General features: G+C 43.1%; 1 protein-coding gene across 1 annotated transcript; it reads left to right on the forward strand.

Annotated features, from left to right (window-relative positions):
• Positions 1–22,724: 22,724 nt before the first annotated feature.
• Positions 22,725–54,043, forward strand: TTC14 (tetratricopeptide repeat domain 14). The gene is made up of 12 exons (XM_040428273.1): positions 22,725–22,924; positions 29,132–29,256; positions 34,841–35,040; positions 35,139–35,223; positions 37,427–37,556; positions 43,037–43,189; positions 45,534–45,605; positions 45,695–45,814; positions 50,186–50,308; positions 50,515–50,632; positions 52,223–52,332; positions 52,921–54,043. The coding sequence occupies exons 1-12, from the start codon at positions 22,734–22,736 to the stop codon at positions 53,669–53,671; spliced, it is 2,178 nt and encodes a 725-aa protein (XP_040284207.1). The 5' UTR covers positions 22,725–22,733; the 3' UTR covers positions 53,672–54,043.
• Positions 54,044–60,948: the final 6,905 nt, after the last annotated feature.

Genomic DNA, 60,948 nt, shown 5'->3' on the forward strand with positions numbered 1-60,948 from the left:
AAATGTGAAGACTGATGCCCTGTCACGTTGTTTTCCGGGAGGGGGGAACTTTGAAGACCCGGGTCCCATTTTGGCTGAAGGGGTGGTCGTCTCTGCTCTTTATCCTGATTTGGAGGCAGAGGTTCAGGCAGCCCAGGCAGAGGCTCCTGATCTTTGTCCTCCTGGGAGGTTGTTTGTGCCTCTCACTTTACGACACAAGGTTTTTAAGGAGCACCACGATACTGTCCTTGCTGGGCACCCGGGGAGTAGAGCCACAGTGGATCTCATTGCTCGGAGATTCTGGTGGCCGGCTCTTCGTAAGACGGTTGAGGGTTTTGTGGCAGCCTGCAAGACCTGCGCTCGTGCCAAGGTCCCTCATTCACGGCCATTGGGTTCTCTCCTCCCGTTACCCATTCCTTCCCGTCCTTGGACTTCATTACAGACCTGCCTCATTCCTCGGGGAAGACTGTGATTCTGGTAGTAGTGGACCATTTTAGCAAAATGGCGCATTTCATTCCCTTTCCTGGGTTACCCAATTCTAAGACGCTGGCGCAAGCATTTGTTGATGACATTGTCAAATTGCATGGCATTCCTTCAGACATCGTTTCTGATAGGGGCACGCAATTTGTTTCCAGATTCTGGAAGGCCTTCTGTTCTCGCTTGGGGGTTCGGTTGTCGTTCTCTTCTGCTTTTCACCCGCAGTCGAATGGTCAGACCGAACGCGTCAATCAGAATCTGGAGACATATCTGCGCTGTTTTGTGGCAGAGAATCAGGAGGATTGGTGTTCTTTTTTGTCCCTTGCTGAGTTTGCTTTAAATAACCGTCGCCAGGAGTCCTCTTATAAGTCAACATTTTTTGGTGCATATGGGTTTCATCCGCAGTTTGGGACATTCTCTGGAGAGGGGTCTTCTGGTTTACCTGATGAGGAGAGATTTTCCTCGTCTTTGTCATTTATTTGGCAAAAGATTCAGGATAATCTGAAGAAGATGAGTGAGAGATGTAAGCGTGTGGCGGATAAGAGACGTGTGCCTGGTCCGGACCTGAATGTGGGTGATCTGGTGTGGTTGTCTACAAAGAATATCAAACTGAAGGTTCCCTCCTGGAAGTTAGGTCCTAAGTTTATTGGGCCTTACAAGATCTTGTCCGTCATCAATCCCGTTGCCTTCCGTCTTGATCTTCCTCAGACTTGGAAGATCCATAATGTTTTTCATAGGTCCCTATTAAAACCTTATGTCCAACCCACTGTACCCTCCTCTTTGCCTCCTCCTCCGATTGTTGTTGATGGTAATCTTGAATTTCAGTTCTCTAGGATTGTGGATTCTCGCATTATCCGTGGTTCTCTCCAGTACCTCGTTCATTGGGAGGGTTATGGTCCTGAGGAGAGGATGTGGGTCCCAGTGGCGGACATTAAGGCCACTCGTCTCATCACGGCTTTTCATAGGTCCCATCCTGAGAAGGTGGGCTCTGAGTGTCCGGAGTCCACTCGTAGAGGGAGGGGTACTGTCACCGCCAGCTTTCTGAGGTCTGGCAGACTTTCTTCTGTACCTCTTGCATGATGTTCTTTGTTTTGGTTTCACTTTGTCATCTCCTTTTCCTTCTCCCAGCTGTCACCTATTTACATTAATTGCCTCCCTTTATATTCCCTCCCATACTGCCTCACTTTGCGGTTTATACTTCTTCCTGGATAGTTGTTCACTGCTGGATGCTGCTTCTCCTGATTCCTCAGATAAGTCTGTTTCCTTTATTTGTGTTTCTTTGCTGGCTTGATAGGTGACCCTGACTCCGTCCGTATTAAGTGCAGGGAGCTGGTGGTCGTGTCCCCTCACTATTATAGGGTTTTCAGGTGTCACATAGTAAGGTACGGGGGCATGCAATCGTCTACCATAAAGATCTTTGCATGGGCATAGCAGTCAGGGTGAGCTCTTAGGGTTTTATAGGGGTCACCTTTATGCTCCTAAGTTTGGGATCAAGCCTGTCGGATGTTTATCCATAACTTCCAGCTATCTGCAACACCATCCGTGACACTGGCACTGTGTTGAGTGACGTCACCGGCTCTGATGGGCATGCTTTAGCGCTGACCTAGTGCTACAGCTCGCCCATCTGTGCCGGTGACATCACCAGGTTTCCTGGCAGCCCCATGGAGAGCCCGGTTCGTCAGCGGAACCCCTGAAAATGCCTTTGCCCTGCGCGGTTTAGCGCAGGGCAAAGAGAGCATCAGAGCATGAACTGCTCCGATGCTCAAGTCAGGGGGGCTGCCTGGGTGAAAATGGAGGCAGCTCTGAACCCGGACAACCCCTTTAATGTTTTAATCCAAGAAAACTGCAAATAATCAACCCTGCGTACCCTATGATTGGCCAAAAATCATCAGATAAGACTACAATGCATTCAGAAAGCCTTATGACTCTTTTGCTCTTTTCACATTTTATTGTTAGGCTTTGTGCTAAAATAAAAAATAAAAATCTGGTTTTTCTGTTTTCAATACCCCATAATCAGTGAAAACAGAATGTTGGAAACCTTTGCTAATTTATTGAAACAATATTATTAACACAAGAATTCAGACCCTTTACTTAGTTGAAGCACCTTTGGCAGTGATCACAGCCTCCAGTCTTCTTGCGTATGATGCCACAAGGTTTGGACACATGGATTTGGGGATTTTCTGCCATTCTTCTCTGCAGATCCTATAAAGCTCTGTTGAATGGGGACTGTGACTGGACAGCCACTTTCAGGTCTCATCAGGGATGGTCTTTTTGATTGATATTCATCTATACTCAATTTGGAACTTTTCACATGTTCCTGTGAATACATATATAGAGGTGCCTAATGGGAACTCATGGTCAGAGTACACAGTAAGCAAGAGAGTGCAGAGAGACACCGAAGCATGTATGATGGAGAGCCAGCGACCCCCTGCATGATAGCTAGCTAGGAAGTAGAGGTGGCTGACACTCACAAGTTGATGCACTGCCTTAGCGCCTGAGGAGAGTGAAGCACCAGAGTACTGCAGTGGAAAAGGTAGCTTAGAGCAAGGGTTGACGTCTTGCTCTTCCTAACTGCCACACCCTGAAGCATACAACACCAATATAAGAGCACTGGCCCTAAAGTAATGGCTGTGAGGTAGCTACAAATCAGGGTATGGGATTATCTGAAATTATTTATTGACAAAGTTTATGTAGTCCTTGTTTTTTGTCCTGTGTCTGTATAGCCACATACAATTATTTTATTATATTTGGTAATTGTACAATAAACTCGTTTTCTACTATTAGTAGCTGTGTATTGTATTTTTAGGGGTTATCACACCCTGAAGCAGCAAAGGACCTGTTGAGAAGCACAGTTAGGCCCCTTGCAGACGAGCGTGTCCAGATTAGGTCCGAATGCGTTGCGTCTGCGATCAGGGAAAATCGTGCGAGAAGGTACGCAATTGCAGTCAGTTTTGACTGCGATTGCATTCTGATGTTCAGTTTTTATTGCGCCTGTGCAATGTGTGTTGCACGCACATGATAAAAAACTGACTGTGATACCCACACCTGAACCCGGACTTCTTCACTGAAGTTCGGGTTTGGGATCGGTGTTCTGTATGTTTTATTATTTTCCATTGTAACATGGTTATAATGTAAAATAATAGCATTCTTTAATTCAGAATGCTAAGTAAAAGGTCCATTGTGCGGTTAAAAATTAAAAAAAATGCACTTGATCGCGCAGTCGGGCTCGTCTTTTTTCTTCTTCTTCTTGAAGGATCTTCTATCTTCATTCAGCAGGACCTGCGCTCATCCCTCGTCTCCTTAGCAACCATGCGTGAAAAATCGCATTGCATCCGCACTTGCTTGCGGATGCTTGAGATTTTTCACGCATCCCTATTCATTTCTATGGGGCCTGAGTTGCGTGAAAAATGCAGAATATAGAACATGCTGCGATTTTCCCGCAATGCACAAGTGATGCGTGAAAAATCACCGCTTATCTGAACAGCCCCATTGAAGTGAATGGGTCCAGATTCAGTGCGGGTGCAATGCGTTCACCTCACGCATTGCACCCGTGCGGAATTCTCGCCCGTGTAAAAGGGGCCTTAGGAGTAAAGACCAGATTGCTACAAATAAACAATAGCAACTATATGGTGTGGGAACTATAAGCAGAGTGAGATACCACAACCTAATAAATGCCTATGCAGAGTTTTGTCAGTGCACTAAAAGGAGAGACTTGTCGTTGCCTTTTAATTTCCAAACCCATCTTCGCTGCATTTAGTCAGAGGGAGACTCCCTCTGAGTTGGGTGCAACACCTGCAGAGACAGAGGGGCAGATTCACTAATCCTATAGATGGGGTACACTTACAAAGTCTGTCTAGACCTGCATCAGCTTTTTCACAGTGCCTCATAATGGAAAATTGAATCTGGTGCAGGGCTAGAAACTTTTGTCTAAGGCCTCTTTCACACGGGCGTTGCGGGAAAATGTGCAGGTGCGTTGCGGGAACACGCGCGATTTTTCCGCGAGAGTGCAAAACATTGTAATGCGTTTTGCACTCGTGTGAGAAAAATCACGCATGTTTGGTACCCAAACCCGAACTTCTTCACAGAAGTTCGGGCTTGGGATCGGGGTTGTGTAGATTGTATTATTTTCCCTTATAACATGGTTATAAGGGAAAATAATAGCATTCTGAATACAGAATGCATAGTAAAATAGCGCTGGAGGGGTTAAAAAAAATAATAATAATTTAACTCACCTTAGTCCACTTGATCGCGCAGCCCGGCATCTCCTTCTGTCTCCTTTGCTGAACAGGACCTGTGGTGAGCATTCATTGCAGGAACAGGACCTGTGGTGACGTCACTCCGGTCATCACATGATCCATCACATGATCCATCACCATGGTAAAAGATCATGTGATGGATCATGTGATGACCGGAGTGACGTCACCACAGGTGCTGTTCCGCAAAGGAGACAGAAGGAGATGCCGGGCTGCGCGATCAAGTGGACTAAGGTGAGTTAAATTATTATTATTATTTTTTTAACCCCTCCAGCGCTATTTTACTATGCATTCTGTATTCAGAATGCTATTATTTTCCCTTATAACCATGTTATAAGGGAAAATAATAATGATCGGTTCTCCATCCCGATCGTCTCCTAGCAACCATGCATGAAAATCGCACCGCATCCGCACTTGCTTGCGGATGCTTGCGATTTTCACGCAACCCCATTCACTTCTATGGGGCCTGCGTTGCGTGAAAAACGCAGAATATAGAGCATGCTGCGATTTTCACGCAACGCACAAGTGATGCGTGAAAATCACCGCTCATGTGAACAGCCCCATAGAAATGAATGGGTCGGTATTCAGTGCGGGTGCAATACGTTCACCTCACGCATCGCATCACCGTGGAATACTCGCCCGTGTGAAAGGGGCCTAACTCTACTGGTTGGCTTACTTTGAGACAGATTTTGCCCAAAATGTGGCACAATCACACTGCAAAGCCTCACTGATTTTGGTACAAAACTTTTCATCTTAGGCATCCCCCCTTTTCTTTGAAACTGTGCCACTTTATCACAAAACTTTGTCCTATTTTTGAGTGAACCAGTGTTCAGACAGATTCTAGGTGCAGACACATTAGTAAATCTGGGCCAGATAGTGTAAGCTTTTTACCACATAGAGAGACAGTGTTACCTTCCTAGCCTGTTGGCAACTAAGGCTAAATGCACACAATAAGGATTGCGTGCGGATTTGCGTGCGGAAAATCTGCACCGTAAGTCATGTAGATTGTTTTCTATGAGAATTTGAAATTCTCATGAACATAATGCAGATTTTTTTTCCATGGGGATTTTGACCTACGGTGTGGATTTTAAAATCTGCAGCATGTCAATTTATTTTATTTTTCCTGGCCGGAATTTCTCCATTCAATGGGAGGGGAAAATCCGCAACAAATGCACTGATTTCCCTGGGAACACCTGCAGATTTTAGTATGGATTGTCTGCACACAAATTCTGAATGGAATTTGTGCAGACAATCTGCACTGAAATCTGCAGGTGTTCGCAAGAAAATACGAGCGGTCAATCCGCATCAATTGGTGCGGATTTGTATACGGATTTGGTGCGGATTTTCGGCATACGGATTTTTCTCTCCACATTGAAGTGAATGGAGAAAATCCGGACAGGAAAAATTTAAATAATTGACACGCTGCGGATTTTAAAATCCGCACGTTAGGTCAAAATGTGGGCGGTAAAAATCTGCATTGCGTGCATAAGAATTAAAAATTCTCATACAATACAATGTACATGAACTATTGTGAAGATTTTCTGCACGCAAATCCGCATGCAATCCTTATTGTGTGCATTTAGCCTAAATGTACCTTCACTGAGAATCTATTGCAATCATAAGCCTCTTCTGAGTATACTATAACCATTAGCTAGATCTCTCAATTGAGAACTCTACAATTGTTCCTGTTCCGTCTGTGTCCTTGAGTAGGGAGCCACATATACCATTCATGGGCCAAAACATCCTTGCACCTAGGAAACACAAACCATATAGAATTTATTGTTTTGAACAAGAACAAAAAAATTATTTTTTGTTTACACTTTATTTTAACTACGGTAGACTTCGGCTCAGTGTACATAATAACTGCATGTCAGAAGACGTAGCAAAAGTCACTCTTCAGAAATTCTAGTTTTAGCTTAACACCTGCCTAACACCTTTGGGGACACTTTTTATGATTGCATTTTACTCATTTTGGGCTAAAAATATTATTTGCAATTAATCTTTATTTCAAAATTTCCAGCATTTTTTGTAATATTAGCGGTTAAAAGTCAATTTGCAGACTACCCTTCCTGAATTCCGTTAGCTGACGTGAAACCCAACCCCAATTCTGTCCTACAGGGTTAGGTTTCAGCCTATCTGCAAAGGTTGCTGTTCTGACAGTTGGATGTATGGCTCCTTCCAGGTCATAAACACACATTTAAGCCATTGAGCTATAACTCATGTTTATGAGCTGTAATACTGAGTTATGGACTATACATCCAGCCACCAGAGCAGCAACCTAATGGCTCAGTGTGAAACTGAAAGTAAGATACTCTGCAGATAGGCTGAAATCTAACACTTGAAAAAATTACAGCATGTTTAGCCCAAAATGAGTAAAATGCAATCATAATTTAGTTATAGCCTTTAAAACATAATCTTGACTTATACAATAGAACAGTGATGGCGAAACTTTTAGAGGCCGAGTGCCCAAACTGTAACCCAAAACCCACTTATTTATCGCAAAGTGCCAACATGGCAACTTAACCTGAATACTACAGTTCTATATAGTATATCTTCCATGTACGTTATCATTTAGCTATAATAACCTGTCTACATTCAATGAGCTGCCTGTTATGTTCATAGTGCACCTTGCGCTGATGAATGGGAGGAAAAGTTATGACTATGGTCTTTTTCCAAGGTGCGGGTGCCCACTGATAGGGCTCCGAGTGCTGCCTCTGGCACCAGTGCTATAGGTTCGCCACCATTGCAATAGAAAATAAGTTAAAAACATTAATGCATGAAAGTACATGAACACAAGGTGAAAATGCAGATTTAATTTGTACCATGTGGCACTCTGGCATTAAACAGCTGAGGAGAGTGGTTTAGTAGACAAGGCAGTCACTAAAAAACTGCAAACTCTAAAGATCAATTTGACACAAACAGGCTCCCAAATTTTTCTTTTTAATCTACAACATCCCATTATTTCTGTCTCTACCTCTTAGAATATGATGACAAAATATTATATATTGAAAAAATAGTGTTTCAGGGCATGACTATACTGTAATTCAGAAATACTATTCAGAAGTGTTACAGCACCCTCTGGTGGAAATCAGAACAATACATAAAAAAAAAACTTTCTCAATTTATCACATAAAAAAATAAAACTAGACATAACTGGTATATACATTGGAAAATGTCCAATTTCATGTTATTTTTCCCTACACTGTGAACACTAACAAAAAAAAGCAACGTCAGAATTTTCCATTTTTGGTCACCTTGCCTCCCCTCAAAAACAGAATAAAAAAGCTGCATATACCCCAAAATGATAAACAATAAAAACTACAGCTCACCCTACAAAAAGTGAGCATTCACACACCTCTGTCAACAGAAAAATAAAAGTTATAGGGGTCATAACATTGCAACATTTTTGGGAAAAAAAGTTTATCATTAAATACTCGTAAAAGTAGTAAAACATACCATATATATTTGCTATTGCCGTAATTACACTGACCAACTGAATAAGCCTGACATGTCATCTTTACCGCACAGCGAGTGCCACAAAACTAAAACCCAAAAATACAATGGGGTAATTGCATTTTTTTCTTTTTCAGCTGTGGGGATTCGCTCTGGTAGTTCGGACTAGCGGATGCAGTATAGAGGCAAAGTACACAGTTCTTGAATCAAACAGCGGTGTTTATTCACACATTGGTGTATAACAAAATGCAGATAAGATGTATCACAAAACGCAGGTGGCTTGGTGTTTGTTCACACACAAGGAAAGTCCATAAACAATAAAAGTCACCTTTTCTCCTGGGTGTTAATTCACACCCTGTCAGCAGTTCAGCCTCATCAAGTCCATAGGCGGCCTGTTCGCCTTTAGAGGGGCCTGAGTCCTCCAGCCCGGCTCAAACCTTAAATCCCAGCACAGCCCTCAGTTCACAGCACACAGACTCCTGAGCTCCACTGTCAGAGGGAGGTAAATCCACACACCTGGCAGTGCTGGCTGGTTTTTATGCCTGGTAAAACCTGGCCTGGAACATGGGGAGTAGTCACCCACCCAGCACTTTGACGACTCCCAGTAAGACCCGTCCCGTATCAGCTATGACAGCCATGCTAACTCTCAAGGTGTCAATTAGCAATAGCTGATGCTGACACATAAAATACCGTCTTTTACTTCACCAAAGCCAGGAACCTCAGTGACACATACCTTCCATCCACAATGTTTCCAGGTACCTTCTTACACCGGATACAATCTGGATGCAATCGTTTTGCACTGATGGTTGCTAGGAGATGTAGATTGTTATTCTTGTTTTTTTCACGCACATGAAAAACTTATCAAAAACTGATTGCACCTACGTGTGCGGTATGCCAGACCTTGCAAGGGGATTATGTGTGAGGTCACGGTGTGAGCAATAGGTGGGCCGAGGAAAATACAGTTCTGGTTACTCACGGTTATGTCGTCCCTGGGCAGGCTCGCATAAGTGAAAAGGAGAATGGCACAAGGATTCTCTGGGGCACACTCTGGTGTAAGGGACACTGGCCAGATGGTGGTTTGAGGTGCCCTTGGTGGTCTGTATTAATGTGCCAGTGGCAATGTCCCTTGTAATTGTGACGCCAGTACCTATAGTGTTAATAGAGGAACTGAGTCTGAAGCAAGCAGGGTGAAACTCCAAATGGCACTTTACTGATGATGACTCTTGATAACAATACATCCAATGGCATTACAACAGTCTCTTGATACAATCCTTCATTAAGCACAATCTCCCATGCATATGGGGAAAGGGAAATGCAAATCCTCAATGAAGTACAGGCTCTTGTAATACATGAGAAAGCTACTGCTCAGACTAGGCTGGTAATAATGAAAGTCTTACACTGGTAACAACTCCGGCCTGATTCTAATCCTTGAATAAAAAGGTGCTTTCCTGAATCCTGAAACTTCTATTTCAACGGTTTTCTGACAGTTGGCCTGACTGTCCTCAGGATTTAAACTGGAGATGTGGATGCTTCAAGCTATCTCCTACACCTAGTACAAAGGTGCTTAATAAGTCCTCAGGTACTGACTATCTTGCTAATCCTTTGTCTTGCATAAACGTGATAATTCCTTATAGACTCGGCTGCATACAGTTTAGACATTGGTCACCCTAGAAGAGCGATCTATAGGAGTGGATTGCTCACCTCTAGGTAGAATACTTGCAGGCCTTAACCCTGGGTTATGGAACCGACAGGGACAGAGAAGAGAGGCTAGGAAGGGGCCTCCCTCCAGATATCCAGATAATTCAGCTACATGGCTGTTGCTTTCTTGAAGGCTCATGAGAGAACTGCATTCAACTGAACTCTCACTTGGATTTACCTGAGCTCATCTGCACTGGTTTGGATTGACCTCAACCAGGAACTGAACAACTCTGCACAGCACACAACTGCACAGGACACATGACTGCCCTGCACAGCCTTTGCACTGCACAGCCTAACTTAGGTCTGAGCTAAGCTATTTATACACACTGACACTGCTCCATCCTGTGGAGAATCGAGTGTAGTGCACCCTGACTAGGTCTGTCTAAAGGATATTTGCATGTAAAATAACATTGTGACATTGAGAATATGACAGGAGATAAAATACAAAATACAGGCATATCACATGACATTAATACATGGTAAAAACACGTTTGCGGGGCCCACGGTTACTTGAGTGGGACGCTGCACGTGGAAAAAACACTGAACGCAATCGCAGACAAAACTGACTGAACTGGCGTGGAAAAATCATCAGTATTTTCTTGAACAGATCCTAAAATAATTCGTAACGCTCGTGTGAAAGAGGCCTCACTCTTGTGGAATACAATGTTTTTTATGTTTTTCCACTTTCATGCAATAAAAACACTTATTAAAAGATAATTTGCTTTGAAAAGGCAAATACAATTTTTCATTTTTCCATCGGAGGGCTTTTTTTTTGGGGGGGGGGGGCAACTTGCAGTTTTCATTAGTACTATTTAGGGGGTACATACAACATTTAATCCATTCTATGGGAGGCTGTAATTTTACAAAACACCTTCTTTCTGGCATCAAGAGTTAAATGTCTACGGTTATCATCTAAAGGGTTAAATGGCAATGATAGCCAAGCACCGACTGCCCTTACACAGAAACCAATGCCCAGGCTTATCTTACAGTGCCATTACAGGGAGTGCAGAATTATTAGGCAAGTTGTATTTTTGAGGATTAATTTTATTATTGAACAACAACCATGTTCTCAATGAACCCAAAAAACTCATTAATATCAAAGCTGAATATTTTTGGAAGTAGTTTTTAGTTTGTTTTTAGTTTTAGCTATTTTAGGGGGATATCTGTGTGTGCAGGTGACTATTACTGTGCATAATTATTAGGCAACTTAACAAAAAACAAATATATACCCATTTCAATTATTTATTTTTACCAGTGAAACCAATATAACATCTCAACATTCACAAATATACATTTCTGACATTCAAAAACAAAACAAAAACAAATCAGTGACCAATATAGCCACCTTTCTTTGCAAGGACACTCAAAAGCCTGCCATCCATGGATTCTGTCAGTGTTTTGATCTGTTCACCATCAACATTGCGTGCAGCAGCAACCACAGCCTCCCAGACACTGTTCAGAGAGGTGTACTGTTTTCCCTCCTTGTAAATCTCACATTTGATGATGGACCACAGGTTCTCAATAGGGTTCAGATCAGGTGAACAAGGAGGCCATGTCATTAGATTTTCTTCTTTTATACCCTTTCTTGCCAGCCACACTGTGGAGTACTTGGACGCGTGTGATGGAGCATTGTCCTGCATGAAAATCATGTTTTTCTTGAAGGATGCAGACTTCTTCCTGTACCACTGCTTGAAGAAGGTGTCTTCCAGAAACTGGCAGTAGGACTGGGAGTTGAGCTTGACTCCATCCTCAACCCGAAAAGGCCCCACAAGCTCATCTTTGATGATACCAGCCCAAACCAGTACTCCACCTCCACCTTGCTGGCGTCTGAGTCGGACTGGAGCTCTCTGCCCTTTACCAATCCAGCCACGGGCCTATCCATCTGGCCCATCAAGACTCACTCTCATTTCATCAGTCCATACAACCTTAGAAAAATCAGTCTTGAGATATTTCTTGGCCCAGTCTTGACGTTTCAGCTTGTGTGTCTTGTTCAGTGGTGGTCGTCTTTCAGCCTTTCTTACCTTGGCTATGTCTCTGAGTATTGCACACCTTGTGCTTTTGGGCACTCCAGTGATGTTGCAGCTCTAAAATATGGCCAAACTGGTGTCAAGTGGCATCTTGGCAGCTGCACGCTTGACTTTTCTCAGTTCATGGGCAGTTATTTTGCGCCTTGGTTTTTCCACACGCTTCTTGCGACCCTGTTGACTATTTTGAATGAAACGCTTGATTGTTCGATGATCACGCTTCAGAAGCTTTGCAATTTTAAGAGTGCTGCATCCCTCTGCAAGATATCTCACTATTTTTGACTTTTCTGAGCCTGTCAAGTCCTTCTTTTGACCCATTTTGCCAAAGGAAAGGAAGTTGCCTAATAATTATGCACACCTAATATAGGGTGTTGATGTCATTAGACCACACCCCTTCTCATTACAGAGATGCACATCACCTAATATGCTTAATTGGTAGTAGGCTTTCGAGCCTATACAGCTTGGAGTAAGACAACATGCATAAAGAGGATGATGTGGTCAAAATACTCATTTGCCTAATAATTCTGCACGCAGTGTAAAAGGCATATCACAAACAGTAGAGCCCTTAGCGGCTTCTTGTACCCTTTCTCCTCCTCCTTCCTCTGCGGCCCCTCTTTCTCCTCTTTGACTGACAGGCCCAGGTAAGATGACTATGTCTCAGCAGTGCCGTTTTGTAGAATCTAAATTTTGTGACAACTGTGCTGGATTTACAGAGTCACTGTTTTCAAAGGCGCCCATCTTAGGGCTCATGCACACAACCTTATGTATTTTGCGGTCCGCAAAAATCTGATCCGCAAAAAATATGGATGGCGTCCGTGTGCATTGCGTATTTTGCTGAACGGAACAGCTGGCCCCTAATAGAACAGTACTATGCTTGTCCGTAATATGGACAATAATAGGACATGTTTTATTTTTTTGCGGAACGGATATACGGACATACGGAAACGGAATGCACACGGAATGACTTCTGTTCTTTTTTTGCAGACCCATTGAAATTAATGTTTCCGCATAAGGTCCGCAAAACGGAACGGACACGGAAAGAAAATACGTTCATCTGCATGAGCCCTAACATTGACATATTCATAGCATCGCCAGTCTATTGCCTGATCACTACAACCTTACTAACTAGTCATGTAAGGGGAAGGAGCTATAACATGGAAGATTTCAGTGGCGCCATTTATGACATTTCCAACCTAAAAAGGGCGTGTTCTGACATCACACTGATTTCAGTGTATTGCGATCTGCAGCTCAATGACATTAGTTTAATATGCCAAATGTGGCTGAGAGGTTCCCTTTAAAGGGTTAAAACTAGATAGAGAAGCCTATGGACAGAAATATACTACAAAACATGGCATGCTTAGAGCATCCTTGTATTGTCAAAAATGACAAAAGCCAAAATGCACACAGCCAGCCTTAGGCCTCTTTCACACGAGCGTGACGGATTAGGTCCGGATGCATTCAGGGTGTGTTCAGTGAAACTCGCACCATTTTGCAAGCAAGTTCACTCAGTTTTGTCTGCGATTGCGTTTAGTTGCTCAGTTTTTTCCACGCAAGTGCAATGCGTTTTGATGCGTTTTTCACGCTCGTGATAAAAAACTGAAGGTTTACAAACAACATCTCTTAGCAACCATCAGTGAAAAACGGATTCAATTCCTTTTTTTCATGAAGCCCCATTCACTTCTATGGGGCCAGGGCTGCGTGAAAAATGCAGAATATAGAACATTTTGCATAAACGCAGAACTGATACGTGAAAAAAACCACTCATGTACACAAACCCATTTAAATGAATGGGTCAGGATTCAGTGCGGGTGCTATGCGTTTACGCCATGCATTGCACCCGCGCGGAAAACTTGCTCATGTGAAAGGGGCCTTAGGGGTGTGCGACCGCACAGGGCACATTCCTCCCTACATCTGAAGGGGGCCCCAAGGGATTCTATAGTGTGTATGTATAAATTATGAATGTTTAGGGGCTATTTCAGGGTGTGCAATTTATGATATTATTAAATTCAAGGGCACAGTGCAATGTATTACCGTATCTTTGGACCATAAGACGTATCTAGGATATAGAAGAAGAAATAAGGAAAAAATAATATTTTTCAGCAGACCTCAGATCAGACCCCAAAGCTCCATCAGACCTCAAATAAAAACCCCATTCCTTCTCAGACAAGACCCCCACCAGACCCAATTCCTCCTCAGACCTCATATCAGCCCCTTATTCCTCCTCGGATAAGACCCCCAAGCTACATCAAACCTCAGATCAGACCCCCATCAGACCTCTGTATCAGACCACAATTCCTCCTTAAACATCAGATCAGACCCCTATCATACCCCAGTTCTTCCTCAGACCAGATCCCCAAGCTCCATTAGACAAAAAAAAATTATTTCTCTCTCCTGCTCTGAACTGTGTTGACACTCAACGATCGCTGGTCTTCCGCAGACCCACTGTAACGGGGAGCAGGCGATGCGCTTCCTCCTTGCGTCCTCGTCTCCATGGGGACCAGGGGGCGCGCTGAGGAGGTGTGCGCGGACGGCATCCTCCTAGCTGAAAGAGCACAATTTATCTGCTCTCAGATGGTTTGGGCTGGACTTTGGTCACATGACGCTGGCCATGTCATGTGACCTACTTGTTTTGCTATTTAAACAGGCAGCCTGCTGGCCACAGGTTGCCTGTGAATGATCTTGCTACCCTCACCAGCATTTTCATATTGTGCCTTCTGTGTGTTCTGGACCTCTGCTCTGTTTTTCACCTCGACCTTGTGACCTCCCTGGTATTGACGTTACCTCTTGGCTTCTGACTCTGGATTGTGTTTTGACTTCGTTATCAGATTGCTCCCTGTGTACCTGCGTGACCTCCTGGCTTTGACTTTGGCTTGTCTGACTCTGTTACCGTACTTCTGTTATCTTCTTAGACCCCTGCACATATCTAAGGGAGGAACTGCCGCCAAGTTGTACGCCGTCGGTTAGGACGGGCCGTGCAAGTAGGCAGTGACAGAGGTGGGGTGGAGTTTAGGGCTGCACTTATCCCTACCCTCTTTTGTGACACCCACGCTGCACTGTGACCTGAGCTTGCACAGTGTCATAGTGCACTCCTATGCAGGCTCGGACTGGCCCACAGGGGAACAGGTGAATCCCCCAGTTGGCCCCTGAGCAAGCAATGCAAAAGTGGCACATGGCAGAGTACACTGACTGTACTATGTAAAGATACTCTATGTATAGCATCTCAACCAGCCTATGTGTCCATATAAAAAGCAGAGTAGATTCTTTAACAGTCTACCCAGTTTATTATTGTAGCTAGAAGCAGGCCAGCCATTATCCTTTTTTCCAAGGGAACCACACTTTTGAAATCGCTAGGGGGTCCCTCAGACCCCATAAGCAGTCATCCTGCAGCTCTGTGAGCTAGACCCTGGTGTCAGGAATATGGATTATCGTTTAATGGCAGCTATGATTTTCATTTAATTCACCTTGGTCAGTGTACATGCAAAATAAGTTCTCACTTCAACTCTCTGCTTGTCAGATAGTGGAGGTAGTGAACTCCACAGGGGGGCCCTGCTTCAAAGCCAGCAGATAGCCGAGGACCTCTAGCAGTCCACCAGTGTTTACAACTTTTCACACTTCCATCCAGTCAGCTAGGAACCAAGCTGATGTGACAGGAAGAATCTTTCAGCATAAGGTCTAGTCCACTCCCCAGTTAAATCAAATGTAGCAGACAGCATGGAACCGGCGATTTATAAGGAATTATGAATCGCCCAGCCATCACAGACACAAACTGGATACATATTTGTGTCCCTGTGGCCACGATAAACAGGCCCGTGGTCCTAGTCTGGCGGTGGGATGCCAGGGAAGGGAGATATACATATCTCCCCACAGAAACCAAATAATGGTACCATGCTTGGCCTCTACTGGTAGCCAGAACCCAGGCAGATCTGTTGGTCCCAGAACCATCTCCCTGTGACCTTCTGGTCTGGAGCTATGAACACTAAAGGGTTTTATGGGTAATTTGCTGCCAGTCCAGAAGAGGGGGTGGACCCCTCCCAGAGGCTGAGAGGGGAGGGGCCGGCTACAGGTTAAAAGGCTTGTGCCAGCAAGCGGGCGTGTCTTTCTCTGAAGGAGGGTCACATCGTGCCATGTGTTTAGAAGGACCTGCAATCAGCTGACATCACTGCCCTCCATGTGACTACAGCAAAGGACTAATCATAACCCAAAGGAACATTCATCTACCCGGTAACTGACTTGTACTCTGTGTAATCCTGTTTGTACCATATTACCTGTATTTGTAACTTCAGACCACTGTATATATTCCTTGTGTATATTGTGTTATCTAGTGTGCCCTTAAGGCGATTAAATATATAATTTACTGGCCTGTTTGCTTCCCCGTGTCCGTGATTATCTTGCTGGCTTCGATTGTGGATTTTCTGTGACTTCTGAGGCAGCGCGGTCCAATCAAAAGAAACGCTTTCACCTGTGTGAACTGTACCCACTTCACCATTGGGACCTGCGACGCCACTAAGCAACGTACTTTTTTGAGGCTTATTTATTATTTATAAAATATATCATTTAATCTTGTGCTGTCTTGTATCTCAATCACGAATCCCCACGTCCGTGTTTCGGCCTAGTTATAAGCTACCACGGGTTGGTTTCTCACCCTATATAAAATCCCGTTAGCAGACCGGGCTTATATCAAACGAGAAGCTGGTGCCAGATTTCCCGGGCTGAGGAAGCGCTGTTTCACTGGGGCAGTGACCAAGCTCCCTCAGCTTCTTGCCTTTCTGTGACCTTGTGGACAGGAGGAGTCGGTGTAAACTGTACCAAGCTGACCTTACATGCTCCTTCGGGAGGGCGTAACGTCACGTCTTGGTAACCACTGACCATACCGTATCTCGTGAGCTTGATGTAGTCGAAGTCTGACGTCAGTCGGGGCATGAGAGGTATGGTATTCCTCACACCAGGATACTGACAAGGTCTCCAGGACAGGACGATCAGAGACACAGGCTTAGCAGCAGGCTACTACTAAAAATAAATGTGTACTGATGGAGATTTAGGGATGTGCGACTAGTGGTAAGGTAATCTTTTTATGTAGCGGTACAGTGGTCCCCCAGAATGAATTCTACTGGTGGGCCCTTGTCACCCCAGTCCGACACTGCACCTACGTGTGCTACTTCCTAATGCTCTATGCAGTCAGGACACGTGCATGCTGATGACCATGCTTCCATAATGGAAGCCCTACATTTCCCCCCCGCCCCCTGCTTTAGGGGGGGGGGGATGTGCTTTGTGCACACGGTGCATATTAGGAGGTTTTTTTTCATGTGGAAATTCAGCATTATAATACAGTACCAGCTAAGTATAAAGGATGTTACTCATCCGTGTGGACCCACTGCGTCAACTAACTGGTTTGGCTTTGGGCTAAATCATAAGGAGTTTAATTTTTGCACTCCTCTGGTATTCACTATTTAGCCCCTGTACAGGGATCTGGACTTCGCTGCACAGGGTAGTCCCAGTATAGTTGACAGCTGACTTATTGGGCACCAGGAGCTCAGGATAACAAAAAACGCACCAAAAGCACAGGTGTGGTCTGAACAGTCACTTAGACTTGATTGCTGAGGTTCAGGAAGCACACAGGAAGTGTAGATGAATGCAGACACAGGATATACTGGCTAGCAGGGTGACACACAGGCAGGAATCCAAAATACAAACAAAACTGAAAGTGCAGGATCACACATGCAGGGCGGGTCAGGACTGGAGACACACTGGATACAGAGGCAAGAGATAACACAGATGAATCACTGAAGCACTAGACTTCAATACGCCTTTGCTGGTCACCAAGGAACCTTGACACTCAGGCACCCTCTGCCTGGAGAGGGACCCCTAGCCATTGGCTGGAGAAGGATAAGCAAGCGCGCACACTGGCCCTTTAAGAGGTCCGAGATGAGCGTGTGCACCATAAGGCCTCTTTCACACGGGCGTCACGGATTTTGTCTGTGATTGCATTCCGTTGTTCAGTTTTTCCACGCGAGTGCAAAGCGGTTTAATGCGTTTTGCACGCGCGTGATTAAAAAAACTGAATGTGGTACCCAGACCCGAACCCGGACTTCTTTACTGAAGTTCGGGTTTGGGTTCGGTGTTCTGTAGATTTTATTATTTTCTATTATAACATGGTTAAAATGTCCCTTGGGGGTTAAAAAATGATTTAAAAAAATTACTCACCTCATCCACTTGATCGCGCAGCCGTTATCGTCTTCTTTCTTCTTCTTGCAGGACCTGAAAAAGAACCTGCGCTGCCGTCATCGCGCTCACCACGTGGTGAGCGCGATGACGTCAGCGCAGGTCTATTTTCATTCAGCAGGACCTGTGCTGATGTCACCACGCTCACCACGTGGTGAGCGCGATGACATCAGCGCAGGTCCTTTTGTAGGTCCTGCAAGAAGAAGAAAGAAGACGATAACGGCTGCGCGATCAAGTGGATGAGGTGAGTAATTTTTTTCAATTATTTTTTAACCCCCAATGGACATTTTACTTAGCATTCTGTATTAAAGAATGCTATTATTTACCATTATAACCATGTTATAATGGAAAATAATAAAATGAATGAACCTCATCCCTATTTATTATCATCTTCTTAGCAACCATCCATGAAAATCGCATTGCATCCGCACTTGCTTGCAGATGCAATGCGATTTTCACGCAGCCCCATTCACGCAGAAGTGATGCATGAAAAACAACGCTCATCTACACAGCCCCATTGAAATGAATAGGTCTGGATTCTGTGCGGGTGCAATGCGTTCACGTCACGCATTGCACCCGCGTGGAATTCTCGATCGTGTGAAAGGGGCCTAAGGAGACAGATACTGGAGCACTGGGCAGCAATATGGTGTTGGCAGCTTGCAGGGAATAGCTGGGGTCAGGACGCAGGACGGCATGGTGAATAGTGCTGCGTCTGCACCCACAGGATACAGCAGGACTATGACGGGCAGGGACCGTGGGCCTAACAAAAGATTTTTTTAAATCTTATGTACACACTGCAGAAATAGAACTATGGTGCAGATTTCTAAAATCTACAGTCAATTGTTTGTGTGGATTTTCAGTGCAGATTTCACCCTTAGCAATAGACAGAGATCCGGCAGTGGCGTTGCTAGGGCTGGTGTCAGGGCGCAGAGATGGGGGAGGGGCGGAAAAATGAAATTTTTTTTTTTTAAATACCCCATATTTTTGCCCCTGGGTCTTATGAGGCGAATGTTAATGAAGCGCTTCGATTTTGGAAGTGCTTCATTATTACCGGAGGACTGTACTCACCACTTCCTGGTTCTCGGCTGTCTGCTGTAAAGGACTGCGCACCATGTGACCTCACTGTGCGCAGCCTTCACAGCTGACAGCCGAGAACCAGGAAGAAGAGAGAGAGCGCTGGTGGTGAGGAGTGGCGGCATCCAGGAGCAGGAGAGTTTTTTTTTTATTAATTTTTTATTTGTGCTGGTGGCTGACCTGGGGGGGCATGATGGCTGGCCGTGGGGCAGCCGCAGCGGATCGCGGACCCATTCACTTGAATGGGTCTGCGATTCACTTGAATGGGTCTGCACTCCGTAGTGCTTCCGTAGGGTTCCGTTCCGCACCATTCTGCATCTCCGGATTTGCGGACCCATTGAAGTGAATGGGTCCACATCCGTGATGCGGAATGCCCACGGAACGGCACTCATGTATTGCGGATCCGTGTGAAAGAGGCCTTAGTAGAATCTTTATAGTTCATTATATTTTTGCAGTTTGTCTGTAAAAAATATTGGCTGTCCGTGAATTTTGATTAAATTGTCTAGAAAAAAATAAAAACTTTGGTTGGCAACTCTGATGGCCGCGCTGTGGTCGAGCACTGCAAGGCTGTACATTCTAAGGGCTCTTTCACACTTGCGTTATTGTCTTCCGGCATAGAGTTCCGTCGTCGGGGCTCTATGCCGGAAGAATCCTGATCAGGATTATCCTAATGCATTCTGAATGGAGAGAAATCCGTTCAGGATGCATCAGGATGTCTTCAGTTCCGGAACGGAACGTTTTTTGGCCGGAGAAAATACCGCAGCATGCTGCGCTTTTTGCTCCGGCCAAAAATCCGGAACACTTACCGCAAGGCCGGATCCGGAATTAATGCCCATTGTAAGGCATTGATCCGGATCCGGCCTTAAGCTAAACGTTGTTTCGGCGCATTGCCGGAGCCAACATTTAGCTTTTTCAGAGTGGTTACCATGGCTGCCGGGACGCGACGCTAAAGTCCTGACAGCCATGGTAAAGTGTAGCGGGGAGCGGGGGAGCAGTATACTTACCGTCCATGCGGCTCCCGGGGCGCTCCAGAGTGACGTCAGGGCGCCCCAAGCGCATGGATCATGTGATCGCATGGATCACGTCATCCATGCGCATGGGGCGCTCTGACGTCATTTTGGAGCGCCCCGGGAGCCGCACGGATTGTAAGTATACCGCTCCCCCGATCCCCGCTCCTACTATGGCAACCAGGACTTTAATAGCGTCCTGGGTGCCATAGTAACACTGAAAGCATTTGGAAGATGGTTCCGTCTTCAAATGCTTTCAGTACACTTGCGTTTTTCCGGATCCGGCGGGCACCTCCGGCAACGGAAGTGCATGCCGGATCCCAACAACGCAAGTGTGAAAGAGGCCTAACTAAACTAATAAAGGCTGCACTGTTTAGGCCAGGCATGCTCAACCTGCGGCCCTCCAGCTGCTGCAAAACTACAACTCCCAGCATGCCCTAATAGCTGTAGGCTGTCCAAGCAAGCTGGGAGTTGGTTTTGCAACAGCTAGAGGGCTGCTGGTTAGGGCATTCTAGGTTAAGTCAGTCTGTATTGTTATTGTATGGCTCCAGGAGAAGTATATAGTGGGCTCAGCATGCATGTTGGTGCTTGCATCCCTGGATCCGATGAAAACTGTCACGGCACTGGACGGGGTTAAAAGCAGAGTGTGCCTGGCGTGCATGCTGTACCTGCGCTCCCTGGACTTTGTGTGGCCATCATGGCCCATAAACAGGTAGGAACTAGTGTTAGGGACCACTCATAGAGGCGACCTTGACGTGGTGAGTGGCTTATTACGCTTTGGCCAAAATGTACACCAATGCCTCATTCAACATCCAGCATAGAGACAGGGCAGAGTGCTGGTTGCAGAGTGCTATTGCATTTGTATTTTGCGTTTGTATATGTATTTCGCCATAGCGATGTGCACCTGCATACAGGATTGTGCTGACTGAATCCCCCACATTTTTTCTTTGTAGTATATATTGGAGGCGTGGCGATCTCCATGCAGTCATGCACACCTGACCAGTTAGTCTGCCCTGGAGGCTGGTTTTAAAGTCAGTATAAAACTGAGTCTACTTTTACAGCGCCTACCAGTAGCCATTTGGCTCCAGGAGAAGTATATGGTGGGCTCAGCATGCATGTTGGTGCTTGCATCTCTGGATCCGATGAAAGCTGTCACGGCACCGGAAGGGGTTAAAAGCAGAGTGTGCCTGGCGTGCATGCTGTACCTGCGCTCCCTGGACTTTGTGTGGCCATCATGGCCCATAGACAGGTGGGAACTAGTGTTAGGGACCACTCATAGAGGCGACCTTGACGTGGTGAGTGGCTTATTACGCTTTGGCCAAAATGTACACCAATGCCTCATTCAACATCCAGCATAGAGGCAGGGCAGAATGCTGGTTGCAGAGTGCTATTGCATTTGTGTTTTTGCGTCTGTATTGTTATTGGCCATGTCGTATTGCTGGTGCTACAAAGCCATTAACAACGAAGACCAACTAAACAGTGCCGTCCTCATTAGTTTAATTTAAGGGGTTGTCCTGGTTCAGAGCTGAACCCGGACATACCTCCATTTTCACCCAGGCAGCCCACCTGACTTGAGCATCAGAGCAGTTCATGCTCCGATGCTCTCCTTTGCCCTGCGCTAAATCACGCAGGGCAAAGGCATTTTCAGGAGTTCCGGTGACTACCCGGGCTCTCCATGGGGCTGCCAGGAGGCCCGGTGATGTCATCGGCACTGATGGGCGGGCTGCTCTAGCCAGTAAAACGGCTAGGGAAGCGCTAAAGCACGCCCATCAGAGCCGATGACGTCACCGAACACACTGCTGGGTACAAGCCTCTGCCCGGCAGTGTGTTATTGTAAACAATAGAGCCCTTGCCCTGTGTGATCTAGTGAAGGGCAATGGAGCGCATCGGAGCATGAGATGCTAACATCAGCAGTGCTGTCTGGGTTAAATTATGGGTATGTCCGGGTTCAACTCTGAACCCGGACAACCCCTTTAAAGGAGCATTCCGAGCCAAGCACGGCACTTGGCTTCCTCCGGCACGTCAATAGAAATGAATGGAGTGGAGGCGTGCATTTCCATCTAACTGCTCCGTCCATTTCAGGGGGGCTCCACGGGGTACGGGGTCCCCATTTCCCTGATCAGATAGTTACCTCTTATCCAAATTCCCTATAGAATCTGCATGTTTTATATGTGGGTTTTAGTTGAGGATTTCCCCCTGTGGATTGCAAAGGATATAAGCGGTTATAAAAATCCACACCGCAGGTCAATTTTTGCACAGCTTTTTTTTATGCTGAATGTGCATAGAAAATGAAAGGTGGGATCTGATTGGTTGCAATGGGAACTTTACATCAGGTTTGATAAATCTCCCTAAAGTGCTATTTTCTACACACAACAGTCCTAAGAGGCGCAGTTTGTAGGTTACTTTAGAGGTACTGTTTATAGGAGTGCTTTCTTATCAAGGGCTGACACAATGAAGCTTCCGAGCTGGGGGAGGGTCAGACCTTGCAGTCAGCACCGCCCTCCTCTCTCTCTCACTCCCAGTCACGTGGCGCGCCTAGGTCCGGTCACATGGTGATGACGTCACCCCCTCGCCCGGACTCCAGGGTGTTATGTGTGGTGGTGGTCATGGACAAGGACCTGGTGCGGCAGTGCCTCAGTTACCACGGTCCTACTCTGCTGTCCTTGGTAAAGAGTGAGCAGCATGAGCACGCCGGCTTCAGGCAGCTGCTGGGGGAGCTCTCCAAGTGGCCGCAGTACAGGTAATCCCCGGAGCCGCAGGCCATCCATTGCTTGCTAAACTTTGCTCCCATGTGTGGAGCTGTTCCTATATAGCTCTGCCAGTGGGCTAAACATAGAACTTCCCTGTAACTCAGAGATTAGTGGGTGACAGCTCTGGGAGTCCCTCACCTGTTTGCACCCTACAATGGATTTTAAAGGGGATGTCCATTATCTAAAAGATTTTAGGGGTGGCCAGGCATGGGCATCTTGCCACCTGTGTACATGCATGTTACCACTGACGCCACACAGTGACGTGTGGAGGACGGTACGGGACCCCTGAGAGCCAGACAGGTAGAAGTAGGTTGAATGTTGACCAGCAGGTTTGTTTCCCAGACACGGCCATACGCGTTTTACTCCATATTGTTCTTACTGCCCATACGTGTTCAATGGACGAAAGATCTTTCTTCCATTAGACGAAAAATATTAAAGGGGTTGTCCGGGTTCAGAGCTGAACCTGGACATACCATTATTTTTACCCTGGCAGCATCCCTGAGGCTAGCATCGGAGCATCTCGTGCTCCGATGCGCTCCCTTGTCCTGCGCTAGATCGCGCAGGGCAAGGGCTATTTTGTTTATCATAACACACTGCCGGGCGGAGGCTTCTGCCCGACAGTGTTTAGCGGGCTTTAGTGCTGCCCTAGCCGTTTTACTGGCTAGGGCAGCGCTAAATCCTGCCCATCAGTTCCAGTGACGTCACTGGGCTTCCTGTCAGCCCCATGGAGAGCCCAGTTCGTCACCGGAACTCCTAAAAATGCCTTTGCCCTGCACGATTTAGCGCAGAGCAAAGGACAGCATCGGAGCATGAACTGCTCCGATGCTCAGGGGGGCTGCCTGGGTGAAAATGGAGGTATGTCCGGGTTCATCTCTGAACCTGGACAACCCCTTTGAGGCTCCATTCACACATCCGTGTGTGTTTTGCGGATCCGCAAAACACGGACAGCGGCAATGTGCGTTCCGCATTTTGCGGACCGCACATTGCCGGCACTAAGAGAATATGCCTATTCTTGTCTGCTATTGCGGACAAGAATAGGACATGTTCTTTCTTTTTTTCAGGATCGGAAGTGCGGGTTCGCAATTCCAGATCGGGGCCGCACGGGATGTATGGGTCCGCAATTACGTTCCGCAAAATGCGGAATGGAATTGCGGATGTGTGAATGGAGCCTAAACATGAGCTCTTTGTTTTCAGACGATAACGCTCTGTCATTGGTTGGCTAAAATGATCGTTTATTGTTAATTTCACCCGATGAATGTTTGTTTTTGGGTTACATTTGTCCGATTTGGTCAACTTTAGGGTCCATTCACACAATTGTATTTCTGGTTCCTCATCTGTTCCCCAATTTTGTGGAACGGGTGAGGACCCATTCATTTCAATGGGGCACCAAAAGATATGGACAGCGGACCGTGTGCTGTCCGCATCCGTAGTTCTGCTGCTTCGGAAAAAAGATAGAGCATGTCCTATTCTTGGCCGCAATCGCTGGCCATGTGTGGGATCACACAGCCGGTATCCGTGTTTTGCGGATCTGCAATTTGGGGACTGCAAAACACTTGCGGTCATGTGAATGTGCCCTAGACTAATGTGTATGGCCACCTTAAAGGGGTTTTCTGAGACTTTAATACTGATGACCTATCCTCAGAATAGGTCATCAGTAGGGTTGCATGGGGTATCGAAATTTCGATACCCAATTGATACTTTTGTGCCAGTATCGATTCGGTACTGGGATTTGCGTTATTGCGATACTAGGCTGCGCTGCTGCCTCCCTCCTATGACGTGGCCGCCACTGAAACCATTGAAAAGAGCGGGCTCTGAAGCTGCCCGCACCACTGCTACCAATAAATGTGCGGCTAATTAAAGCAGGAGGCGGGACGGGGGAGGTAATAAACTGCTGCGCCGTCTGAGCTAGTGAGCTCGGCGAACAGCAGCAGCCGCTCCTCCTGAGTGTCCTGTCCTTTGCTCCTCAGCTCCAGCCCGGGCCCCAGAGTCGGTGTGCCCTGAGCAGCCAGCATAGCAGGTACCCCACCCCCACACAGTGCAAGACTGATTAGCCTGTAAACAAAACATGTATCAGGCAGCCAGTAAGATTGGGGTTAATGTGACTCATTAACCCCAATCTTGCCACTGCCATGTTTTAAACTTGATAGAGGTCAGTTATTTTTAATGTCCGACTGGGCACATGCTTTTGGACTGGACCCCATGTGCCTCATATTAAGGCCTCTTGCACACGAACATATTTTTTTTCCGTGTCCGCTCATTTTTTTTCTTTTTGTTTGTTTTTCGGACCGTATGCGGAACCATTCATTTCAATGGGTCCGCAAAAAAAAACTGAAGTTACTCCGTGTGTATTCCGTTTCCCTATGTCCGTATTTCCGTTCCGCAAAAAAATAGAACATGTCCTATTATTGTCCTCATCACGGACAAGGATAGGACTGTTCTATTAGGGTCCAGCGGTTCCGTTCTGCAAAATACGGAATGCACACGGTTGTCATCCGTATTTTTTGTGGACCGCAAAATACATACTACCGTGTGCAAGAGGCCTAATAGTAAGTGACCCCCAAAGTACCATCTTACATAATGGGCAACATTGGGTTAATGTGAGTTACAGAATACAGGCCACTTATTAATATGAGGCACATGGATTGGAAGTCAAAGTTCATAAGACTGTGCAAATAGGAAGTGACTGTTCATGTAGCTTATGCATTAAACCCATGTTGGCCATTATGCAAGGATATGGATACTGGATAGGGGTATTATGAGGCACATGGGGGTTTTATCACTAGGAATGGTTGGACCTGTGCCTCACATTAACCCCATCATGTATTACTTTAACAGCTTCCAATTGGAGCCATGGCATCCAGGATGGTTGGCATGGCAGCCAAGACTCTACTGAAGCCCTGGCTGCCATGGTAAGCTCCCTGCTGCAGTGTGCACAAAGCCCAGGGCAGCAGGGAGAGAGTAAAGTCCTATTCACCCTAATAGAAATCTATCAGGGTGAATAGGGCAAGGGATCAAAAGATCCAAGGTTCTAGCCCCTAAGGGGGGAAATAATTATTAAATAAAAACAAAACACCAAAATATTAAAAGTTTAAATCCCCCCCTTTCCCAATTTTACATATAAAATATATAAACAATATATAAAAATATTTAAAAAATATCTCCTATGCAGTGAACGCCGTAACAGAAAAATATAAAAACCGAGCAATTAGAATTTTTTTTTAGTCACCTTGTCCCCCCAAAAAATAGGATAGGACTGTTCTATTATGGGCCGGACGTTCCATAAAATGCGGAATGCACGCAGCTTTTTTTTTTTTTTTTTTTCTGAGTGGTATCGAGGATCGCAATACTTTTTCATGGTATCGAAATTGAATCAAAATTTTGGTATTGTGACAACCCTAGTCATCAGTACCTGATCAGTGGTGGTCCAGTACTCCTGTTTCTCTTCCTGTCCTCTGCTGCGGTCTATGGTCCATGCCGATCTGATATTGTTGAATGGCGCTGAGCATAATGCCAAGCAAAACCTTTTTAAGTCAAATAAATAGCTGGCAGCGGTGACGTGCATGTAGATGGCTTGTCACACTGCTAGAGAGGGCGGGAGTATCATTTATTAATTTTTTCCCCCAGCCCTTTCTAGGCCACCCCTTAAAAAAAAAAAAAATTCTGACAAACCCTTCAAACATAAGTACGTTTTTAGCTCTCGTTGGGGTCAAAAACATTTTAGTATACTTATAGGGATCCATCTCCATTTCAGCACCACTCCTGCCCACTGATCACCTCCGCCGTTGTACGTCAGACAACGTCTGACCCCCACTGATCAGATACTGATGACCTATCCAGAGAATAGGTCATCAGTATTAATGTCTCGAAAAACCCCTTTAATAAAGACCCTAGGTGCACTAGTTAGGCCTAATAGCCCCTTGCAAGGCGCTGGCTAGGGTTAATAAGCGCCTGGATGGGTTCTGGAGTGAATTAACAGCAGGCAGTTATAGCCAAGTGATAAGGTAAAGGCTCAGAGATCACTTTATTGGACTGTGGCAGATTTGGCTATTCTGTAATTGTGTAGGCTTGAGCAAATAGAACGTCCTATTCTTGTCTGTTTTGCAGACAATAGGCATTTTGACAAAGGGGCCTGTGGAATTTGTGGGATGCACACGGCTTGTATCCTAATTTTGCACTTTCGCGGTTTGTGGACCACATAATTCATACCGTCATGTGCATGAGGCTTAACAAAGCTCCTTACTGGCTGCCTACCCTTGACTGTGATCAGCAGGTATGGAGCTTTTTTTTATCAGGCAGCAGAGGTATTGCTGGCTGGCTGCCTGTGCCATTCACATCACACAGGGCTCTCATTAATAGGGGTGAAGGTTTCAGGCGTATTAATACGCATGAGACTTTTATTCAGAGAGTAAAATTGCCTGTACAGATGTTATGACCTCTGACCCTGTTATCACTAAAAGCAAAGGGCCCTTTACACGGACCGAGAATCGCACAGATGTGCGCCGTTATCCTGCACATGCGCCCTGGATCGACAGGTCAGCATGCGCGAGATTACGGCGCATCATCGGCGATGAGGAGTGAATAATTAGCAGTAGGGCGGCGCTGGGCTACGAAATAAGGGGCGCGGCTGGGCACAAACTGCCGGAGAGACAGCCCCTTTGCTCACATTAGTAAGGTAATTGGCATATAATTGGCATATAAATCTGATTTTTATCAAAAATGAAAGGACAGGTAGGGGTAAAACTACTATATTTTTAATTAGATAATGGAGACTGATAGGATGATATGAACAGCTGTATATCGAAAACCTTTAAAGGCTATGTACACCTTTTGGACTCCAATTTTTTTTTTTTATATGATTGCATTTAACTTTTGGCTAAAAAACATATTTTCAATTGGCCTTTATTAAAAATATTGAGCTGTTCTGTCACAAAGGGTTAACAGTTTTTCTAACTGTGTGACTGGTACTTTCACCTTTCACTTTGTGCTGATCATCTAATTACCCTTATTTCTAAACTACTAAGAGGTCATAAACACTTAAGCCACATTCTTATCAGTAAGATAAGGATTGAGCTATAATGAGTGTTTATGATGTGAGAGAGCAGATATAAGGAATCCCTCTGCTCCTCAGATGACTGAAAAGACAAAAAATCCACAAGCAGCTAGTAGAGCATGTCAGCTCTGTACACAAAACAGGATTCCATATTGTTAATAAAGACCAATTGAAAAAATGATTTTTAGCTCAAAATAAAATGCAATAATTAGGGTGTACATAGGATCTGTCATATTGAATCTTGCCTTGCCCTTTGAGAGAGAGATCAGCAGTGCCAGAGGTGTGTTGACACCGCTTATCTAAGGCCTCTTGCCAACGAACGTAAGGGCTCCGTGCCCGTGTTGCGTACCGCATACGGCAGTTCCGCAATACACGGGTCACCAGCCGTGTGCATTCCGCATCACGGATAACGGACCAATCCACTTGAATGGCTCCGCAAATCCGGAGATGCGGTACGAAACGGAAGCACTACGGAATGCTTCCGTGGTGTTCCGTTCCGTGCTTCCGTTGTGCAAAAAATAGAACTTGTTCTATTTTTTTTTTGTGGAACGGACGGATCGCTGATCCCATTCAAGTGAATGGGTCCGCGATCCGCATACGGCTACCCACGGTCGGTGCTCGTGCATTGTGGACCACAGCATGGGCACGGAGCCCTTACGTTCGTGGGCAAGAGGTATTATTTCAATGAAAAACAATCACATATATGCAGCTTGATTTCAGGTGGAAGTATTATGGCCCGGTGCGGAAGCTGTATACATAGTCCCAGCATCAGGAGTGGATCCTCTCCTGTAAGAGCAGGAAAACCCTGACTGCAAGATACTTTGAAAGGCCGATGGTATCTAAGCCTGGCCTTAGCTAATATGCACATCCTGCACTGGGCCACAATACACTTGTGTGACACAGGTGTGCAATTTTGTTGGTGAAAGAAAATCACAAGGTGCCCGCAGCTGTGTGAGGTCAATGCCACTATGCCAGACTACCACCCCCCACAGCTCAGCCTCCTGGACCGTCAGGTTCACGCAGCACAGTTTTAATAGCAAAGTTGAAGCTTTCCTCTATTATTTCTCATTTAGAACCCACTCCTCATTTTAACTTGCACTGACTGGACTTCATATATCAGTTTTACCACATTTTTGTCTTCTCGCAGGAAGGAAAGGAATCTCGACAACATTGAAGTTCAGCAGTTTATTGCAAGGAAGGCAGATCTGCTCTTTGCTCTTTCATGGAAATCTAATGTTCGAGAAAAAGCCGAATCGCAGGAATCATCAGAAGGTATGTTCATGTTTGATACATTTTCCCCTGAGCTTCTTTTAGCCTATAAGCATAGAAGAATGCCCTTCCATAGATTACACTTTCTTGCACATGAATCTATGGTGCATGAACCTTATTGTACACTGCTCAAAAAAAAAAGGGAACACAAAAATAACACATCCTAGATCTGAATTAATTAAATATTCTTCTGAAATACTTTGTTCTTTACATAGTTGAATGTGCTGACAACAAAATCACACAAAAATAAAAAAATGGAAATCAAATTGTTCAACCCATGGAGGTCTGGATTTGGAGTCACACTCAAAATTAAAGTGGAAAAACACACTACAGGCTAATTCAACTTTGATGTAATGTCCTTAAAACAAGTCAAAATGAGGCTCAGTAGTGTGTGTGGCCTCCACGTGCCTGTATTACCTCCCTACAACGCCTGTGCATGCTCCTGATGAGGTGGCGGACGGTCTCCTGAGGGATCTCCTCCCAGACCTGGACTAAAGCATCTGCCAACTCCTGGACAGTCTGTTGGTGGATATAGCGAGACATGATGTCCCAGATGTGCTCAATTGGATTCAGGTCTGGGGAACGGGCGGGCCAGTCCATAGCATCAATGCCTTCGGTGTTGGGCTGTAAGCACAACCCCCACCTGTGGACGTCGGGCCCTCATATCACCCTCATGGAGTCTGTTTCTGACCGTTTGAGCAGACACATGCACATTTGTGGCCTGCTGGAGGTCATTTTGCAGGGCTCTGGCAGTGCTCCTCCTGTTCCTCCTTGCACAAAGGCGGATGTAGCGGTCCTGCTGCTGGGTTGTTGCCCTCCTACGGCCTCCTCCACGTCTCCTGATGTACTGGCCTGTCTCCTGGTAGTGCCTTCATGCTCTGGACACTACGCTGACAGACACAGCAAACCTTCTTGCCACAGCTCGCATTGATGTGCCATCCTGGATAAGCTGCACTACCTGAGCCACTTGTGTGGGTTGTAGACTCCGTCTCATGCTACCACTAGAGTGAAAGCACCGCCAGCATTCAAAAATGACCAAAACATCAGCCAGGAAGCATGGGAACTGAGAAGTGGTCTGTGGTCACCACTTGTAGAACCACTCCTTTATTGGGGGTGTCTTGCTAATTGCCTATAATTTCCACCTGTTGTCTATCCCATTTGCACAACAGCATGTGAAATTGATTGTCACTCAGTGTTGCTTCCTAAGTGGACAGTTTGATTTCACAGAAGTGTGATTGACTTGGAGTTACATTGTGTTGTTTAAGTGTTCCCTTTATTTTTTTTGAGCAGTGTATTTGAAGGCTTATTCCCATCTTAGTTGTTCGTGGCTGAGATCGGAATACCCATTGTATGCAGCACCCAGGGGTGCTGGGGGCTCTCCATCATCCAGCTGACTGCTATACTGTATGCATAGCTCCAATTCGTTTGTAAGGGAATTGCAGAAACAGTGTGTCAGAGCCCGCTTGGCTGTTTCCTTAAAGGGGTATTCCCATCACAGACAAAGGGGGAATATCGCTAGGATATGCCCCCATTGTCTGATAGGTGCTGGACCCGCACCTACAATGAGAACAGAGCGGGGAAAGGAATAGAGGGCGCAATGCGCATGCGCAGCCCCCCTCCATTCATTTCTATGGGGCCGCCGAAAATAGCTGAGCTACGGCTGGGCTATTTCAGTCTGCCCCATAGAAATGAATGGGAGCAGGGGTCGCGCGTGTGCGGTGCACTCCTATTCACTTCTATGGGAGCAGCGCTTGGTGGTGGACGGACCCTGGGAAATCCGGGGTCCTCCAGCCACAGCTCTCCCCGCTCTATTCTCGTTGTAGGTGCAGGTCCCAGAGGTGGGACCTGCACCTATCAGACAATGGGGCATATCCTAGCGATATGCCCCCATTGTCTGTGATGGGAATACCCCTTTAACCAAGTCCACTGTGTATTGAACGGCATGGATGGGGATAACCGTTTAAGAGGTTTATGCTATGAAATCAGCTTATCCACAGGGTAGGGAAAAAGCATCTGAGCTATGGTGGTCCAAATACTAGTTCCCCCACCAATCATGATAAGGGCAGTCCCATGCGTAGGTATGAATGGAGCAACATGTTTAGCCTGTGTGCTGCTGCATTCCTTCTGTATGGGACTGCTGGAGAGGGATAAGTTGCATGGGACTGCTGTTCTCATAATCAGTATGGGTCCCATAGGTCGGATCCCCACAGATCAGACACTTATCTCATATCCTATGATTGGGGGATAAGTGGACTTCAGGGCACAACTCCTTTAAAGGGGTATTCCGATATTTTAATATTAATGGCCTATCCTTCAATATCAGATTGGCTGAGGTTATACAACCCGTTCTGGTGCCGAAACTACACAGCTCCCACCACTCTGTAGTAGACGGTGCTGGTTACTGCAGCACTGCTTCCACTGAAAGGGATCCTGTCACCATGAAAATGCTAAATAATCTGCAGGCAGCAGGTTATAGAGCAGGAGGAGCTGAGCAGATATTATAGTTTTGTAAGAAAATATTCAGTAAAACTTGTATTTCATTCATTTATATTCCTCCTGATTCTGGGCTGTGAAGTCACTGAAGAGGTCCTATCAGTGATTGACAGCCTTCCCTTTATGACTGTGTATACATAGCTGCCAATCACTGATAGGACCACCTCTTGGACTTTAAAGCCCAGAATGAGCAGAGATATAAATGAATAAATTATAAGTTATACTGAAAATTTTGCGACAAAACTATATATCAGTCTTCTGCTTCTCCTGCTCTATAACATGTTGCCTTCACCCAGCTCAACGTGACTTGTTCCTTTTTAAGCTATTGGGAGCAGTTCTGCAGTAACCGGCTTTGTCCACTATACGGTGGAGGGAGCTATGTAGTTCATGCGCCAGTGCCAATTGTGTGAAGGCAGCCCAACGAGTGTTTAAAGTGACCGTATCAGTCAAGTATAAATTAATGTTCAGTTTTTATTTGGTAGAAGTTTTGGAGATTCTGTCCCATGAATAGTAACAAGTGTGATATCCCCACCTTTTTCTTTGTATCCCTTAACTCCTTGCTGCAGTTGAGGTAATAGTATGTTGGTGGCCTTAGGTAGTTGGTGAACCTTGATGGGAGGATACCTGTAATATAGCTACACTCCTGCTGAAGCTCTCTTGAGCTTGATTCAGGTACTGTACAAGATGGTTGTGATCACATAACTGTACAGACATTCTGGGGAGTCTTTGGTAGAAGCCTGGCATATCAGTGTATCGTTCCTTATCTTCTAGTCAAAAACCTATGACAAGCATAATGTACCTAGGGATTACCTACAGTCAGGTCCATAAATATGGGGACATCAACACAATTGTAAAATTTTTGACTCTATACACCACCACAATGGATTTGAAATGAAACACAAGATGTGCTTTAACTGCAGACTGTCAGCTTTAATTTGAGGGTATTTACATCCAAATCAGGTGAACGGTGTAAGAATTACAACAGTTTGCATATGTGCCTCCCACTTGTTAAGGGGCCAAAACTAATGGGACAATTGGCTTCTCAGCTGTTCCATGGCCAGGTGTGTGCTATTCCCTCATTATCCCAATTATAATGAGCAGATAAAAGGTCCAGAGTTCATTTCAAGTGTGCTATTTTCATTTTGAATCTGTTGCTGTCAACTCTCAAGATGAGATCCAAAGAGCTGTCACTATCAGTGAAGCAAGCCATCATTAGGCTGAAAAAACAAAACAAACCCATCAGAGAGATAGCAAAAACATTAGGCGTGGCCAAAACAGCTGTTTGGAACATTCTTAAAAAGAAGGAACGCACCGGTGAGCTCCGCAACACCAAAAGACCCGGAAGACCACAGAGAACAACTGTGGTGGATGACCGAAGAATTCTTTCCCTGGTGAAGAAAACACCCTTCACAACAGTTGGCCAGATCAAGAACACTCTCCAGGAGGTAGGTGTATGTGTGTCAAAGTCAACAATCAAGAGAAAACTTCACCAGAGTGAATACAGAGGGTTCACCACAAGATGTAAACCATTGGTGAGCCTCAAAAACAGGAAGGCCAGATTAGAGTTTGCCAAACGACATCTAAAAAAGCCTTCACAGTTCTGGAACAACATCCTATGGACAGATGAGACCAAGATCAACTTGTACCACAGTGATGGGAAGAGAAGAGCATGGTGAAGGAAAGGAACTGCTCATGATCCTAAGCATACCACCTCATCAGTGAAGCATGGTGGTGGTAATGTCATGGCATGGGCATGTATGGCTGCCAATGGAACTGGTTCTCTTGTATTTATTGATGATGTGATTGCTGACAAAAGCAGCAGGATGAATTCTGAAGTGTTTCGGGCAATATTATCTGCTCATATTCAGCCAAATGCTTCAGAACTCATTGAACGGCGCTTTACAGTGCAGATTTAAAAATGACCCAAAGCATACTGCAAAAGCAACCAAAGAGTTTTTTTAAGGGAAAGAAGTGGAATGTTATGCAATGGCCAAGTCAATCACCTGACCTGAATCCGATTGAGCATGTATTTCACTTGCTGAAGACAAAACTGAGGGGAAAATGTCCCAAAAACAAGCAGAAACTGAAGACAGTTGCAGTAGAGGCCTGGCAGAGCATCACCAGGGATGAAACCCAGCGTCTGGTGATGTCTATGCGTTCCAGACTTCAGGCTGTAATTGACTGCAAAGGATTTGCAACCAAGTATTAAAAAGTGAAAGTTTGATTTATGATGATTATTCTGTCCCATTACTTTTGGTTCCTTAACAAGTGAGAGGCACATATGCAAACTGTTGTAATTCCTACACCGTTCACCTGATTTGGATGTAAATACCCTCAAATTATAGCTGACAGTCTGCAGGTAAAGCACATCTTGTTTGTTTCATTTCGAATCCATTGTGGTGGTGTATAGAGCCATAAATGTTAGATTTGCGTCGATGTCCCAATATTTATGGACCTGACTGTACATGTGGTTGACTTAAATGGGTATTCCCATCACATACAATGGGGGCATATCACTAGGATATGCCCCCATTGTCTCATAGGTGCGGGTCCCACCTCTGGTACCTGCACCTACAACGAGAATGGAGCGGAGAGAGCTGTGGCTGGAGGACCCCGGATTTCCCAGGGTCGGTCCACCACCAAGCGCTGCTCCCATAGAAGTAAATGGGAGTGCACCGCACACGCGCGGCCCCTGCTCCCCATTCATTTCTATGTAGCAGACGGAAATAGCCGGGATAGCGCTCGGCTATTTTCGGCGGCCCCATAGAAATGAATGGAGAGCTGTGCATGCGCAGTACGCCCTCAGTTCATTTCCCCGCTCCGTTCTCATTGTGGATGCGGGTCCCAGAGGTGGGACCCGCACCTATCAGACAATGAGGGCATATCCTAGCGATATGCCCCCATTGTCTGATGTGGCAAAACCTCTTTAGAATCGAAGGATTTTGCCAGTGCTGCCCTTTTTATGATTTTGGTAGCCGTATACATAGATTAATGAACTGATTGCAGCAGTTTAGGCTTCATTGTTTTCTAACTAGACTGTCCACGTTATGTCATCTGAGATCTGCAGCTAACACTTCTGTATTTTGCCCTGCAGGTTGTTATGCGGTCATGCCCCCTTTGGAGCAGTTCATGGAGGTCCCCAGTGGTCAGAAAAGTGAATTGTTCTTTAGAGATGTTGAACGCGGGGACGTTGTTGTTGGGAAAATAACTTCGATTCGTGATTTTGGATTCTTCATGGTGCTGATCTCCATGGGCAGTGGCATTTTGAGAGACCTCGAACCATTAGAAATAAGTGTAGGTATTTATGGCGCTATGTTCCATGCTGTTTAATTGACAGGGTACACTTACCTATAAGGTACGTTGTTTTTTTTTGTTTTTTTTCCTTTAATTAGGCATTGTGTCCTCTTAGAGATGTGCCTTCTCAGAGTAACCGTGGTGATCCGTTATCATACTATCAAATTGGCGATCTAATTCAAGGTAATGTCACAATTTCTACTGTATACTCATGTAGGGTATAAGTACATGGTGAATTTAGGAAAGCTTTATTCACATGGATATATTGCGGCTGTGTGTATAAATCTGTTGTATGTTACGGATCTGTCTTCTCCCTGAAGCAGTGCTTCTAATGGAGAATACCTCCATACATACAAGGTCTATGATTAAAAAAAACAGGTACAGTCGAGGGCTCTGGAACCTCAATAGGAGCATTAGTGTGGCACCATACAAAACAGAGCTGTAACGCAGCTGTGTGCATGAGGCCGAAGGCTATGCTCATTTCACACAATAAATTCTAAGGGGAAGATTTATTAAACTGGTGTAAAGTAGAACTGGCTTAGTTCCCATAGCAACCAATCAGATTCCACCTTTCATTTTCCAAGGGAGCTTTGAAAAGTGATATCTGATCGGTTGCTATTGGCACCAGTTTTGATAAATCTCCACCTAAAGTATTTTGCTTTTGCATGGATCTGTAACGTGTCTGTCTGCCTGGAGCCTAAGGCCTCATGCACACGACCGTTAAGTGCATCCGCGTCCGTGGTTCCGTTTTCCGTTTGTTTTCGCGGACCCATTGACTTTCAATGGGTCTGTGGAAAAATCGGAGAATGCACCGTTTGGCAGCCGCATCCGTGATCCGTGTTTCCTGGCCGTGAAAAAAATATGACCTTTTCCTATTTTTTTTTTTCTCGGTCAACGGTTCGCGCACCCATTCAAGTCAATGAGTCCGTGAAAAATCACGGATGCACACAAGATTGTCATCCGTGTCCGTGATCCGTGTCCGTTTTTTCCTATTATTTCAATGGCAAACTTGACTTAGATTATTTTTTTCATTTTTCATGTCCGTGGATCCTCCAAAAATCAAGGAAGACCCACGGAAGAAAAAACGGACACGGATCACGGAACAACGGAAACCGTTTTTGCGGACTGCAAAAAAAACGTCCGTGTGCATGAGGCCTAAATCGGAGTCTTTAGAATTCATATAGATCTGCCAGACAGCTAAGGATCTTTGTACATTGCATGGTCTCCTTCTGACAAACCCATTTTGGTGTACCTCTGACATATAAACATACGTGTGTGTATATATAAAGCACAGTATGCCAGCCGATTGCACCCTGATGGAGGCTAAAGGACACTCTTGTGTGATATGGGGCCTGTGTTTGGTGTATGTGCTGGAAGCTTTCCAAATGTATTCTCTGAATGTGTGTGAACATGGTCTAGTTGATTGTATACTCAGACTTTCTGTTTGTCTATATAACATTGAACTAAGTAGTGAAATAGCATTCACTGATCAGCCCCAAAACTACAATTTGAGTGGCATAATCGGTAACAACTTGTGCTGTATGTACAACCCCCAATTCCAGAAGGTTGGGGCACTGTGTAAAATGGAAATAAAAACCATGCAAAGATTTGCAAAACTCACAGACTTTATTCACAATACATCATAGAACTCCAATCAGATATGCAGGGATTTGCAGTACAGGATCAGGTCTGTTTTTAATGCGGAGCCGCCCGAAGGCCCGTAGATCATGAGCATCCAATATTAACCATCAGCCTTGTGCGTATATCTGGATTTCTCCAGATTTCTGATATTATGTTCCGTAGATAGTGAGATATTTTAAAGTCTTCACAATTTTTATATTAAGGGCCATTTTTGAAATTGTGTCAAAATTTTTGACACTTTTTTTGCAGATAGGTGCATCTCTGTTCATCTTGACTTCTGAGAGACTGTCTCTCTATCATGCTCTTTTTATTCCCAGCCATGTGAGTAGTAAATTGCTCATCCATCTGTTTTCTTTAAGTATATTATTTTTTCAACCTTTTGTTGCCCCGTCCCAACTTTCTAGAGATGCGTTGCTGCCATCAAGTTGTAAATGATTTATTTTAATTTTTTTCCATGTAACGGTAACATGTCTCACTTTCAACATCTGATATGTGTTCTATGAGTATTGTGAATAACATGCGAGTCTATGAGATTTGCAAATCATTTTACACAGCGACTTAACTTGGGTTGTCAGTGCATCCTTGTCCTGTGAGCTTAGAGGATTCACTTTACCCCATAGTGCCTTCAGAACAGGTATTGCACCTACTTCCATTCTGCTAGTTACCAGCTTGGAATCGGCTCCACTGTTTGCATCATGTTCTGTCTGTTATCAGATGTCATGTGTTTTCATTCAATCTCTTGTAGCTGCTGTAAAGGACGTTGACCGTTACAATGAAAAGATCACGCTTTCCTTGCATAAGTCTTCGCTTCCAAGTCATCTGTCCCATTTAAAGCTTGGTGTTATCAGCTCTGAAGACATGCCAGACTACTACAAGTATGATCAGGACTTTTTTTTTTCTTTTAAATTTTTACATTTTGTCTCTAAGGCTCTGTTAACACTTTCTTTGGCAATAATGGAGTCTGTCAGGTTTTCCATTAGACATGCTGATATTTTTGACTGCAGGAATGGTGCAGTCTGCAGCATTATTCTTGGCATCAAAAATATGGAATGCCTGAAGGACCCAATTAAAGAAGCCTTGTCACCACCAGTGATGAGCAGCAGGGGCAATATTCGAATTTGCGATATTTCGCGCCTATATTCTAGATATTTGCGAGTTCTCGAAGTGCCAATATTCGCGATTAGAATATTCGCAATCAACACTAGTCACCACAAAATGCAATCTGAAAGCAGCATGTTATAGTGCAGTAGAAGCTAACCAGATATATATATCTATATCTATATCTCTCAATCAATGTTTTACTGAATCTTTTCCCATAAACCTAATCATTTTATATCTTTGCTTTTTCTAACAGGTATTGGTACAGGAGGGTGGGGTTATTGGTGACTGATAGCTTTTTGTGTATGTGTGCATACAGAGATAGCTGTCAGTCATTGATAGCACCTCCCTCCTGTACAGATAGAAAGTGAAAAAAGCAAACGTATAAATTTATAGATGAAATTACAGGATTTACTGAATCTTTTCCACAAAAATATATATCAATCCGCTCAGCTTCTCCTGCTTTGTAACATGGTGCTTTCATATTGCACTGTGTTTTGTGGTGACTGTACCATTTCGCTACCAGCGCTGTACATGTACAGTGCACATGCAGCGGGCGTCATGGCCGGCAGGTCTCTGCTGTTATCAAACAGCAGAGGCCTGCGGGTAATTATCGCGACCGTCAATTATGCGATTGCACTAATTAAAGCATTAAGATGCTGTGATCAAGAGAGATCACGGCATCTAAATGGTCAAAAACCCGGATGCTCGCACTTCCAGGGGTGTAACCAGCATCCTCTGTGACCAGTGAGGATGTCGGTAATTGATTTGAATGCGCTCAGCCTTGCAGAAGAGGCTGAGAGCATTCAAACTGCTATTCTTATTTTGGCCACCAGGTGGCAGGCCAAGTTAAGAAATGAGCAATAGACAGTAATAATTTATTTTTTTAAATACATGATTGTTCAAAATTGAAAAGTAAAAAAAATTGATTTTGTAGGCTAAAAGACGAGCTTCAAAATTATTACAAAATAGTTAGACTGTTAAATATCTAAAAAATATAAAAGTTTAAATCTCCCCCCTTTCCGTATATAAAAAAATAAATACCTGAAGAGCAAAAAATATAAACATAATCATGGGTATCATTGTGACCAAAAACGCCCGTACTATTTAAATATAAAAATATTTTTCCAATATGGCGTAACGGAAAAAAGGTTTAAAATTGCCAATTTGCCATTTTTTTCATTGCTTCTCTTACCCCAAAAAAGTAATAAAATGTGATCAAAAAGTCACACACACTTCAAAATGGTATCAATAAAAACTACAGATTGTCCCGCAAAAATTGAGCCCCCCACAAAGCTCAGACTATAAAAATGTTTTTTTTTTTTTCAAAGTTTTAATTTATTTTTACACTATTTAGACATAAAAAACTTAAACATATGTGGTATCATTGTAATCATACTGGCCCAGAGAATGAAGGGCATGGGTCAGTTTGGCCACAAATGGAACGCTGTGGGAACAAAACCCGTAAACAGTGGAGGAATTGCGTTTTTTTCCAATTGCACCCCATTTGGAATTCATTTATCGCTTCCCACTACTTTGTATGCCATAATTAATGGTGGCATTAGGAAGTACAACTTGTTCAGCAAAAAATAAGCCCTCATTCAGCTATGTGAACGAAAATTTTAAAAAAATGATGGCTCAATGAAGATAGGGAAGAAAAATGAAAACGAAAAAACCTCCGGTATCCTAAGTGTTAGTCAGTAGGCTTCATTAGAATTTGCTGGGGAAATGCTTGAAAGCCAAATAGCATATCTGTCATGACTGCGACAAAAATAAAGGAGTACTTGCCTTATAGATCCAGCACTGCTGCTCCAGTTTTCCTGGCTCTGCTCTGTTGCAGCGGCAATGTCATGTCAACAACACGTGACTGTTGCAGCCAGTTAGCAGCCTCATTGTTGCACTGCTAAAGCCAGTGCTGTAGCGGTCTTGTCATTTCCTTTAAAGACTGTGAACACCTTCAGAGGCAATTTTTGTTGTGATTGCATTTGACTTATTTTGGGCTTTAAAGTTGTTTTTTCAGTTAAAAATTTATCAACAGTTTCTGTCCTACAATCTTTTCTTTTATTGTATTTGCCGATTATCTTCCGGTTTTTCAAAGAATCCATCAGGCAGCTGCTCTGACAGCTGTATTTGATGTGTAGCACTTATCTCTAAACTCCTGACAGCTCATAAACCCTATAGCTAAATTCTTATCGGAATATGGCTTACATGAGTGCTTATGAGCTATCTGTCTGCAGATACAATTAAAGTGAAGGCTGTAGAACAGAAACTGTTAATAAAGACAAATTGAAAAGATGATTTTTAGCCCGAAATGCAATGATAAAAAATTGCTGTGAAGGTGTACATAGCCTTTAATGTGCGATTTGGCATATAAACCTGCACTTTATAATATGGTGTCCAACTTTTGTTTTCTAACCTGTTCAAGACCAGACAAATTTGTTTTGAATTTTTATTTTTTACATTCCTATTTTTTTAAAGCACACAGTGGTGCTAAAAATCTTTTTTTTTTTTTTTTTCCTTAAGGTTTCCTTTTTTCCATTAAAAGGGTATTCCAGGATCAGGATATTGATGGCCAATGTTTAGCACAGGCCTTCAGTATCAGATTGGTGAGGGGGGCACTCCACTCACCCACACTGATCAACTACAGTATTTGAAGGGCCCACATAATTTTTTCGAGCACTGTAGCCTCTTCATTGTCTACCTGCACACCATCTACATTGTTACAGTAGTGAAGGATAATTACAGCTCCCTCTTTTTCACTTGAAAATAAGGAAGCTGTCATTGCCATGCATGGTGGTAAACAATATCTCTGACAGCTGGCTCCCCTCTTGGAACAGCTAGATATCCATACAGCTGCAGACTGAGCCAGGAAATTCAGCAATGAGTAGCTGGGCAAACTGCTAATATAAAAAAACAGCCACCTATCAACTGATATGAGTTGAAGATGCATCACTAAAGGCCAAAACCACATGTCCATTAACCCCTTCCTGACACATGACGTACTATTACGTCATGGAAGCCACTGCGTTCCCGCAATTTGACGTAATAGAACGTCATGGTAATCGGGCGGGCACCAATGCAATGCGTGCGCAATCACTGCAGGCGCCCGGCATTCCCTGGTAGCCGGGCCCCTGCTCTATCCGCCGGCATCTCGGTAAAAGCCGATGCCGGCGGATTAACCCTTTCTCCGCCGCGGTTCGCGCTGACCGCGACACAGAAGGGGTTTGTGTTGGGTGCGGGAGCGCATCGAGTCCCCACGCTGCTGTGGCGGGGACTCGATGTGTCAGAAGGCAGCCTGATGCTGTGCAGAGGCTGCCCAGTGCCTTGCACGGCATCGGGACCTGCCTCAGGCTGGGTCTCCTAGGCAACCTGTTCACTGTAGTACACAAACAGGCAATGCATTACAATACAGATGTATTGTAATGCGTTGCAGAGGGGATCAGACCCCCAAAAGTGAACATCAGAAATAAAGTAAAGAAGAAAAAAAAGTAAAAAAAAAAAAAGTTTTCAATAAAATTAATAAAGTAAAAAATAAAAAAAAGCCCCTTTCCCCTTATTTTATATAGCTCTCAGAACATGGAGACGCTAAAACACCTTTTTTTTTTTTTTTTTTGTTTCAAAACTGCTATTGTGCTAAAGTCCAATACATAAAAAAAATATACATATTAGGTATCACCACGTCCGTAACAACCAGCTCTATAAAAATATCACATGACCTAACCCCTCAGGTGAACACCGTAAAAAAAAAAAAACTGTAAAAAAAAAGAAGCAATTTTTGTCACATTACATCACAAAAATTGCAACAGCAAGTGATCAAAAAGGTATACCCCCAAATTAGAGGCAATCAAACCGTCACCTCATCCCGCAAAAAATGATTTCTTACCTAAGACAATTGGTCAAAAAATGAAAAAGCTATGGCTCTCAGACTATGGATACAGTAAAATATCATCATTATTTCGGTTTAGAAAAATGCTATTATTGTGTATAAACTTAAATAAGAAAAAGTAGACCTATCAGGCATTGCCACGTCCGTAACGATCTGCTCTATAAAAAAGTCACATGACCTAATCCCTCAGGTAAACGCTGTGAAAATAAAAACTGTGCCAAAACAACAATTTTTTTGGTCACCTTGCCCCATAAAGTGTAATAATGAATGATCAAAAAATCATATGTACCCAAAAATGGTACTAATAAAAAACGTCAACTCTTCCTGCACAAGACGATCGGCAGAAAAATACAGAATATAGAGATAAAAAAAAGTAATTTTTGTTTTAAAAAATGCTTTGTTGTGTAAAACTGAAACAAACATCATAGAAAGTAGACCTATTTGATATCATTGCGTCCGTAACAACCTGCTCTATGACATTAGCGCATGATCCAACCTGTCAGATGAATGTTGTTAAAAATGAAAACATAAATATTTTTTGGTTACCTTGTCTCACAAAAAACGTAATATAGAGCAATTTAAAATTCATATGTACCCCAATATAGTACCAATAAAACTGGCACCTTATCCCGTAGTTTCCAAAATGTGGTAACTTTTTTGAGTTACTACTCTAGGGGGGCTTCAAATGGGACATGGCATCTAAAACCAGTTCAGCTAAATCTGCCTTCCAAAAACCATATGGCCATTTGTGTCACAAGAAAACTCTCAGAATGGCTTGGATAAGTAAGTGTTCCAAAGCTATTACCACATAAAGTGAAAACTGGACCGAGGTAGAAGGGGTTAAAATAAGTACATGGTCAGCTCCTGCTAATTGAGTGCAAGTGATGAAACCGCCTCTTCCTTGTCTATATACTCTAGTAGGGAATAATGATGGGACATCTCCTTTAAGGGTATGTTCACACTGTGAAAATACATGTCAGAAAAATCCTACATGTATTTTTGCAGTGGAACCCGCAGCTGAAATCTGAGTCTGACCCGTGGATTTCTGCCGCAGTTTGAACTGCTGTGGAAACCTTCCTTGGATTAGCAAATATGAGCCATGTGTACTAACAGTGCAATTTCCCATTGAAAACAATGGCAAGTGTATTGTAAGCGTTTGTTACATAGATTTTAGAGCAGAAAACGACAATCTACATAAAAAAATGTTGTGCGCAGTATGCTTCCCCCCTCCTTCCCCCATAAAATAGCATATATGACATTATGAAAAGCCCACCAAATGAGCCATAATGTCGGCAGATGCTAAAAATAAGTAGCTCATCCTTTTCATGGTAAAAACGAGTATAACTACTGGATCAATTTGTTTCCATCCAGACACAGTACTGCCTTCTCCAGCAGCAATGACACTTACGAAAAGGTCCTGCGGCAATCTGTCGCATTTTCCAACCCATCTACTGTGGAATTCCTCTTGAATACTCTTGGAATTGATGAAACAAAGCCGCCATCATTAATACGGGGCCTGCAGAGGTAATGTTATATAACAGATCCACAAGGTATAAATGATGTTGGGCTCCGATACTTATGCAGCTGCATAATGACTAGTAGTCTGACATTTGCTAATGCACGGAAGATATGAGACAGATTCGCTCAGGCTGCATGGCTTTTCATAGATCATAAAGCAGATCTGTGTGTTTGCTCCAGATGATCTGCGTTGTGAGTCACTGTGGCATTTAGGCCATGTTCACACATTTGTGGCAAATTAACAGGGATGCTGACATCAACACCTTTACTGCGATGGAAATGAATGGGTTTTTAAGGAAACTGCATAGCACAGATTGCTTGGCTGCTTTGGTAACCCCTGCCGTCGCAAACAATGGGCACCCCGATCTCTGTGATTAATGGCTGGATTGGAAATGTCCCTTAGGGCTCATTCACACGAACGTTTTTTGCGTTCCGCAAAAAAAACCGGAATGTACTCCGTATGCATTCTGTTTTTCCTTTCCGTTCAAAGATAGAACATGTCCTATTATTGCCCGCAAATCACGTTCCGTGGCTTCATTATAGTCAATGGGGCCGCAAAAAAAAAAAGGAACACGTACAGAATGTACTCCGTATGTCTTCCATATCCGTTCCGTTTTTGTGGAACCATCTATTGAAAATGTTATGCCCAGCCCAATTTTTTCCTATGTAATTACTGTATATGCCATATGGAAAAACGGAATGGAACCAGAAACACTACTGAAACAAAAACGGATCCGTTAAACAGACTGCAAAACATTGAAAAAGCCATACGGTCGTGTGAACAAGCCCTTAGGGTCCATTCACACGTCTGCATGAATGGATCAAAAACCGTTCCGCAATTTTGCGAAACGGGTGTGGACCCATTAATTTTCAATGGGGCCGGAAAAGATGCGAACAGCGCACTGTGCTGTCCGTATTCGCACTTCCGTTCCGCAAAAAATAGAAAATGTCCTATTCTTGTCCGCAGACACTGACAAGAAAAGGCATTTCTATTTAAAGTGCCTGGCATGTGCGGTCCGCCGATGTCCGTGTTTTGCGGACGTGTGAATGGACCCTTAACCCCATAGTGCCCAAGCAACTTTTTTCACTGTTGCATTCCAAGAGCTATAATATTTATTTATTTATTTTCATTGATGTAGCTGTATGGGGACTTTTTTTTTTTTGTGGGAAAAGTTTTTAATGGCACCATTTTGGATACACTCTGCTCATTGATGAACTGTTATTAACTCTTTCTGGGAGGAGTTGGAAAAAACAGCAATACTGCCATTGTCTTTTTACATGCTGTTAGTGGAATTAGAAAGGCAATCTATTAGGCTGTGCCACCGGCCTGGCCTAATAGGCATGGACAAAAGGCAGACCTCAAGGCCTTCATTAGTCCCTTGGCTGTCATGTAAAGGCCTCAGCACCCTTTGGTCATATTTGCTGCGGTGCCGATGGGTGACAGAGGGAGCCCCCTCTCTCTAAAATCACTTAGATGCTGTAGTTGCTATTGACCACAGCATCTAAGGGATTTAACCGTCCAGTGTAGCAGTTATGCTGATCCGAGCTGTTAGAGCAGGAGCCTGGCTGTGATTAGACTGCTGGTCTTCTGCTCTTCCCTGCACAGGAAACACGTGCAGCACTTATTCCTTCATAAGAAAACAGCCATATAGTCCAAGGCCCCTTTGTGACCACCATATAAAGACGCATTTGTGGTAACTAAGGGGTTGTTCTGCTTAAAACGTACTGCTGCTGAGTTCAGATCGGTAATTGGTATCTCTATACTTACCCCCGGTACCCTGCTCTGAGTCCACAAATCAGGGCTTCATGAGTACAGAGGTAAAAATTATGAATGTGAATTCAACTGCAGCAGTACCATTCATGCATTACTGTAGTTCATATGGCTGGACTGAGGTGACAGTCCTTTTAACTTTTACACCAGGGCCCATGAGCCTTTAGCTACACCCCTCAGAATGTGGTCAAATACTAGGGTTAGTTCAATGGTGAATTTTGTTTAGAAATTGAATTGTAATGCATGAAGACAGTTTTTTTTTTTTCAACACAGTTGAAAAAGATGGAAAAAATATGGGATAATGAACTACAATTCTCTTAAATTATATATATTTTTTTTAATAAGTGGCAGAAAAAACATCTGCTAGTCAGGAGGGGTATTGCCTTATTGCGCCCCAAATCGCTGTTTTTACATCCATTTTGTAAACCTTTGCCGCTGTTCTTCAAGTTCTTGTGCACGTACTTATCAAGGACTTCTACACTTAAATGGAACAAGTCTCGCTAAATGTTAATTGGTAAATATTAACCAGTATTGTTACTCTTAGTACAAGATTAAACTGAAAAGAAATTCTTTCTGCAGGGAGAATTTTTGTGACCAAGATTATGCTCCTCCTTTAAGAAGAAAACAGTCGTCTTCATGGGCATTAAAGTGGTGAGTGAATGTTATATTTATTTTATTTTTTTATTAATATCCTTATGGCAAATTACTCAAACACCTTCACAACCATTTGCTTTTTACAGTGTGAAGATAGGAGTTGATTACTTTAAACTGGGTCGTCATGTTGATGCTATGAATGAATACAATAAAGCTTTAGAAATTGACCCCAAAAACGTTGAAGCTTTGGTCGCGCGAGGTGCCTTGTGAGTATTTATTACTTCAAACTGCATTCTATGTATGTACAATAAAATATCCTTTTTTTTTTTTTTTTTTGGGGGGCATGTGATATATTTCCCTTCCCGACATATGACGTACTATTACGTCGTGGTGCACGCCCGATCACTGCAGGGGCCCGGCAGTCCCTGGTAGCTGGGCCCCTGCTGTATCCGCCGGCATCGCTGTACAAGCCGATGCCAGCGGATTAACCCCTTCTATGCTGCGATCAGTGCTGACCGCAGCTTAGAAGTGGTTTGCGGTGGGTGAGGGAGCCCATCGAGTCCTCGCGCTGCTGTGGCGGGGACTTGATGGGTGAGAAGGCAGCCCTATGCCGTGCAGAGGGTGCCCAGGAGATCCAGCCTCAGGCTGCGTCTCCTAGGCAACCTGTTAGTGTATTATACTTTGTAATGCATTGCCTGTTTGTGTATTACGATGTATTGCATTGCAGAGGGGAGCCGACCCCCAAAAGTAAAGTCCCAGAGTGGGACAGAAATAAAGTTTTAAAAAAAAGTTAAAAAAAAAGTTTTTAATAAAAAAAAAAAATTAATGTTTCAAGTAAAAAAAAAAAAAAAAAAAGCCCCTTTCCCCTGATTTTATATAAAAAATAGAAAGGAAAAAAACCACACACATATTGGGTATCGCCATGTCCGTAACGACCGGCTCTATAAATATATCACATGATCCACCCCGTCCGACAAACACCATAAAAAAAAAAAAAAAAAATTTGTCACCTTACATCACAAAGTGCAACACCAAGCAATCAATAAGGCGTATGCCCTCCCAAAATGGTACCAATAAAACCGTTACCTCATCTCGCAAAAAAAGAGCCCCTACATAAGACAATCGCACCCAAAAAAAAAAAAAAAAAACTATAGCTCTCAGAACATGGAGACACTAAAACATAATTTTTTTGGGTTTCAAAAATGCAATTATTGTGTTAAAGTAAAATAAATAAGAAGTAGTATATATATATATTAGGTATTGCCACGTCCGTAACGACCTGCTCTATAAAAATATCACGTGACCTAACCCCTCGGGTGAATGCTGTAAAGATAAATAAAAATGTGCCAAAACAACCAATTTTTTTTGGTCACCTTGCCTCATAAAGTGTAATAATGAATGAACAAAAAATCATATGTACCCAAAAATGGTACCAATAAAAATGTCAACTCTTCTTGCAAAAAATGTGCCTCTGCACAAGACAATTGGCAGAAAAAAAAAAATATATGGCGTTCACAAAATGGAGACACAAACTTTTTTTTTTCAAAAATGCTTTATTATGTAAAACTGAAACAAAGAAAGTAGACCTATTTGATATCACCGCGTCAATAACAACCTGCTCTATAAAAATGGCGCATGATCTAACCTGTCAGATGAACGTTATAAAAAATACAGTGCCAAAACAGCAATTTTTTGGTTACCTTGCCTCACAAAAAACCTAATATAGAGCAATTAAAAATCATATGTACCCGAAAATAGTACCAATAATACGGTCACCTTATCCCCTAGTTTCCAAAATGTAGGCACTTTTGGGAGTTTCTACTGTAGGGGTGCATCAGGGGGGCTTCAAATGAGACATGGTATCTAAAAACCAGTCCAGCAAAATCTGCCTTCCAAAAACCATGCGGCAGTCCTTTCCTTCTGCTCCCTGCTGTGTGCTCTCACATCAGTTTACGATCACATGTGGGGTGTTTCTGTAAACCTCAGAATCAATAATAAATAAATGTTGAGTTTTGTTTGGCTGTTAACCCTCGATGTGTTAAAGAAAAAAATGGATTAAAATGGAAAATCTGCCAAAAAAGTGAAATTTTGAAATTTCATCTCCATTTTCCTTTTAATTCTTGTGGAACACCTAAAGGGTTAACAAAGTTTGTAAAATCAGTTTTGAGTAACTTGAGTGGTGTAGTTTCTACAATGGGGTCATTTATGGGGATTTCTATTATTTAAGCCCCCCAAACTGACTTCAGACCTGAACTGGTCCTTAAAAAGTGGGTTTTGGAAATGTTCTTAAATTTTTTTTAGAATTGCTTCTAAAATTTTAATGTATTCACAGATTGAACATTGTCCTGTTCAGGGAATTCTATAGTAGAATGTGATCATAGACATAAGGATTCACAGTAATACCATCATTCTAAAATATAACTTTTAATATTTACGTATAATATAGTCAATACACCCTTCAAATATATAGATAATAAATGATAAGAAAGAAAAAGAAAATAATAGTCTAGGGACAGATTGTTGTTAACTTGTACGATGTTAATGATCTGGTTAGTAGGCGTTAGTAAAACCTGCTAGGGGCAGTAGCCCTAGTCCTGACCCTAGTGTAGGAGCCCTGCCTAATTACGGAATGGCCGCCCCGATAGGGGCGATCCCGTATCACGTGCCTCCTGGTGTCCCTAGTTAGCCCTCTCACGGGGTATATGTCTATCTAATGGGGGACCCTATAGGTACGCCTGGGCTATTCTACACAAGAAAAAATAATAAATGTATATAAATACCCAAGATAGGTGACAATCAGCACCCAATTACCAAATGTGATATATATAAGAAAAAAAGATAAGTTAGAGAAGTCAATTGTCCAATAACGTCCCTACGCGTTTCGCCTGGTTGGTGTCAGGCTCATCAGGGGACATATTTGACAAGGAATACCTATCACCATGAAGAATTACAAATATTATTAAACATATATAAATTTATTTTCTTTTTTATATTTTATATATTTTTCTCTATAAAGATATTCAGAGAAATATTGAAACATGTAGTAAATAGGCCAGTAACTAGAAAATACTGATCAATTAATTTGATAAAATGATCAGGTCAGTTAGTGTTAGCAAAAGATGATAAATGAGTAAATGAACTCATTTATCATCTTTTGCTAACACTAACTGACCTGATCATTTTATCAAATTGATTGATCAGTATTTTCTAGTTACTGGCCTATTTACTACATGTTTCAATATTTCTCTGAATATCTTTATAGAGAAAAATATATAAAATATAAAAAAGAAAATAAATTTATATATGTTTAATAATATTTGTAATTCTTCAGGGTGATAGGTATTCCTTGTCAAATATGTCCCCTGATGAGCCTGACACCAACCAGGCGAAACGCGTAGGGACGTTATTGGACAATTGACTATTGTCTAACTATTATCTTTTTTCTTATATATATCACATTTGGTAATTGGGTGCTGATTGTCACCTATCTTGGGTATTTATATACATTTATTATTTTTTCTTGTGTAGAATAGCCCAGGCGTACCTATAGGGTCCCCCATTAGACATATACCCCGTGAGAGGGCTAACTAGGGACACCAGGAGGCACGTGATACGGGATCGCCCCTATCGGGGCGGCCATTCCGTAATTAGGCAGGGCTCCTACACTAGGGTCAGGACTAGGGCTACTGCCCCTAGCAGGTTTTACTAACGCCTACTAACCAGATCATTAACATCGTACAAGTTAACAACAATCTGTCCCTAGACTATTATTTTCTTTTTTTTTTCTTATCATTTATTATCTATATATTTGAAGGGTGTATTGACTATATTATACGTAAATATTAAAAGTTATATTTTAGAATGATGGTATTACTGTGAATTCTAAAATTTTAAGCCTTCTAACATCCCCAAAAAATAAAATTACATTTGCAAAATGATGCCAACATAAAGTAGACATCTGGGGAATGTTAAGTAATAAATATTTTATGAGGTATCACTTTGTTTTAAAAGCAGAGAAATTTAAAATGTTCAAAATTGCAAATTTTTTAAAATTTGGGGTAAAATTTGGATTTTTCCATAAAGGTAAACTATATTGACTCAAATTAATGACTGTCATGAAGTACAATGTGTCGTGAGAAAACTTTATCAGAATTGCTTGGATAAATAAAAGCGTTCCAAAGTTATTACCACATACAACATGTCAGATTTGCAAAAAATGGCCTGGGCAGGAAGGTGAAAACTGGCCCGGGGTAGAAGGGGTTAAGGAAGATATATTACATATAGTCTCATTGCTTCTCTTAGAGAACCGCACCATAGTATTTGTGGGAGACCTTTTTAGACAGTTTTGTTTCCCTCTTTATGAAGTCTGAGGCATTCAGTGCTACAGTAAAATCCCAAAGAAGTCTATTGCTGCAGTTTTATGGCTACAATACATTGTAAGGAGCTGTAATATCATTATGTGCATGAAGCCTGAGATCATCATTTACAACCCTATATGCGGGAAGGTCAATTCGGAATTCATAAACTAGCGGGATGGCCATTTACATTTCACGAATTTTATATTTTATGTATAAACAACCAAAGTGTCATAGACTTTGCTTATGAATCCTAATGTGCTCCGTTTTCATTTTTTCTAGATATGCTACGAAAGGCAGCTTAAATAAAGCAATTGATGATTTTGAAATTGCCTTAGAAAACTGTCCCACCCATAAGAATGCAAGAAAATACCTTTGCCAAACCCTTGTGGAAAGAGGCGGACAGTAAGTATGCTTAAAAACAAATTTACTTTGCCTGAACATTTCAATGCAATCATTTTCCTGTTATGGTTCCATCTGAAAATTTTCCTCCCATATAAAAATATATAAATTCTAATGTCCTGAAGAATAAAAGCCAATTCAAGCTTTAATGGAGGAATTTGTCTATATTAGTCTGTTCTGTTAAAATGAACATGGTGACTGAATTGCAGGCTGGAGGAAGAGGATAAACTACTGAATGCAGAAAGTTACTACAATAAAGCTTTGACAATAGACAAGTCATTCACGGAGGCTGAGGAGGCACTGAACAAAGTGCGGCAATGTATACAGGTGATTCTTTATTTTCTCTTACTTTGCTATGGACATGATCAAATAAGCAACGTTGGAATGCCATGTGTGATCTCCTCTATATTGATATTGTTGGGCTACTACATAAGGCGAGGTTTCTTCTCAAATGATCTTAAAAGGGTTTTCTGAGACTTTACAACTCATATGTAATCAGTATCTGATTGGTGGGGGTCCGACAGATCAGCAGTTTGAGAAGGCATCGGTGCTTGCAGTAGCGCTGCGGCCTTCTCCCTGCTGTCCAAGCACAGTGCCATCCATTTGATTTTGGCTGTGCTTGGTATTGCAGCCCAGCCCCATTCACTTCTATGGGGCTGAGCTGTGCCTAGCCATGAGACCAAATAAAGTGACGTCACATGGCCTAAGAAAGCTGCGAGAAGGCTGCAGCACCAGTGCCTTCTCAAACATCTGATCAGCCAGGGCCCCTGGTGTCGGACTCTCACTGATTAGATACTGATGAGCCATCCAGAGGATAGGTCATCAGTAGTAAAGTCTTGGAAAACCCCTTTAAGGAATAATGCATGTTACAACTTGGGCTTCCATACCCTTAATGGAGTTGTCCCATTACAACAACTTATCAGTTATCCACAGGATAGGATTTAAGAGTCTGGCAGGAGTCAGACTCCTGAAGCCCCTGGTGATCACAACAACAGAGGCCCATGTTGAATGGAGTGTCTTCATGGGACAGCCAAAATAGCAGGTTACAAGTAATTGGAGCGGCAGTGTGGAGAATGCAGGCACCCATTCTCATGATTGGTGGGGGCCCCAGGTGTTGGATCAGACACATATCCCCCATTCTGTGGATGGGAGATAAGATGTTGTAATGAGACGAGCCCTTTATGAGCGAGTCGAGAGCTACAGTTGGAATTCTGATTATGGTAAACAATTAAATATCATTCATTTACTAAAGATATACTGCTAGTCTTTGCCTTATATATAGAAGCTCACTTTGGGGGTAGGGAAAGCCTGTGGCTATCATCAGCAGAATAGAGGACTGTAGTTAACAAGTTTACACATCGGAACTATAGCTTTCCAGATGATATTTACTATAAGTTTCAGCTTTGTGCATTGCTTCCTGTAATACTGATGATGTATCTTCATGTGTCTCCTCCTGCCTTGAACTCTTGGTGCTGTGGCTGTGAATATCCATCATTTCCCTTCCTGTTTTGAAAATGGACTTTGATCCCTAAACTACCACCTAAAAATGGACCCGGGTCAATGTCATCTGGTTTGTATGAACATACTAATTTTTATTGACTGCTATTTTGGCTTTTTGTACTTTTTTTTTTTTTGGCTTATGGTTATATCATACTTGGTAAATTAATGCCCATGTAAATCATGACTAAATGGCAATTAATACCTAATGGGTTTAATGTGGACATTTCCACTTTCCCACTTTTGTGCCCCTTGAATTTTTTATTTCTTATTATCTCTTGGATATACAACTATATGGCTTATTTATTCAAATATACATATGGCTTATTGTCGTTTTTAATGTGGGTGGTGGGACTGCTGAATATTATCTATAAAATGCATGTGTTTATAACAATATCTTTTTGATAACTTGATAAAAAGAAATCTTTGGAAAAAAGAGAGAAACATGAAGAAATGGAGGAAAAAGCTAAAGAAATGAAAATAGAAACCAGTGCAGAGAAATTGCGTAAACTGCTAAAAGAAGAGAAAAGGTACAGATATTTAATCTTCCTTGAGGGATCCAGATCAACCAACTTTTAATGTCTTCATCAGACCACCCCTGTCCATATGCTGTATTAGAGCGTATGGACACCTTCGAGTTGATCCCATGCTTGGGACCTCTCCTTCCTCTTTATGTTCCAGAGTGTAGAGCTACTCTGACAATCATTTTACTGTTCTAGTGGGCTCAAACCATTGTTGTTTTGCATTGATGGCCATTTATCTGAATGGCCACTATGTGGTAATATAACAAGGTAAGGGCATGGCTGACCGAAGCTTCCCTGATGATGAATTGATCGCCCCAGGAGTTGCTTTGTAAGAGATACCCACTTGTAAAAAGCAGTTTTTAAGATTTAAAGAGGTACTATGATTCATATAAAGATCTCAAATTCTAATATAATTTGTGCCAAAATTTAATACTGAGAACAGATAGTTGAGGAAACATCAATTAGTGCAGTTAGATTCTTGGCATTAGGAGCTGTATTTGGGGACCAAATTTTCACAATTTTGTTACAAACGTGAGCTGCTCTTATTTCTGGAAAAAAAAAACAGTTTTTACCAATTACTATTTATGATGATAGAAAGAAGAAACGCAAAAGATCCTCCTCATCATCAAGTACTTCGTCTTTGGAGAGCTCTTCATCTTCTAGCCATAAAAAACACAAGAAAAGGAAGAGAAGTAGAAAGCATTCTGCGTCGTCAAGCCGTTCAAGAAAGCACTCATCCAGTGTGTCGACTCGTGAAGATGAACCGCTTACCCCACCCGCAGACACTTCTGCCTCTTTTCTGAAACAAGATGACCACAGGCTTTGTGACAGTCGAGATAAGTCTCGCAGAAAATACCTGGAATTCAAAACAAGGAATCGATCCCTGTCGTCTTCATCTTTGGAGTATATAGATCCTGTTGGAGGTAGGTCTGAAGATTCAAGAGATTCATACAGTAGTGCAAAAACTCATGCTACTGGTGGCACATCAAAAAGTGCAACCTCAACCAGTAAGTATAGACCTGGTAAAAGAGATTCCACAGACTCATACAGCAAAAGAACAGAAGTGAAGCACAGAGATGACACTAAAGCGTCATTCAGTCAAAAGTCTGATTCTTATCAAAGTAAGTATTCTGTGTCAGACTATGGAACCAGTGACAGAAGGTCTAGTGGGAGTAGTAGTAGATCACATGAACAGTCTCTCAAAAGAAGTGCAAATACATCTCCTAAAGAATCCCAGAATGGTAATACGGCCGCCAGTAAGGCTTTACCTGGCAGTTTGTTGAATATTCTCAACCAGATTGCTGAGTTTAAGAAGGAGAAAGAGGTTAAACAAACATGTAAATAAAACGTTCTTCCTTTGTTACCATGAGCCTTTATTTTGAAAGAGAAATTTTATGCGTTTATAATGAGAAAATTCAGATTATATCCACAGTGTCCTGGATTATGAACTGGACAATGTGCTTTTTTTTCCTTATACAAAGACACTGCCTTTTCTGGGGTTACACTATATTTGTAATATTTTGTCTTTATGATACTACGGTGCTGCATGGAAAGAACACAACCCAGGAGTGAGCTATTGTGTTATTGACCACCATTAAGACAATACTACACTATGGTCGATGGCCTTTTTATGTACAACTGTGCACTTTCTAGTGTCTTCTGACACCATCTGTGGTGCACTATTGTTACCGATTTGTTAATAAACTCCAGATCATAATGTGAATATTGGGATTCTACTTCTTTTTATCTTCTTTTGTAACAAAGGTCTTTTCAAGCTTGCTCATTGTTCATACAGTCCGAAACAGGAAAGTCATATACAGTGCTGCCCATAATTATTCATACCCCTGGCAAATTTGGACTTAGTTACTTTTATTCAACCAGCAAGTAATTTTTTGACGGGAAATGACATAGGTGTCTCCCAAAAGATAATAAGATGATGTACAAGAGGCATGATTGTGGGGAAAAAAACATTTCTCAGCCTTTATTTACAGTTGCGCAAAAAGTGTCCAGTCCAAAATTATTCATACCCTTCTCAATAATCAATAGAAAAGCCATTATTTGCTATTGCAGCAATCAAACGCTTCCTATAATTGCAGACCAGCTTTTTGCATGTCTCCACAGGTATTTTTGCCCATTCATCTTTAGCAATGAGCTCCAAATCTTTCAGGTTGGAGGGTCTTCTTGCCATCACCCTGATCTTTAGCTCCCTCCACAGAATCTCAATTGGATTCAAGTCTGGACTCTGGCTGGGCCACTCCAAAACGTTAATGTTATCTGCTAACCATTTCTTCACCACTTTTGCTGTGTGTTTTGGGTCATTGTCATGCTGAAATGTCCACTGGTGCCCAAGGCCAAGTTTCTCTGCAAACTGCCTGATGTTGTCGTTGAGAATCCTCATGTATTGCTCTTTTTTCATGGTGCCGTTTACTGTGATTAGGTTCCCTGGTCCATTGGCTGAAAAACACCCCCAAAGCATTAGGTTCCCACCACCATGTTTGACAGTGGGGATGGTGTTCTTTGGGTTGAAGGCTTCTCCTTTTTTACGCCAAATGAAGGAAACCTCATTGTGACCAAACAATTACTTTTTTGTTTCATCTGACCATAACACAGAAGACCAGAAGTCGTCTTCTTTGTCCAGATGAGCTTTTGCAAAGGCCAAGCAAGCTTTTGTGTGCCTGGTCTGCATCCGTGGAACCCAGCAGTGTGCAGTGTCCGTTGGATTGTCTGCCTTGAGACATTGCCACCAGCAGAGCCCAGATTCACCAGGATGGCCTTGGCGGTGATCCTTGGATTCTTTTTCACCTAACTATCCTCCTGGCCAGCACAGGTGTCACTTTTAGCTTCCCACCACGTCCTCTGAGATTTTCCACAGTGCAGAACATCTTGTATTTTTTGCTCAAATGTAAATAAAAGCTGAGATGTTTTTTTTTTCCCCACAATAATGCCTCTTGTACATTGTCGTATTATCTATGACACCTATGTCATTTCCTGTCAAAAAATTACTTGCTGGTTGAAAAAAAGTAACTAAGTCACAATTTGCCAGGGATATGAATAATTATGGGCAGCACTGTACATCTATATACCTGTGATGATGCCAGTTCTTAACGAGACTGCAGAAGTGGACTTCACCTAATCGCAATCGCTTTTCACAGGTACTAACGTGTCTCCTGGTACTCTGACACTCCCAGGACCTACAGTAGGGTATGATTGTATAATAACTGGACAGTCACAAGAGTACTAATATGAAGCACATAACACTGACAGGTTGCAGTTATACAGGCATAGACCCTCACCGTTAGATGGCAGGAACTCATTGATGATGGAACAAACAAGGTGTCAGGTAATGAAACAGACTGATGAGGTTAACCAAGGGTAACAAATGGATAACAACTGACCCTCTAGCTTTCCCTGAATACTGAACCTCAAACCAAACACCCTCAGTGTACCTGAAGATATCCTTATGAAAAACCCTGATCTGAAATACTAACCCTAGCACAAACAGCAGGAGCTGCTAGGAGCCAGAAAAGAAATCAAATCAAATTTCAGAACTGAACTAGAGAGAAGCAAGACTATTTCAAGTCAGAAAGCAGAGACAAGATCTGGATTCAAATAAACACAATAACTACGCAGACTATTTTAAGGTACATATAATTTATATGTTGATTTGTTTTTGTAAAAAGAAATGATGCAACAAGAATAATGGTCTGGAAATAGGAATGCAAAAAAGAACAGAGGGTGGTGGGATCTGTGCCCTACCAATGAACTAAATGAGAAAGGGATTTTATGGTAGTAAACAGTCATATGAACTGTCTAGTGCACAGCTGTTTGCAGAATCCTTATGAGCCAAACTGGCATTGGCAGAGGCCATTGAATGTATATGGTAGATGGGAAATATTAAGATAGGTGAAAATGGCTCAAAGATCAGATAGTCCAAAGAATTGTGGGGGACCACAAGGATATCCAGAGGGGCAAGCCCGTGGAGAATAAAGCCACATACCAGGAGGGAACTAAGGTGGAAAAAAAATGGTGAAGAAAAATAAATAAAACTAGAGTAAAAAGGAACAGGAGAATGAGACTACACTTTGGAATAGCAGAAGGAAGGCTGGGGACCTGCAGACCGGAGTTCCTCCATCCTACAACAGGATAGAAAAAGGAGAGGAAAGACCTATCTGGGAAAGATGCACATAATTGTCAGACAAAAAACCCTTTGCCAACACCGCTAGGAAGAGGGGAGATGTACAGAAGGGAGAAAATGTACATAAGAGTTACCTAAATCCACAGAAAAAGTGTACACTGGAGATCCAGGGGGGAAGGGACTCGCATGGATCCAGGGTAACCTGATAAAGAAACAGCAAGTGGATGACTATCAATAGGCATCTACAGCAGAACAGTTATTTATGACCAGGAACATGACTATGTATGCACTAGTAAACTAGATGGCCTAATCATACTGGATTCTCTAAGAAAGAATGGATGGAATAGGGTGCTCCAAGGAGGCTGGAGGTAGAACCCAGCAAGACAAAAAAGAAAATGACAAATGCAGTTCTGGTCACGAGGAAGGGCTTAGGGCAGTGATGGGTAACTTCCGGCACTCCAGCTGTGGTGAAACTGACTCCCAGCATGCTCCGTTCATTTCTGTGGAGTTCTGAGAACAGCCAATCAAGTGTGCATCTTGGGAGTTGTAGCTTTTACCACAGCTGGAGTGCCAGAGGTTATCCATCACAGGCTTAGGGAAAACCTTGAAAAAATACCAACTCAGAAGTAATAAGGGCAAATCTGTAGAGACGAGAGGGAATCCTACCGAGAAGATGACTGGGCAAGAAAAACCTGTAACTCTCTTCGTAGTAAGATAGTTTGTAAGGCTGAAAAAAAGACATACAGTGTAGCATGTTATCCTGCAAGTTGATCCAGAGGAAGGGGGGAAAAAAAAAAACCCGTGAGATAGAAGCCAATTTGACTAATTTTAGGGAGCGGGGGATCCTTCCTGACTCGAAACAGGCAATCAGAATAACTCCCTGGATCAACAACCCTTTTCCAGAAATCTATTAACTATAACCTGTAATATTACACTCTAGAAATACATACAGTGGCGGAAATAATTATTTGACCCCTCACTGATTTTGTAAGTTTGTCCAATGACAAAGAAATGAAAAGTCTCAGAACAGTATCATTTCAATGGTAGGTTTATTGTAACAGTGGCAGATAGCACATCAAAAGGAAAATCGAAAAAATAACTTTAAATAAAAGATAGCAACTGATTTGCATTTCATTGAGTGAAATAAGTATTTGAACCCCTACCAACCATTAAGAGTTCTGGCTCCCACAGAGTGGTTAGACACTTCTACTCAATTAGTCACCCTCATTAAGGACACCTGTCTTAACTAGTCACCTGTATAAAAGACACCTGTCCACAGAATCAATCAATCAAGCAGACTCCAAACTCTCCAACATGGGAAAGACCAAAGAGCTGTCCAAGGATGTCAGAGACAAAATTGTAGACCTGCACAAGGCTGGAATGGGCTACAAAACCATTAGCAAGAAGCTGGGAGAGAAGGTGACAACTGTTGGTGCGATTGTTCGAAAATGGAAGGAGCACAAAATGACCATCAATCGACCTCGCTCTGGGGCTCCACGCAAGATCTCACCTCGTGGGGTGTCAATGGTTCTGAGAAAGGTGAAAAAGCATCCTAGAACTACACGGGAGGAGTTAGTTAATGACCTCAAATTAGCAGGGACCACAGTCACCAAGAAAACCATTGGAAACACATTACACCGCAATGGATTAAAATCCTGCAGGGCTCGCAAGGTCCCCCTGCTCAGGAAGGCACATGTGCAGGCCCGTCTGAAGTTTGCCAATGAACACCTGAATGATTCAGAGAGTGACTGGGAGAAGGTGCTGTGGTCTGATGAGACCAAAATAGAGCTCTTTGGCATTAACTCAACTCGCTGTGTTTGGAGGAAGAAAAATGCTGCCTATGACCCCCAAAACACCGTCCCCACCGTCAAGCATGGGGGTGGAAACATTTTGCTTTGGGGGTGTTTTTCTGCTAAGGGCACAGGACAACTTATTCGCATAAACGGGAAAATGGACGGAGCCATGTATCGTGAAATCCTGAGCGACAACCTCCTTCCCTCTGCCAGGAAACTGAAAATGGGTCGTGGATGGGTGTTCCAGCACGACAATGACCCAAAACATACAGCAAAGGCAACAAAGGAGTGGCTCAAGAAGAAGCACATTAAGGTCATGGAGTGGCCTAGTCAGTCTCCGGACTTTAATCCAATCGAAAACCTATGGAGGGAGCTCAAGCTCAGAGTTGCACAAAGACAGCCTCGAAACCTTAGGGATTTAGAGATGATCTGCAAAGAGGAGAGGATCAACATTACACCTAAAATGTGCGCAAACTTGGTCATCAATTACAAGAAACGTTTGACCTCTGTGCTTGCAAACAAGGGTTTTTCCACCAAGTATTAAGTCTTTTTTTGTTAGAGGGTTCAAATACTTATTTCACTCAATGAAATGCAAATCAGTTGCTATCTTTTATTTAAAGTTATTTTTTCGATTTTCCTTTTGATGTGCTATCTGCCACTGTTACAATAAACCTACCATTGAAATGATACTGTTCTGAGACTTTTCATTTCTTTGTCATTGGACAAACTTACAAAATCAGTGAGGGGTCAAATAATTATTTCCGCCACTGTAAATATGTCCAGGTCCCTCACCACCTCCTCAGGCATTAAGTTCCATAGGCTCATTGCTCTTACCATAAATAATCCTCTTCTATGTTTGTGTAGAAACCTTCTTTCCTCTAGACGTACAGGGTTCCCCCTCGTCACAGTCCTGGGTATAACTAGATTATGGGAGAGATCTCTGTACTGCCCCCTGATCTATTTATACATAGTTATTAGATCTCCCCTGAGTCGTTATTTTATTTTCTAAACTGGATAACCCTTATTTTGGTAATCTTTCTAGGTACTGTAATCCACCCATTGCAGTTCTTACTTTAGTTGCCCTATTCTGAACCCTCTCCAGCCCTGCTATGTCTGCCTTGTTTACTGGAGCCCAGAACTTTACACAGTACTCCATGTGTGGTCCGACTAGTGATTTATAAAGTTGCAGAACTATGTTCTCATTATGTGCATCTATGCCCCTTTTAGATGCACCCCATAATCTTATTGGCCTTGGCAGCAGCTGTCTGGCACTGGTTTTTACGGTTAAGTTTGCTGTCCTCTAAAATTCCTAAATCCTTTTCCATTTCAGTGTTGCCCAGTGTTTTACAATTTTTAGGCTACATTCACACTAGCGTTTTTTTGCAGATCCATCATGGATCTGCAAAAACGCTTCTGTTACAATAATACAACCGCATGCATCCGTCATGAACGGATCCGGTTGTAGTATATCTTCTATAGCCATGACGGATTCGTCTTGAACACCATTGAAAGTCAATGGGGGACGGATCCGTTTTCTATTGTGTCAGAGAAAACGGATCCGTCCCCATTGACTTACATTGTGTGCCAGGACGGATCCGTTTGGCTCCTCTTCGTCAGGCGGACAGCAAAACGCTGCAGGCAGCATTGTGGTGTCCGCCTCCGGAGCGGTGACTAAACGGAGGCAAACTGATGCATTCTGAACGGATCCTTTTCCATTCAGAATGCATTAGGGCAGGGATGGGCAAACTGTGGCTCTCCAGATGTTGTAAAACTACAACTCCCAGTATGCCCAATCTGCCTACAGCTATCAGCCTACAGCAGGGCATGATGGGATTTGTAGTTTTACAACAGCTGGAGAGCCGCAGTTTGCCCATCACTGCATTAGGGCAAACTGATCAGTTTTTTTGGACTGCTTTTGAGAGTCCTGAACGGATCTCGCAAACGGAAAGCCAAAACGCTAGTGTGAAAGTAGCCTTGCATTATTCCTTTCCATGTGCATTACCTTACATTTGTCTGTGTTAAGCCTCATCTGCCACTTCTCTGCCCAAGCCTCCAATCTGTTCAGAGCCATCTGTAGCAGTATACTGTCCTCTTTTATGTTAATTATTTTGCACAGTTTAGTGTTACAGTGGGATGCGAAAGTTTGGGCAACCTTGTTAATCGTCATGATTTTCCTGTATAAATCGTTGGTTGTTACGATAAAAAAATGTCAGTTAAATATATCATATAGGAGACACACACAGTGATATTTGAGAAGTGAAATGAAGTTTATTGGATTTACAGAAAGTGTGCTATAATTGTTTAAACAAAATTAGGCAGGTGCATACATTTGGGCACTGTTGTAATTTTATTGATTCCAAAACCTTTAGGACTAATTATTGGAACTCAAATTGGCTTGGTAAGCTCAGTGACCCCTGACCTACATACACAGGTGAATCCAATTATGAGAGAGTATTTAAGGGGGTCAATTGTAAGTTTCCCCCCTCTTTTAATTTTCTCTGAGTAGCAACATGGGGGTCTCAAAACAACTCTCAAATGACCTGAAGAAAAAGATTGTTCACCATCATGGTTTAGGGGAAGGATACAGAAAGCTGTCTCAGAGATTTCAGCTGTCTGTTTCCACAGTTAGGAACATATTGAGGAAATGGAAGACCACAGGCTCAGTTCAAGTTAAGGCTCGAAGTGGCAGACCAA

Source organism: Bufo bufo, chromosome 4 (assembly GCF_905171765.1).
Source record: "Bufo bufo chromosome 4, aBufBuf1.1, whole genome shotgun sequence".
In the NCBI taxonomy this organism is placed as follows: domain Eukaryota; kingdom Metazoa; phylum Chordata; class Amphibia; order Anura; family Bufonidae; genus Bufo; species Bufo bufo.

Coding starts and splice junctions, on each gene's coding strand:
- TTC14 (XM_040428273.1), top strand. CDS start 22,734: ATGGTGATGACGTCACCCCCTCGCCCGGACTCCAGGGTGTTATGTGTG. Junction 35,041..35,138: donor TCGAACCATTAGAAATAAGT/GTAGGTATTTAT, acceptor TCCTTTAATTAG/GCATTGTGTCCTCTTAGAGA. Junction 35,224..37,426: donor AATTGGCGATCTAATTCAAG/GTAATGTCACAA, acceptor AATCTCTTGTAG/CTGCTGTAAAGGACGTTGAC.